The sequence below is a fragment of the Rhinoderma darwinii genome, chromosome 4 (assembly GCF_050947455.1).
Source record: "Rhinoderma darwinii isolate aRhiDar2 chromosome 4, aRhiDar2.hap1, whole genome shotgun sequence".
Taxonomy (NCBI): Eukaryota; Metazoa; Chordata; class Amphibia; order Anura; family Rhinodermatidae; genus Rhinoderma; species Rhinoderma darwinii.
In genome coordinates this window covers 55,092,955-55,153,902 of record NC_134690.1, presented here as the reverse complement: position 1 = coordinate 55,153,902, position 60,948 = coordinate 55,092,955, and the positions used below count along the sequence as shown (strand labels likewise).

General features: G+C 41.1%; 1 long non-coding RNA gene across 1 annotated transcript; it reads right to left on the bottom strand.

Moving 5' to 3' along the window:
- Positions 1–13,204: 13,204 nt before the first annotated feature.
- Positions 13,205–25,308, bottom strand: LOC142760703 (uncharacterized). The gene is made up of 3 exons (XR_012883367.1): positions 25,245–25,308; positions 25,070–25,130; positions 13,205–13,491 (listed from the first exon to the last, which is right to left on the bottom strand). It is a non-coding gene; the product is annotated as an uncharacterized LOC142760703 (long non-coding RNA).
- Between the last annotated feature and the right edge of the window lie 35,640 nt (positions 25,309–60,948).

Sequence of the window (60,948 nt, the reverse complement as noted above, 5' to 3'; positions counted from 1 at the left end):
AAAACATTGGGGACAGCTGACCTCCCGGTTCCCGATGCACACCTTGTCGCCGACAGTGTGCATCGGGAACGACACAGTGACTTCCTGTCACTCTGACAGGAAGCCTATCAGGACCAGCCGGGGTTTGGTCATCAATTTTAATAACCTCGTGTGATGGTGCATTATATGTAGTTTATTTTAAATCATGATTTATTGTTAGAATTTTGACATTAATTCATATTTCTACTGTTTGTGTAATAATAATAATAATAGTAATAATCTTTATTTATATAGCGCCAACATATTACGCAGCACTTTACAATTTAGAGGGAACATGAAACAAACAATATCAGACATTACATAGTGACAAAGTTAATTTACAATTCAAACCTGAGGAGTGAGGACCCTGCTCGCAAGGGCTTACAATCTATGAGGAAATAAGGGAGACACAAAGTGTAACAGTGTTTGTTCTGTACAATGTTCCAGCCATTTTTTATACACATGGGGTGGTAACATAAAGCTGCATGAGCCGCTCACCAGCCAGTATCGGTGTATGACGGACATGAAGAGAAGGAGTGTGAGGGAATCTTATTCTGATGACTAATCTAAAAGGAGGGCCATGGAAAGGAGTCAGATTAGGGAATGTTATAGGCCTGTCTAAATAGATGTGTTTTCAGGGCACATTTAAAACTGTGGATATTGGGAATTAATCGGATTGTCAGGGGTAGCGCATTCCAGAGGACGGGTGCAGCACGAGAAAAATCTTGGAGACGAGAGTGGGAGGTTCGGATTATGGAGGATGTTAATCTAAGGTCGTTGGCAGAACGTAGAGCTCGAGTAGGGTGGTAGACAGAGATGAGGGAGGAGATGTAAGGAGGTGCAGCACTGTGGAGAGCTTTGTGGGTGAGAGTAATAAGTTAGAATTTTATTCTGAAGGGGATGGGCAACCAGTGCAGTGACTGGCACAGATTAGAGGCGGTGTAGCGGTTGGTCATAAAGATGAGCCTGGCTGCTGCATTGAGGATAGATTGGAGAGGGGAGAGTTTAGTGAGGGGAAGACCGACTAGTAATGAGTTACAGTAGTCAAGACGAGAGTGAATCAGAGCAACAATGAGAGTTTTGGCTGTTTCCTCCGTAAGAAAAGGGCGGATTCTGGAGACGTTTTTGAGGTGAAAGTGACAGGAGCGTGAAAGTAATTGAATGTGAGGAGTAAAGGAAAGATCTGAGTCAAAAATAACCCCGAGACAGCGGGCGTGCTGCTTAGGAGTTATGATAGTGCCACACACAGAGAGGGAGACATCATGTTTACAGAGGTTAGTAGATGGTGGGAACACGAGGAGCTCCGTTTTCAGAAAGATTCAGTTTCAGATAGAGAGAGGACATGATGTTAGAGACAGCGGACAGACAATCACTGGTGTTTTGTATTAGGGCAGGGGTGATGTCATGGGAAGAGGTATATAGTTGGGTGTCATCAGCGTAGAGATGGTACTGGAAACCAAATCTGCTGATCGTTTGTCCAATAGGGGCTGTGTATGAGTTTTGTCCTTTTATACTATTATGTGTATTGTCTAACTATTGTCTGCCACAGCCAGGATGAGAACACAGTGGGGGAAGATAATTAGATCTACTTAGTTTGCTCGTCTACACACTAGCTGAGTGATGGTGGTCCCTCCTGATGACCCCCTGTTGAAACTGGACAATGAGGACACTTAATTCCTTATGGACTGCACCTCTGTGACTCATCTGTTTGTCTATATGCCCCAGACACTACCTGTGGTGCCTGATTAGGGAATGCAATCTTACCTGCTGATGGGTGACTAGAAACTGCCAAGCTATCCCCCCACTTAGGCCCCATTCACACGAGCGTGAATCACGTCCGTGTGCTGGGCGTTGAAACAACGTACAGCACACGGACCCATTGATTTCAATGGGGCCATTCACAGATGCGTGAAACTCACTGCATGTCCTATATTGGTGCGTTATCACGCACCTACGCGGCGATTAAAGTAAATGGGTGCGTGTGCGGTGCGTGATTTGCGCATCAATTCAGTTGAAAATAATTTTTAACCATCAATAGTCTTTATTGAAGAATTTTGTCAAGATAACAAACATAATACAATAACCACAGACACATGGTTGTACAAAAATGCAGTGTATCACATAATGAAAATAATTTTTTAAAAAATGATGTGCTTTGCGAGTGCATGAATAACGCATGCACCTCGCAAAGCACACTGATGCATAACGCAACACATGGACCCGATTCACACGAGTTTTTCACGATCGTGAACCGGATGTGCTCGTGTGAATTAGGCCTTAGGCTTCGTTAACATCTGCGCTACGGCTTCGTTCCGACATTCCGTCTGAGCTTTCCATCGGAACGAAGCCCTGACAGACACAAACGGAAACCAAAGGTTTCCGTTTCAATCACCATTGATTTCAATGGTGACGGATCCGGTGCCAATGGTTTCCGTTTGTCTCTGTTGTGCAAGGGTTCCATCGTTTTGACGGAATCAATGGCGTAGTCGACAACGCTATTGATTCTGTCAAAACGATGGAACCCTTGCACAACAGAGACAAACGGAAACCATTGGCATCGAATCCGTCACCATTGAAATCAATGGTGATGGAAACCTATCTACTACATAATGTGATCGGCGCTGTAATGTAGATTACAGCAGTGTTTTTTATTTAGAAAAACAATCAATTTTTACGGAGTTATGACCTATTTTAGATTCATGCTAATGACTTTCTTAAAGCCCAACTGGGCGTTTTTTTACTTTTTCACCAAGTGAGCATTGTGGAGAGAAGTGTATGACGCTGACCAATCAGTGACCAATCAGCGTCCTACACTTCTCTCCATTCATTTACTCAGCACATAGTTATCTTTCAAGATCATGATGTGCAGTCACATACTCAGATATTAATGTTACTGAAGTGTCTTGAGAGTTAATAGATATCACCTCCAGCCAGGACGCGATGTCTATTCACAATCCCGACACATCGGTAACGCTTGTGTGGGATTTACAGCACAGCAAGCGTAATCTCGCGAGATCACGCTGTAAACTGTCATTTACAGCGTGATCTCGCAAGATTACTCTTGCTGTGCTGTAAATTCCACACAAACGTCATTGAAGTGTCGGGATTGAGAATAGACATCGCGTCCTGGCTGGAAGCAATGTTTATTAACTCTCAAGACACTTCAGTAACATTAATGTCTGAGTATGTGACTGCACATCATGATCTAGAAAGATAACTATGTGCTGAGTAAATGAATGGAGAGAAGTGTACGACGCTGATTGGTCACCGATTGGTCAGCGTCATACACTTCTCTCCACAACGCTCACTTGGTCAAAAAGTAAAAAAACGCCCAGTTGGGCTTTAAGAAAGTCATTAGCATAAATCTAAAATAGGTCATAACTCCGTCAAAATTGATTGTTTTTCTAAATAAAAAACACTGCTGTAATCTACATTACAGCGCCGATCACATTATGTAGTAGATAGGGCACATATAATGTGGTGACAAAGCCTCTTTAAACAAAAATTCTTTCACCTACTTTTGATGAGAATCTGCATTATATTGTGTCTTATAATCAGACATTACAGAATGTAATCTAAAGTTTTCAACAATTAGTTCTTCTGACCTCAGCAATAAAACAGTTCAATAGACTGGGTGTCAGTGGTTGGATAACTTTATTTGATTCTTGTTTTGCTTGGAAACAATGACCATTCTTTGAAGGCTTGCATATAATAGCACCAAGTGAATGGCTATTTGAATGCATACAATGACAGATAGATATTTGGATGTTAATGGCTGTTTATAAAAAGTCCAACAGAGGTAAAGAAGAGTCATTATAAATTGTAATTGATTTTCTAGAAGCTTTGTCACAGTTGTGTTTGTGTTGAGATACAATGGCTTATGCAAAAAAGATCCTGTACGATGGCACGTGAAGTTTCTACAGGTTTATTTATTTATTTCAGTTGCTTATATAGTGCCAATGTACTATGCAGCGCTGTACAGAAGTCCTCTTTTACTGTCCCCATTTGGGCACACAATCTAAATTCCCTATTGGTATGTTTTTGGGGTGTGGGCGGAAACCAGAGTACCCAGAGGAAACCCACGCAAACACAGGGAGAACATAAAAACTCCATGCAGATTTGTCCCTTAGATGGATTTGAACCCAGCACCCCAGTGCTGCAAGGCAACAGTGCTAACCACTGAGCCACCGTGCTGCCATAGGGCTGTGGCCGCCATATGGTGCCTATATTAGGTAATGTATTTTTCTCATAACATGGCATGCAACATTTTTTTTACACGGAGACAGCTTTTTTTTCTATCAGACTCTCACGGAATCCATGAACGAGAAATCTCAATGTGCCTTCGTGTAAAATAGGAGGCATGTGAAAGCACAGTATGGGCCTATAGAAGTCATGGTTCTTAGTAAAGATCTCTCCTACAATACGGTTGTGTGCAAGGGGCTTTATTGTTAATTTTAGCAGTTGCAATTGTAATATGATATTAGACACAAATGCGCAACTACCAAAGGCACAACTATCACATTTTTTTGGGTTCATTTGTAGTGCATGTTTTAGTGGCTGCATAAAAATATGGTCCTGGCTTTGAGATGATTGTGCAGGCTATGAGCAGTCATTGATGCCATGGAGAGGGGAACCCAGCTTAGTTAATCCACCTTCCCATTGAGTGATATGACCCTGCATAGGATTTACACCTTTCCACAGGCCCTACAGAGTTAGCAGAACCATTCAGAGCATCACACTAGGCTTTTCTGTTTTAAAATCTGTTGCTTTTGACAGGCATTAAGTCCTTCTATCTTGGTATAACGGATGTGGTTGCACTATGAAGGGGGCACTATTTTGATTTGGTTTACCTCTCCTCTATTCATTCAAGTGCTGTCTTTTAACGCAATGATTAACATTAATTGTTTCAGGAGATTCAGTACAAAACATCATCTGCAAGGCCTTACAGGAATTTTAGAAAATTTGTACAAAATTTTGTATGATGTCACCCAAAAGACAGGACAAACAGGCTGCGAAAAGAGGAAAATGACCTGCCTGTCGTTGCATATTCTTTATCTTCCTGCTTTATTGTTAGGCCTTATTTACACGAGCGTGTGCGTTTTCCGCACGCAAAACATGCGGCGTATTGCGTGCGCAAAAGGCACTTAACAGCTCCGTGTGTCATCAGTGTATGATGCGCGGCTGCGTCATTATGACACTCCGTTTGGATGTTTGTAAACACGTGGTGCTTTTCTGTTTACATTCAGAGTTTGACAGCTGTTGCGCGAATCACGCAGTTCGCACGGAAGTGCTTCCGTGCGGCATGCGTGGTTTTCACGCACCCATTGACTTTAATGGGTGCGTGATGCGCGAACAGCACACAAAGATAGGACATGTCGTGAGTTTTTTTAAACGCAGTCACTCTGAGCAAAACTCACAGACTGTCTGCACTGCCCCATAGACTAATATAGGTGCGTACGACACGCGTGAAAAGCACGCGCGTCGCACGCACGTATATTACGCTCATGTAAACTAGGCCTTAATGACAGGGCCTATTTGACCCCAGTATTGCCCTCTGACACATATAGACACACAAATAGACAGATACACAGATACCTTCAGCTGCTACAACGGATATGATTTTCAAAAATGGGGGAATTATATGTTTATATGAGTTCCTTCTACGAATAAAATACATCTCCGATTTGTCTTATCCCCGAAAACAGATAATGTAACATAATGTAATGTAGCCTTACAAAAAAATGGAGTCTTTACAGATTTTTCTTTCATTTTTTTTTTTCAACAACAAAAGATATTTGATCATTAACTGCAGTGAATTTAGGTCCTCCGAGCCATCTCCAAGCCTTATCCTCAGCAGCCAGAATCAATATCATGTACTTATGGGGCTTAACAAAGGCTGAAACAGCAATTTGCAATGTTCAGCTGGTCTTAAAGAAGTGTCAATGCTATTGTTACTGATATTTTACCTACCCATATTCATTTATAAATTATAACTCCACATATGTATTGTTAATGGCACATTTAGGGTATGTGCACACGTAAACTGCATTTACGTCTGAAATTACGGAGCTGTTTTCAGGAGAAAACAGCTCCGTCATTTCAGACGTAATTGCTCGTACTCGCATTATGCGAGGCTTCTTTGACGGCCATAATCTTGAGCTGTTCTTCATTCAATTCAATGAAAAACGGCTCAAATTACGTCCAAAGAAGTGTCCTGCACTTCTTTGACGAGGCAGTCATTTTACGCGTCGTCGTTTGACAGCTGTCAAACGACGACGCGTAAATGACAGGTCGTTAGCACAGTACGTTGGCAAACCCATTCAAATGAATGGGCAGATGTTTGCCGACGTATTGGAGACGTATTTTCAGGCTTAAATCGAGGCATAATACGCCTCGTTTACGCCTGAAAATAGGTCGTGTGAACCCAGCCTGATTCTTTAAGGTTGACAATGGTTTGATCTACATTTCAATACCTAAAATTAAAGGAACAGAGATTATAGGAGGAAAGTATTATACTTTATTATTGTACTGGAAGAACACAGAATATTCTTACGCCTATGATGTCCTAATTATCACATAAATGATAGATCATATCTAAATTTTCAATAAAATGTATGGATAACTGCTTTAAACAACCTTATACATATGTTTCATGAAGCCAATTGAGGCACATTCAGACGTGGCGGAATTGCTGTGGAATTCCGCTGCGGACAGTCCGCAGTGGAAATCCTTAGCAGACAGTTTGTCCATTGCTTTCCACACCTTTTTAGTTATCTTCGTGCAGACGTTGCGTAAAACTCCACTGCGGACCATAGGCTGCGGTGCAGAATTTTCAGTCTGCAGCATGCACTGTCTGTTGAGGAGAAGAAGCGAAATTTCACTGCGTATTTCAGCCTTTGCAATGCAAAACCTGAAATCTGTGGCAAGTCCGCTGTGTTTTCTGCAATGTCTGAATTACCTGTCAAATATGCAAATGTTGGTGCAGATTCGTTGCGTAATTGCCCCAAATCTGCACTAAAATTTGCCGCAGAAAAATTCCGCCACGTCTGAACGTGCCCTTAGAGTGGGCCCCCCTACCCAGGTCCCCCTCTATTAGCCAGAACAAAGAAGCAGATCTCCCTTTAGGGCAATGATCTCCAACCACCGGGCCATGAATCATTTGGTACTGGGTATCTGGTATCCACCCCGGTGGCCATAGGGAATTCAGGGCGAAAAACCGCACCAAACTGTGGTGCAGTTTTTCGCCTGAAATGTCCGCTGCGGGAAACTGCTGAGCATTTAGCCGCCGCCTACCAGGCCAGCCTCCTGGGATGACGTTTCATCTCAGGAGACCGCCTGTGATTGGCCTGCAGCGACGGTCACATGGGATGAAAGTTTTCTTTTTTTTTTCCTGAGTTGTGATTTATCCGCAATAAATGCAACAACCGCTATTTGTTGTGGGTTTTACCTCCCATTGAATTTAACCCCTTAATGACCGGGCCTGTTTGTACCTTAATGACCAAGCCAGATTTGTCAAATCTGGTATGTCTGACTTTATCAGAGAATAACTCTGTGAAAGTTTTGAATATCCAAGTAATTCTGACATTGTTTTTTCGTCACATGTTGTACTTTATTTTAGTGGTAAAAGTAGACTGATACAATTTGCTGAAATTAATAAAAAAATGGAAGAAATTTTGTAAAAATTACCATTTTTCCCTATTTTTAACTGCAATATGTCACATATAAACATACATACTGCACAATTTTTTTAATTAAATATATATTTCCATCTCTTTACTGTATTTTGGCAGCACTTTTGAAAAAATAAAATAAATTTTCAGCAATTTAGATGACTTACAAATTGAATAATAATTTTATAAATTTTGAAGTACATTTTGTTTTCCTGCACCAAGCCAGGTTTTCAGAGGCTCATAGGTCTCAGAGTGATGGAAACCCCCACAAATGACCCCATTTAGAAAACTAGACCCCTTAAGGTATTTATCTAGGGGTATAGTAAGTATTTTGACCCCACAGTTTTTTGCTAAATTTAATACATAGCAGGTGAAAAAAAAAATTATTTCACTTTTTTTCATAAAAGTATCAGTTTGAAGACCGATTTCTTTGTAAAGCGACCATTTGAAGAGGCTTTGAGCTGCCAGAACGATAGAAACTCCCCATAAACGACCCCATTTAGAAAACTAGACCCCATAAGGTATTTATTTAGGGGTATTCTAAGTATTTTGATCCCATAGTTTTTTGCTAAATTTAATGCATAACAGGTGAAAAAAAAAATGATTTAACTTTTTTCATAAAAGTATCAGTTTGAAGACCAATTTCTTTGTAAAGCGAACATCAGAATGAAGAAACACACCACAAAATCTATCACCCTGTTTCTCCTGTTTTCAAAAATACCCACATTGTGGCCCTAATGCGCTGCCTGGACACACGGCAGGGCCCAAAAGGAAGGAAGCACCCGGAGACTTTCAGGACTCATATTTTGATTGAAAATGTTTTAGGCCCCACTGTACATTTGAAGAGGCTTTGAGCTGCCAGAACGATAGAAACTCCCCATAAACGACCCCATTTAGAAAACTAGACCCCATAACGTAATTATTTAGGTGTATAGTAAGTATTTTGACCCCACTGTTTTTTGCTAAATTTAATGCATAACAGGTGAAAAAATAATAATTTAACTTTTTTCATAAAAGTATTAGTTTGAAGACCGATTTCTTTGTAAAGCGAACATGAAAATGAAGAAACACACCCCAAAATCTATCACCCTCTTTCTCCTGTTTTCAAAAATACCCACATTGTGGCCCTAATGCGTTGTTTGGACACACGGCAGAGCCCCAAAGGAAGGGAGCACCCGGAGGCTTTCACGACTCATATTTTGCTTGAAAATGTTTTAGGCCCCACTGTACATTTGGAGAGGCTTTGAGCTGCCAGGACGATAGAAACTCCCCATAAACTACCCCATTTCGAAAACTACACCCCTTAAGGTATTTATCTAGGGGTATAGTTAGCATTTTGACCACACAGGGTTTTCGCTAAATATATTGGAATTAGTCTGTAAAAATTAAAATGCGCTTTTTTTCTGAAACAACATAGAAATTTTTAATATTTACAAGGAATAACGAAGAAAATGCACCCCAACATTTGTAAAGCAATGTCTCCCGATTACGACAATACCCCATATGTGGTAATAAACTGCTGTTTGGACCCACAGCAGGGCTCAGAAGGGAAGAAGCGCCATTTGGATTTCTGACTTTGCTGGAATGGTTTTCGGTGCCATATCGCATTTGCAATGCACTGGAAGGACCAAAACAGTGGAAACCCCCCAAAAGTGACCCCATTTTGGAAAAACCTTCAAGGAATTTTTCTAGCGGTATAGTGAGCATTTAGATCCCACGGGTCTTTTGCAGAGTTTATTAGAATTAGGGCGCGAAAATGAATATCAACATTTTTTCCACTAAAATTTTGAATTTTCGCATTTTCACAAGAGATAAAGGAGGAAAAAAAAACAACCATTTTTTATAAAGCAATTTCTCCCGAGTACGGAAATACCCCACATGGGGTCATGTTTTTTCATTAGAAATAAATTAACCCTTTCAGGACTGATCCATTTTTTGCTTTCTTATTTTAGATTTTCACTCCCCGCTTTCCAAGAGCCATAACTTTTTTATTTTTCCATCAATAGAGTGGTGTGAGGGCTTATTTCTTGCGGGAGGAAATGCAGTTTTTATTGGTACAATTTTACAATTTTTAGAGCTAAGTTGACAAAGAAAAAAAAAACAGCGATTTTGGCGGTTTCAATTATTATTTTTTTTTAAGGTGTTCACTGTGCAAATTAAATAATGGTATATTGTAATAGTTCGGACTTTTACGGACGTAGCGATACCAATTTTGTTAATTTTTTTACATTACTTTAGAAGAAAAATGGGAAAAGGTGTTTTTTTTTTTAACTTTAAAAAAATAAAAATTCTCACTACTAATAACTATAATTCTTCTACACATTTTATTAATCCCCTTAGGGGACTTGTACCAGCGATCATTGGATCTCTGGTACAATACACTGCACTAATGTATTACAGTATATTGTTATTCTTACAGGCTTCTGTAACAGAGCGATCGATGTTCCTGTCCGTTAGTCCCGAGTGTCAGCTGTAATACACAGCCGACACCCGCAGTGTATGGAGCGGCCTCCGCACGTGAGACGGCTCCATACATCAACCTCCGCACCATGACGGGCAATTAAGTCATAGTGCGCAAAGGGGTTAGTGCACAGCGGATGGTTCAAAGTGAAAATTGCAATTTTCCACCGATATGCCATTTTAGTGCATAATATGTTGCGCCCAGTTTGTGCCACAGAAGACAAATACCTCATAAAACGTTAAGCGGGCTCTCTCGGGTATGGCGATGCCATATATGTTGGCGCAAACTGCTGCTTGGGCACGCTGCAGGGCTCAGAATGGAGGGACGCCATTTGGCTTTTGGAGCGCGGATTTTGCTTTGTAGTTGTTCTGCTTGGGGTTTTACTGGTGTTTCAGTTTATAATGTGGGGGGCATATGTAATCTGTGCGGGGTACATCAGGGCATAATAAGAGGGTATAATAATGCGGTAAATAAATAATATTTCATAGATGTGTGGCCGGTGTCACACTGATAAATGGCGCCCGATCTTATCAGCTTTTGGAACACTGCACATTTTGCATCGCCATAATCTGAGAGCCAGAACTTTTTTTATTTTTTCACCACCGGAGCCGTGTGAGGGCTTATTTGTTGCGGGACAATCTGTAGTTTTCATTGGTACCATTTTGGGGTACATGTGATTTTTTTTTGATTACTTTTTATTCAATTTTTTTGCAATCCTAACCAAAAAACAGGAATTCTGCCACTGTTTTTTAGGTTTTCTTTTTGCGGCGTTCACCGTACGCTATAAATGACATTTTTACTTTATTCTGCGGGTCGGTACGATTACGGCGATACCAAATGTATATAGGTTTGGTCCTTTTTTTTAGCGTTTGCACAATAAAATCACTTATTTATAAAAAAAATAATTTTCTGTGTCACCATATTCTGAGAGCCATAATTTGTTTATTTTTTAGTCAAAAAAGCTGTGTAAGGGCTTGTTGCTTGCGGGACGGATTGAAGTTTTTATTGGTACTATTTTTGGTCACTTTTTATTCTTTATTTAGGGAGCGGTGGTGACCAAAAAAATTGTGATTCTGTCGTCGTTTTTTATTGATTTTTTTTGGGGTGTTCATCGTGCGGGAAAAATAACATTACAGTTTTATAGTTGGGGTCGTTACGAACGCGATGATACCAAATATGTGTAATTTTTTAACGTGTTCATTTTTTTTCTATAATAAAAGTCTTATTATAGGAAAAAAAAGCATTTTGTGTTTATAGAACTTATAAACTCATTTTTACACTTTTTTTAAAAAACCTTTATTACTTATTTTTACTTTTTTTACTTGTCCCACTAGGGGACATTTAGACTTGCAGCTGCTAGAGTACATTACACTACACACGTAGTGTAATGTACTCTAACTGTCATTGTGACGTGATAGTCACACTGACAGGAAGCATCGGAGGACCGGCAGGAGGCTGTTCCTCCGAGGCTTCCGTACATGGCAACCCGGAGGTCATTATCTGACCTCCGATTGCCGTGACAAGCATCGGTAGCCCCCACGATCACTTCGTGGGGGCTGCCGATGTGCTTCAAACCACTTAAATGCGGCGACGGCAATCCGTCGCCGCACTTAAGGGGTTAACTGCCGAAAGCAGCGGCGATGGTCCGCTGTCCGGCGAGACTGATGTCTCAGCTGTCTAGGACAGCTGTCAGCGCGCGTCTGTCACTCTGTGTTTACACAGAGTGACAGTCTGAAATACTGACGAAAATGAACGTCATGGTGCGGGAACTAGCAGCCGACCATGACGTTCATTTTCGTCATTGGTCGTGAAAGGGTTAATGGGGAAAACCTGCAACAAATAAGCAGCATTTACAAAAATGCAATTGAGATGCTGCCAAATAAAACTCTGCACCGCAGGTCAATTTCTGAGCGCTTCTTCCGCTCACTATTTACGCAACGTGTGGATGAGATTTGTTTTATCTCAGCCACTTTGCTGCTACAGTATTATGCTGCGGATTTTCCGCAACTAATTCCATTGTGGAAAATATGCGCTATTTACGCAATGTGTGAACTAAACCCCCAACCGTAACCCAACATGAGGGGTGGCAGAAGGAATGGAAAGTACAATGTGAGCTAGCAGGCTTGTAGAAACAGTGACTGTGACTGGGCTGCAACGCCACTGTATCTGTAATATGGCAGACAATGATAACGTCCTATTAGTGAATTAGGAAGAAGGAGAGATCTGCATCACACACGGCTGAACTTTGAAGCGAAAGGCTCCACAAAGAGATTGTACATGAGGATCTAAGAGCACTGTGAAGTTTTCATTTTTCATTGGAGGTAGATTTTTTGAAGGCAGCGAAGACCAATATCCTTTCCCTTTACTATCGTAATTGCAGCAGTGCAGGAAGCTGAGATCTGGGATGTTGTTGTTTGCACGCTATAGAGTTGATTTACCTCAAAACTGACATGGAGGGAATAATGTTGTCTTCTGTAGCTTTAAATTGAAGTTGGCCTGGTGATCAGCTGATTGCTGCGGGTCAGGCTTCTGAAACCTCCTGCGATCACCTATTATGATTGAGGGAAGCTAAAGCTGGCCATGTATTTCCCCTGCAGCGGTCGAACCCCCACCAATCAATGTTTGGCCGTCAATGCTTTAGTCCCAGAAAACCCCTTTTAGGCCCCATGCACACGACCGTAAAATCGCCCGTAATTACGGACCCATTCATTTCTATGGCCGACAGACATCTTCCCATATATTTACGGGAAAGTGTGCATGCCATTGAAACTTTTCGTAAAAAATAGGACATGTCCTATTTTTTATTTTACGGACCGTGCTTACATACTTTATAATGCGAGCACAGCCCGTAAATGCGGACGGCTGTCTGCGGTCGGCCATGCTGATAATTACGGGCACGATCGTGTGTATGGGGCCTAACCATAGGCTACTTCTCTGACTACTTCAATGACAAAATGATACTAGCTTTGCAGCTACTGATATTCACCCCTTTAGGCATCCATAACAAACAATAGTTTGTTGTCTCCAGCAGTTTTATGTTTTGCATGTTACCAAGCAGGAAACCTATTTTATGAGCAACAATTGCACATGACGCACAAGTAATAACACTCAGAGATGAAACATCAGAGATGACAGGAATCCCCTGAGCATCTGCCTCCTCTGCAAAGTTCCATTTAGAGTACAGCAGCGGAGTCCCTCCAGACTATACACAGCACTGACATGTCACTTTTCAGAGCACATTCTGAAAAAAGTTGGTCCTGTAACCCCTGAAAGTCCTGGCTTGTACAGTATGTCAGACGCATTATCCATGGCAACTCTGACCTTCCAGTTGTTTCCTGGCTCCTAAAGTAAAAAACAAAACATCAGAGTCACCCTCTTTAGTTTGTTAAAATCCTACTCAGCCATTTCTTAGATATATCTGTTTCTGGGAAAGCTGGGTAACAACTAACACGGGCGCTATTAGGGTATGTTTACACAGCGTTTATTGACAAGCAGAAAAAATCTGCCTCAAAATTCAATGCAGATTTGCGTATGGCAGATTTACATATCCAAGCGCTTTTTGACGGTTTTTTTTTTACACTTTATTTTAGGCATTTTTTAGGCCTTTTTTACGTGTTATTCTTACTGTTTGTTTTTTTTTTGGGGGGGGGGGGGGGTTTCTAACGCCCACTGATTTCAATGGAGGTTTAGAGGCAGAACCTGCTCCAAGATAGGGCATGACGCTTTTATTTCATTTTGTGCAAAGGTAAAAAATTGCCCGGCTCAAAATTAGCGCCAAAAAAACGCAGTGAACTGGAGCTTAAGGCTTTCTCAGACTTCCAAATGACAATTCTGCCTAGGGCATCATGGCAGACGGAGTCCCCACAACATTATACTATGTAGCCATAGGTCCATTGTATGGCGCCTCTGTATGGCACCGTATTATGGAGCTATTCTCTAGAAGCAAAGGCTGATTGCATCGGGGTATCACCAACGCGATGTTCAAGTTTGGTAACTTCTTGACAAATTAACCTATTAACCAGAAAATGTCACTGTGATAAATGCCAAGTGGTATGTGTATTCAAGTTAACATACAATAAGTAGGTTAGCAAGAAGCAGTGGACAGATGAAAATGAGTATGACTGCAGGATCAGACTACACAGGATTTGTTTGTGGTCTGTAACCATGGAGACATCGGACTTCATTGGCGCTGTAGACACAATAGGGTAGGATAATTTTAGTCAACATTATTAGGAAAAGTTGTTTCAAATTTGTTTCATATTTAATTTCAGATGCATTGGAGTAATAAAAAAAATGCAAAGATATACTGTACATACCCTTTAAGGCTATCACATATTAGTTGTAACAGTTCCATTCAGACCTCTTCTCTCATTCTAAACATTCTCAGCAACATTACTAGTTATCAGCACTTTGTCGATATACTTCATTAGCTCTAATGACTCTATTTTTGTGTACATCCACATCTTAGTCAATAAAAGCTTGGAACGCTGCCTTTCCTACGAGGTACCATGTGTATACACTTGAAAATGGCTCTTATTCAAGTGTCGGAATTTGGGTCAAGACCACCCTTTCCAGATGCCCTGTAGGAGCATATGGACATCATAGTGAGGGGTACGTGCTTTGCACCCAATCTATTAGCCAGAGCTGAGAGTCGCTACTCTGGAGTACTCCATGTGGCCATGTATTACATGGTCCCACATAAATTTGAATGGGCGCCATCTAATACTTTGTAATACTAATATAATTAGTATATAACATAATGTTTTACATAATACTACATTTGTGTCATTGCCCGCATACTTCTGCTTTATTGAGAAAGGTTAACATTTGCAGCTACGCTTTAAAACTCTCCATGACCCTGTTCATTGTTTTAGACAGGCTGCTAAATATTTAATAAGAACTTTTTACATAATTAACTTGAAAAATTTCCCTAAGGTTCATTACGAATTTTCCAGTGGTGATTAAAGGGGTATTCCCAAGTTTAACATTTATCACTTATCCACAGTGTACAATGTGTGCAGCTGCACAAAGACCCTAAAATCAAGAGGGGCACCATATTCCAAACCAGTACTTCCTACTTTTTAGTGTAATGCATGTAAGGTACTGCACTAATTATTCGTATAGCCTAAAGCTTTTTTCAGATGAACGTATAAATTGGCTGTGTGATGGACGTTTTTTCAACGGGCGCCACACGGCGGCATGTAATTCTATGGGGCTATTCACACTGCCGTTGTTTTAACGGACCGTGAAGAAATAGGGCATTTCCTATTTTTGTCAGTTTTCACAGATCCTATAATACACTCAAATCTATGAGTGATCCGTGAAAACAAGTCCCGCACGGGTGCAAATCGGCCGTGAAAAACTGCTGTTTTTCACGGCCGATTTGACACACGCTCGTTTGAATAAAGCTTAATGATTATTTGATGTCCAGAACGGTGAAGGTTTTACTACGAGGATAGTGATCATATAGCTTATGGAGAACAAGAGGCCTACATACTGTATTTGCACAGAGACTCTCTGCAGTCTTTGTTAACCTATGAGGAAAGTATATACATTTTATTTATTATTGAGCTGAATATTATTCATGAAGTAATTGGTATGGTTTCACACATCAAGTGTATATTTGCATTCATGGAGATGTAGAGGGGTCCATATTGACTACTAATAACAACCCAATGTCTTTACTACAATGATTCAGACTGCTCGATTGAGTGTGGGTGATATCACCAGGACAATGTACCTCAAACCAGACTCTGTAAAGCATTCACTTCAGGTGCTGCTGCCGTTCAGAATGCAGGAGAAGAAACGATGGGGAGCAGAATGGAAGACCTAGCCCGCACAACCCACTCATAGGAGCAGCAACAGCATTGCCAGCCTTAGGTAAATCTCGTGAGATGAGCCCCACTCTAATTGGACAGCGTCACATCGATTCAGAAGACAACAGCTACTGAGGAGAAATGAGGTCTCCTCCTCTCTGTACCTTTACCCACAATTAGCATATTTGATACTAAAACAGAGCTGAAGCTGTAGCGGGACAATGGAGGGGCAAAAAAAATAAAATTGACAGTGCTGGAATCGGGATGTTGCCGGGAATAAGGGTTTAAAAAACAAACAAACCCATGGCAGCTCCTCTTTAAGCACATTCTAGGTACCTACTAAAGGAGGAGAATTGGAAGAGAAGTAAGAGAAGCAGGTGCCACACCTGATTCATCTAACCATTGAGCCCATAATGCTTCTGTCGTGTATTCCTCTTAATTTGACCTGCCTTTTCCAACCCAATTTTCCCAATTAACTTTATTAATAAATTGTTGTACTACAGGAGGGTCAGTCGCAATCCAACATTGAGCTATTACCTTTCATGCAATATAAAAGTTTGAGAGCATCATTGACACGAAGAGTGCGGTATGGAAAGGCCATATACTGAACTAGCAGTTAGTTGAACACGTCTCTCTAATACATTCTTAATCAAGACAATTCCAGATCATGTGGATTAGATCTGCCTGTTCATTTCGACACCTAGGACAAGGAGAATCCCCATTGAGACCAATACGATATAAAAATAGAGGAGTGCGATAAACTTGGTGTAATACAGAAAAGTGGGACAACCTATATGCCGCATGACAAGACTGATTCGAAACCGTCTGCAGAATTTTAGCCCAAATCCCATCACTAATGGCACCTCAAGCTCTATCCCATTTTTCTTCAACAGTACAAGAAATGCATTCAGAATCCATGATAGTAAATGTTTATATAACATGGATAAAAGATTCGAAGACATGGTCATTGCTTTCTCAATCATAACCAGTGGCGGATTAAGTAGATCATAGGCCCAGGGCTGTTACCCAAACTTGGGCCCTCCCTTCTCCACCGCTGCACTGACACACCGTAACTATTGTTAACACTACCTTTTTGTGCAAGCATTAGCAAATGGTTGTTATTTGCTTCTCTCTATCTCTACCCTGTTCTCACACAGGTCATTATGCATGGCTGCTGGTTCAGGATGCATAAAAGGTCTTCTTCATCAATATCGATTTCAGCTGTATGTTGTTGTTTTTGTGTTTCTTTGCACTCATTGTAATTACATATACTGGCCTGTGGGCCGATGTCAGTGCTGCATATGTCTGCACCATTATATTTGTGTTTTGGAAAACGGAAAAATAAAAGAATTTGAACAAAAAACAAATGGTTGTTATGAATCCCCTTGTCAAAGGTCTGTGTCCCTACATACTGACAGTCTCCAACCATCGCTGACAGTATCACACTGTGCAGGGACACATCCTCCTGACAAGGGGAATGGTAACATGCATTTGTTTATCAGTCCTGGACTGCACAAAGACTTTTGTGAAATACAAGGTTTTCCTATAATAAACATGTCTGGGGAAGTGACAGATTCTCTATAAACCTAGTGACTCACAGGTGACGACTTCTCAGATTCTAGTAGTTTTTTCCCTCTTTTCTTCTCCATCCGGTCCAGACTTCATGACAACTTCTCCCGGCCATGACCCATTTCTGCAGAATTTGCCACTCAGATGTCTTCGGCTCCTCACTTTTCCAACATTTGCACACCTATAAACGAAGATAACATTTTCATGGTACCACACACTGTGCCCCTAAATACAATTGCACCATACACTGCACCCCTGAATAAAATAGTACCAAACACTGTGCCCCTGAATATAATTGTGTGAAACACTGTAAAGTAAAGCACCACACAGACAATGACCCCTGGCATCACCCCCCCTAGAGATAGCGCCACACAGCCCCCTGTTAGATAGTGCCACACACACCCCCTTGTAGATAGCACCAACCCCCTTGTAGAAAGCGCCAAACAGCCCCCCCTGTAGATAGCACCAATCCCCTTGCAGAAAGCGTCACACAGACCCCCTGTAGAAATCGCCTCACAGCCCCCATGTAGATGCGCCACCCCCTGTAGTTAGTGCGACACTTATCTGTCCCTGTTCCAGCGCCGTCCTCTTCTCCGATGATGCAGGCCTGGTCTCTTCTGACCAGGCCGCATCCAGCGGTACGACGGAAGCGGCGCATTGATGTAATCGCGCTAACGTCATCCCGCCGCATGCATAAAAAAAAGCACTGAATGCCGGGCAAGGAAACGGACAAATCCCTTGCCTTGCCAGTGATGTCAATTGTATCTGCGTCCTTTGGACGCGGATATAATTAATTCCAGGGGCCTTCCGTTTTGTCATGGTTTTTGCAGTGATTCGCAAAGATGTGACAAAACTAAGAAGTGGTATTTGGGCGGCCATGGGCCCCCGGGAGCCTCGGGCTCTGCACGTCCGCCCATAACAGATCTTTGGGGTTCCGCCACTGATCATAACAACCGCAGTGTTCTGGTAGTGGATTTCACCTTTAGTACGTTATTTTAAAAGACTATTCATTTACCAAACCAAAGACTCAGATGTAGTTTTAGGAACAGAGAGACCTGGTGGGTAACAGTGATTGTATTTACAGACTAGCAAAACAAACATGGTCTGGAAGATTAGATGCATTTGTTGTAATCCCTGTAAGAACCCTTTAGTTTTATGTCATAGGTATGTGTGAAATCTCAACTTTCCAGAAGAGCTGTTTATCGAGAAATGCCTGTGACATATTTGTAGTCCATGTAATAGGTCATTTTGTGAGTTCATGGCAAGTTTAAGCTAAGTCCCATTTCTTGCTAAAGCTATTTATATCAATAGTGGCAGTGCCAAGACAGATAGCACACGTATATTCCCAGAGTATAAGTAACTTTCTTGGCTTTCAGCGTCAAAAATCTGTTTCAGCCATCTGTCAGATTTTTTCTTATCTTTAAAACGATAAGCTTTAAAGAGGTGTGTTTGTGTGTATGTATATATATAATTTTTTTTCTAAAGTTGGTATCTTAGAAGAGGAATCCTTTTTTGTATTACAGAGTAATTGGCCACATAGAGTTCAATATTACATCTCAATCGGTCACTTATAGCCAGGTATGAAGCATGTGAATAGTTATATTGACATCGTAAAAATAAATGTAAAAAGATTCTGGAAAATATCCTTGCTATTTGGCAGTACTTTGCTTTCTGAATGATGTAAAGCTGAACACAGTGAAGGTTTATAAACTAGGATGGGATTCTGTGGTAGGGGTTTTGCGGACTGATTCTTGGTAATGGGGGGCAGTTTGCACTTTCCTTGCACTGTGCATTCACCAGCGCCATTCAGTGGCATGCGCAGTGCAAACAGGGCTGCAGTATCATTAGAGAGTAGCTGGACAGAGAATTCTGTTTTCTCCCTGGCTGAGTTGAGTTTACTGTTTCATTGGTCTCAAAAAATCTTCAATACCTTTCCAAATACTTTATCTCGGCCAGAAGGATAATAATTACTTAACTTAACAATGAATGTTATTCTTAATAAAAAAAATTCCACTATAAGGCCATGTTCACACGTGGTGGATACATTGTGTAAAAGTACACAGCGTATCTATCGCAGGGAATTCCGGCCGAAAAAATGCACCAAATTGTGGTTGAAAAAAACTCCCTAATACTTACCCCGTTCTCCATTGTCATAATGATGCCCGTTTATCGGTTGATTGTATAATTTATGCAGAAAATATTATCGTTGTCGGCAGCACATCTCCTTGTGTAAACAGGGAGATGTGATTCCGACATGATAGAAATGTATGGGGACGAGCATTCGTAGTAAACATTGCTCATCCGCATACATAGCTCCTTGTGAAAGGAGTAAACAAGCGCCGATCAACGAGCTGTCTCATTGATCGGTTATCGTTTACATGGTCCACGTCGGGCTGTATAATAGGACCCTTATACTGAAATCTAAGCACGGATTGTGATCACCTTGCGATCACGTGGGCTGATGCAAATAATTGTACAGTAAGTGCAGAAAATAATACAAAAGAGGCAAAGCTATTCAGATACATGTGGACAGGGTTTATTATAATATAGAGTCATTTTTCTTGCCAGACTTTTACTTTACTAACTCATATGATATGATATCTGCCATTGTGATTACATTTTTGGCTTCTGAAAATTTATATTGGTGCCATTTCTCCCAATAATTGCTCAATAATAGTTCTAGCTCCATCTTCTATTGAAAAGAGCAAAATGTTTATTTCTAATGTATGTTAAATAATTTATGCAAAATTACTCTATTAAGATAGATATCAACTGGTCTTATTCTAGGTTTTATTTTTAGCTGCTATTGTAAATGAAATAACAGCAAACATTAAAAAAAAACACATAAAGTCACAGGCAGGACAATTCATCCATTGATTCTACTTCTCTTAACCCCTTCCCGCACCTTGGCGTAACTGTACATCCAGGTGAGCAGTAACTTCGCGCACCTGGGCGTACAGTTACGCCCGCGCTTTAACAGTTAACCGCCGCGCGGCGCTACACCGCAGCGGCGGTTAACTGTGCAGGGTGTCAGCCCTGCTCTCCCTGTTGCCGATCAGCGGCCTGTCGCCGCTGAAATCGCCAATTAACCCCTTCGATGCGGTGGTCGATTGCGATCACCACATCGAAGAGGTTTACAGCTGATCGGCAGCCCCCCACATGTATTTGCGGGGGCTGTCGATCCTTATCATGGCAACCAGAGGCCAGACAATGACCTCCGGGTTGCCATGTACGGAAGCCTCGGAGGATCAGCCTCCAGCCGGTCCTCCGATGCTTCCTGTCAGTGTGACTGTCACGTCACAATGACAGTTGGAATGCATTACACTACGTGTGTAGTGTAATGTATTCCAGCAGCGATCAGAGCTGCAAGTCTAAGTGTCCCCTAGTGGGACAAGTGAAAAAAGTAAAAAAAAGATAATAAAAATGTTTTTAAAAAGTGTAAAAATAAAAGTTATAAGTGACATAAACAAAGAATGCTTTTTTTCCTATAATAAGTCTTTTATTATAGGAAAAAAATTAACATGTTAAAAAAAGTACACATATTTGGTATCGCCGCGTTCGTAACGACCCCAACTATAAAACTGTAATATTATTTTTCCCGCACGGTGAACAACGAAAAACAGTGCCCGAATCACAATTTTTTGGTTACCACCCCTCCCAAAATATACAATAAAAAGTGATCAAAAAGTCGCATGTACGCCAAAATGGTACCAATACAAACTACATCCCGTCCCGCAAAAAACAAGCCCTTACACCGCTTTTTTGACTGAAAAATAAAAACGTTATGGCTCTCAGAATATGGTGACACAAAAAATAATTTATTTTATAAATAAGTGATTTTATTGCACAAACGCTGCAAAACATAACAAAATTATATACATCTTGTATCGCTGTAATCGTATCGACCCGCAGAATAAAGTATAATGGTAATTTATAGCCCAGGGTGAAGGCCATAAAAAAACGAATAAAAAACATTGTCAGAATTGATGGTTTTTGGTCACCTGGCTTGCCAAAAAATGGAATAAAACGTGATCAAAAAAATTTCTGGTACCTAAAATGGTACCAATGAAAACGACAGATTGTCCCGCAACGAATAAACCCTCACACAGCTCCGGTGGAGAAAAAATAAAAAAATTCTGGCTCCCAGAATGTGCAGTGTCCAAAAGCGGATAAGATCGGGCGCCATTTATCAGTGCGACACCGGCCACATATCTGCGGATTATTATTTATTTACTGCATTATTATACCCTCTTATTATGCCCTTATGTACCCCGCACAGATAACAAGTACCCTGATGTACCCCGCACAGATAACATGTACCCTGATGTACCCCGCACAGATAACATATGCCCCCACATTATAAACTGAGACACCAGTAAAACCCCAAACAGAACAACTACCAAGCTACATCTGCGCCCCAAAAGCCAAATGACGCTCCCTCCCTTCTGAGCCCTGCAGCGTGCCCAAACACCAGTTTACGTCCACAGATATGGCATCGCCATACCCGGGAGAACCCGGTTAATATTTTATGAGGTATTTGTCTTCAGTGGCACAAACTGGGCATAACATATAGTGCACTAAAATGGCATATGAGTGGAAAATTGTAATTTTCACTCCGCACCATGCGCTGCGCATTAACCCCTTTGCGCACTACAACATAGCATGTCTTAGTGTGGGGGGTGATGTATGGAGCGTCTCACGTGAAAAATAAAGAATTTAAAACGGCAAAATCGCTGTTTTTTTGGTCACCTTCGCTCTACCTAAAAATGTAATAAAAAGTGCTCAAAAAGTTGTATGTACCAAAAAATGGTACCAATAAAAACGACCACTCGTCCCTCAATAAATAAGCCCTCATACCGCTCTATTGACTGAAAAATAAAAAAGTTGTGGCTCTTGGAACGCGGGGAGGAAAAAACTAAAAAGGAAAAGAAAAAAAATGGATCAGTCCAGAAAGGGTTAATTACTTTCCAATGAAAAACCATTTATGACCACACTTGGGGTATTGCCGTACTCGGGAGAAATTGCTTAACAAATGTTGGGCAGCTTTTACCCCCTTTATCCTTTGTGAAATTGAAAAAAATGCAACATTTTAGTGGAAGAAATGTTGATATTCATTTTCATGGCCTAATTCTAATAAATCCTGCAATAGACTTGTGGGGTCTAAATGCCCACTATATCCCTAGATAGATTCTTTAAGTGGTGTAATTTCCACTTTTGGGGGGTTTCCACTGTTTTGGCCTCTCAGGGGCTTTGCAAATGCGACATGGCACCCAGAAACCATTTCAGCAAAATTTGAGCTCCAAAAGCCAAATAGCGCTCCTTCCCTTCTAAGCCTTGCTGTGGGTCCAAACAGCAGTTTATTACCACATATGGCATATTTCCGTAATCGGGAGAAATTGTTTTACAAATGTTGGGGTGCTTTTTATCCTTTATTCCTTGTAAAAATTAAAAATGGCTACCTTTTTTCAGAAAAAAAGTTGATTTTTACCTTTACAGAATAATTCCAATGAATTCAGCAAAACAACCGTGGTGTCAAAATGCTAACTTTACCCCTAGAAAAATTCCTTTATGAGTGTAGTTTCCAAAATGGGGTCACTTTCCATGGGTTTCCACTATTTTGTTCCCTCCAGGGCAATTCAAATGCGGTACTGAAAACTGTTCCAGCAAAATCAGAATTTCAAAATCCAAATGGTGCTCCTTCCCTTCTGAGTCTTGCTGTGGGTCCAAACAGCAGTTTATTACCACATATGGGGTATTGCTATAATCAGGAGAAATTGCTTTACATATGTTGGGGTGTTTTTTCTCTTTTATTCCTTGAAAAAATTAAAAATGTCTACGTTTTTTCAGAAAAAAAGTAGATTTTCATCTTCACAAACTAATTCAAATAAATTTAGCAAAAAAACTGTGGGTTCAAAATGCTAATTATACCCCTAGATAAATTCCCTGAGGGGTGTAGTTTCCAAAATGAGGTCACTTTTGGGCGTCTTTATTGTTTTGGCCCCACAAGACCTCTTCAAACCTGACATGGTACCTAAAATATATGCTAAAAAAAGGAGGCCCCAAAATCCACTAGGTGCTCCTTTGCTTCTGAGGCCGGTGTTTCAGTCCATGACCGCACTAGGGCCACATGTGGGGTATTTCTAAAAACTGCAGAATCTGGGCAATAAATAATAAGTTACATTTCTCGGGTAAAACCTTCTGTGGTATAGAAAAAAATGTATTACAAATGAATTTTGTAAAAAAAAAATGAAATTTGTAACTTTCACCTCTACTTTGCTTTAATTCCTGTGAAACGCCTAAAGGGTTAATACACTTTCTGAATGCTGTTTTGAATACTTTGAGGGGTGCAGTTTTCAAAATGGGGTGACTTTTTGGGGGTTTCTAATATATAAGGCCCTCAAAGCCACTTCAGAACTGAATTGGTCCTTGTAAAAATCGCCTTTTGAAATTTTCTTGAAAATATGAGAAATCGCTGCTAAAGTTCTAAGCCTTGTAACTTCCTAGAAAAATAAAAGAATGTTCAAAAAATGATGCCAACATAAAGTAGACATATGGGAGATGTTAACTAGTAGCTATTTTGTGTGGTATTACTATCTGTTTTACAAGCAGATACATTTAAATTGAGAAAAATGCTAATTTTTGCAAATTTTCTCCAAATCTTGGTGTTTTTCACAAATAAATATTGAATTTATCAACCAAATTTTTTCGCTAACATAAAGTACAATATGTCACGAGAAAACAATCTCAGAATCGCTTGGATAGGTAAAAGCATTCCGGAGTTATTACCACATAAAGTGACACATGTCAGATTTGAAAAATCGGCTTCGTCCTGAAGGCCAAAACAGGCTCAGTCCTGAAGGGGTTAAGGTGGTATTACAAATCCCGACGTGGGCCGTGTAAACGAGTGACGATCAACGAGATCGGCACTCGTTTGCTCCTTTCACAGGGAGGTATGTATGGGGATGAGCGCTCGTTACCCCTATTGCTCGTCCCCATATTTCTATCATGTCGGCAACAACACGTCTCCCTGGCAACACAGGGAGATGTGCTGCCGACAACGCTAATAGCTTCGTCATTTAAAACTATACAATCAGCCAATGAACGAGCGTTTGCACATTCATCGGCTGGTCGTTGCCCTGTTTTCACAGGGCAATGATCGGTAACGATAATTGGCCCGTGTAAAAGGGCCCTTACTTGCAAAAGGGCTACAATAGACTACAATGGGCACTGCAGCTGATCTGAAGTCACTCATCGAAGGTTTGCCCTAATGGACAGAAGGGCCTCTAAACTCTTTTCATGACCCTTGGGCCAATTTCCTATCCCCTCTGGAGGACTCCTGCACACATTCTTTCCACCCAGTAATAAATGGTATAGGAGCTACCAGAACAGGGCCCCTCTCTCCAAGGGCCCCAAGCAGTAGCATGGTCTGACTGTATAGTAGGTACGCAACTGGGAGCAATAATTGGAGCAACTAACGTAATATAATATAATTATAATATAATTCGTTGAGATCATTAAAAATCTATCAGACCTACCTTATTCACTAGCTGTTCTGGTTAACAATGTAGTATTTAAACGCCATGTAATTAAATGAATCTAAAATGTAAAAAAAATAATCAACTTTACAAATACTTTTGATTAAAAATATCCTATTGTTTTGCGTCTACAGCTTCAATGCAGAATTATGGGTCTCCATAGTTACAGACTTACAGGCTACACTGTTTAATCTGCATTCATGTGTAACAGGGAAGGGGTAGTAGAGTATGATATGACTATACACACAGGGTTTATTTGTAGACTGTAGCCATGGCGACACATAGGTCTGCATAGGAACTGTAAACAAAACAATAGGAGATTTTTAATTAAAACCATTTGCCAAGTTGCATATTTTTTTTATTTTAGATGCATAGGAGCAATAATGAAAAAAAAAATAATAATTATTAATAACATTTATAGCAATGCTATACAATTATGCTATGCTATTGGAATTATTTTTACTACGATTATAACAATTTTGACATGTGAATTATCTTTACATTTATGTGGATTAAAAATAAACATTTTGCCATTGGTACGTTTGTCTCATCAGGTCTATGCTATGGGCAATACGAGAAGCTGAGAACAGACATGATATCAGATTTTCCCTTGATTCCTGTGACACCCATGGCCGTGGACCGTCAGGATTACTCACCGTAGTAACGATCGGTCGTCCGTATGCATTGCTCCTTGTGAAAGAAGCAAACGAGCGTCGAGCAACGAGCTGTCTCGTTGATTGGTGCTCGTTGACACGGGCCACGTTGGAGGACCCTTGAGGCCCTTTTACACTGGCTAATTATCGGGCAAGCGAGCATTCACAGAACGCTCGTTCCTGATAATTGCCCTGTCTAACAAGGGCAACGATCAGCCGTTCATCAGCTGATCGTATAGTTTTAAATACTGAAAATATTATTTTTGGTGGCAGCCTATCTTCCTGTGTAAACAGGAAGACGCGCTGTCGACACAATGACTGTGTGCATACCACTGCTATACAAATTTTGGCTAGGGTGGATTACCATATCATTATTTTCATTTTTTTCTTGTTTTTCAATAATAAACAATTGCAAGATATAAACCCTATATGCACATAACGATTTTGTTACCCGAATGCCAGCCCGCCTATGGATGGGCATGTAGTTCAGACCTTTCTCTAAACACTGCCTACTTTGACATAGATATTGCAATACCGAAAAATGTAAAACAGACGAGAAACAGTAAATAAATAGACCAATTCCTCCAAAGAGGATGTACTGATATACCATTTGTCCATATATTATATTTCAGATCTTTTTTTTTTTTTTTTTCTGGTATTACGTACATATATATTGCTTTCTTAATGTTTCTTATAAATATTTTTATTTTTTAAAAATAAAACATAGAGATAAACAGTCAATAGGGAGGGAGGTTGGGACAAGGGATGGCCAAAAGAGGGAGAAGTCTTCCCGCCCTTGCCTTATAAACCAAGGCAGGGAGGAGGGGTAAACCCGCCCATGCCCCCCTAAGAATGCCCTGTAGTTAAGAACCTATGGTCCTATAGGCTACCCCGCTAAAGGGAAAAAGAGGGGGGGGGGGCAAATAAGCCATGCCCTAGCCCTACTGGAGCTAGATTAACCCCTTCATGCCCCACAGTCATAGGCCCAGCGGCTAATAAGCCTGAGGGCCTGAAAAGAAAATTATTGGGACAAGAGATCGTAGTAACGAGCGTTCGTCCCCATACTAGCACCTTGTGAAAAGAGCAAACGAGTGCCGATCAACGAGCTGTCTCATTCATCGGTGCTCCTCTACATGGCCTACGTTGGGCCGTGTAAGAGGACCTTTATGTCTTACATTGGCATCTTGTCAGTGTTGAGGGGTTAAGAAGATAACTTTTATTTCAATGTTTACTAATGATTGCAAGTAACACCTGGTTTTCTTCCTTTGTTTAATCATAAATAATTGACTAATGTACATGAGTCATCCCGTAATCCTGCCTGGCTTCAGATATGTGTCAGTTTTTGTGGTGCCAGCTGGATTCAGGTTGGCGGGTTTCTCTCTAAAAATCGAATTTCTTTTGTAAATGGTTGTTATGTTGAGCAGTATTTTAGTTGTAGGTATATTTACACGATGTGGTCAAATCACAGTTTATTGCTGCAATTACCATACTTCAAAATTGAAGCAAAAGTATGCGTTTTTCACTGTAATCGATGCAATAAACCATGTGAATAGACCCATAAAAAGGGCCTGTCAGCTGTTTTGACATGTCTGTCTGTTTCAGTAAATAATTACATTCCCCAAAAACAGGCTTATAAAATAGGCCTGGAGGAACTTAAAGAGAAGAACCAGTCAAAATGATCTGATATGTCAGAGATACATGCGAGAAGATCAAATCAGTCTGTGATTTTAGACCACCGCTGATTTCCAGAACAAAATCTCTATATTTATTTCCTGTTGCTTATAAAGCGCAGGGCTGTATAGACATCACTAACGTCAGTCCCTGCTCACAATGGGGCTCACAATCTAATTTCCATAACTTATATATTTATACACACACATGTGCACGCTGTGGCCTATTTCATAGGAAGGCAATCAACTTATCAGTAAACTTTTGGAGAGTGGGAGGAAACCCACACAAATATGGGGAGAACATACAAACTATATGCAGATGTTGTCCTTACGGAAAAGCTACGGAATTCTGTGTGGACATTCCACAGCATTTACAGTAGCAGCAAAGTGGATGAGATTTTGAAAATCTCATGCCCACGCTGCAAAAAAAAAAACTGCAGCGAACACACTAAAAAATTGACTTGCAGTGCATATCAATTTATGCTGCGTTTTCTTTGCTTTTCTGTTGCGGGTTTTCCCCATTGAATTCAATGGGGATGCAAAACCTGCAACAGAAAACCAAGTGTTACGACTTTTGCGGCGGATTCGCAGCTAATACAAGTATTTGTATTGAGGAGTTATGAGGAGCATTATACTGTATGGGGCGTAGTAATAGCAGGGAAAAAGGGATGTGAGGAAACCTCCAGCTCACCAGCTTCACACTCCTGTGTTCGATATCGCCCGGATCAACCGCGACGGCTCACGGCAAGGAGCAGTAGCAAGAAAGAGAAAGATCCAGCGATGTGTGGTATAAGTGGGGGAAACTCCGTTTCCACTTTATTGAAAAAAATTTTTTATCGACATACAAATGATCCAACGAAGTGACGGAAAACACCAGGAGGATAACAAGGTGGTTAGAAATGGCAAGAAATGGAGCCTACGCGTTTCCCACGTGTAGGCTCCATTTCTTGCCATTTCTAACCACCTTGTTATCCTCCTGGTGTTTTCCGTCACTTCGTTGGATCATTTGTATGTCGATAAAATTTTTTTTTCAATAAAGTGGAAACGGAGTTTCCCCCACTTATACCACACATCGCTGGATCTTTCTCTTTCTTGCTACTGTATGGGGCAGCTATGGGTGGCAATATACTGTGGGGGTAGCTATGAAGGGCATTATACTGCGCAATTACAAGAGCTGCAGGTCCAAGGGGGGAGGCACTGCGTAGCACTATATCCAAAGGGGGAGGCGCTGTGTAACACTATATACAAGGGGGAGGCACAGTGTGGCACTATATACAAGGGGGGATTGCTGAATAGCACTATATAGAAGGGGAGAGCGCTGTGTATCACTATATCTAAGAGGGGATTGCTGTGTAGCACTATATAGAAGGGGGATTGCTGAGTGGCACTATATACAAGGGGGGCTGTGTGGCAATATTTACAAGAGGGGGAGGGCTGTGTGGCACTATCTACAGGGTCTGTGTTTGGCGCTATCTACAGGGGTCTGTTTGTGGCGGAATCTACAGTGGTCTGTGTGTGGCGCTATCTACAGGGGCTGTGTGTGGCGCTATCTACAGGGGCTGTGTGTGTGTGGCGCTATCTACAGGGATTGTGTACGGCACTATCTACAAGAGGGGGTCTGTTGGCACTATCTACTAGAGGGGGTCTGTGTGGCGCTAACCTACAGGGGGTCTGTGTGGCGCAAACTACATGTAGCTGTGTGATGCTATGTTCAAGGGGTTGTGTGATGCTATCTACAAGGGGTTGTGTGATGCTATCTACAGGGAGCTGAATTACTGAAGGAATTTTGAGGCAGATTTTTTTTGCCTTACAAAAAACGCTGTGTGAACATACCCTAAGAGTGTAGACCTTGTTTTTAGCCATTTTCTGTCGTTCTCAAAACAATTTTTGGTAGGGGTGCCCTGAGGAAATTTTATTTTCCAGTGCTGCCTTGAGTCCTGGAAAACTCTGTACTAGGCTACAGGATCACGCCGGCCTATTCAAGGATCCCGTCGTGGAGCAGCTCAGTTCGTCGTGGGAATGGAGCTTATGTGAGTACAATTTTTTTGTTTGGGGGCACTGTCTACAAGGGAGAGGTGGGGGGATGTATGGCACTTTCTACAGGGAGGCTGTATGGTACAATCTACAAGGGGGGCTGTGTGTGGCAGCCAGGGGACGGGGCATTATAGTGTGTGAGGGCCACTAAGCGGTCATTATACTGTGTAGGGGTACTACAGGGGGCAATATACTGTGTGGCACTTAGGGGGCATAATACTGTGTGGGCACAATTAGGTGACAAAATACTGTGTTCTTGAAGGGGGTATATTATATTATTAAATATTATTATTATACTGTATGGGGGCACTAAAGGGGCATTATACTGTGTGGGGCACTATATAGGACATTATACTGTGGGGGACATTATATTTTTTTTATGGAGCATTTTTTTATGATGGGGTGGGGCGCCGAAAGATAATTTCGCAGAGGGCGCCATCTATTCTAAGGCTGGCCCTGGTCACGGGTATTCGTTGATTGTATACATCAGGAAGCTCCTCACATCACTGTCCATATATGGACAGTGATGTCAGGAGCTTCCCCAGGTTCGAAGTCCCTGGCCACACTGCTTTCAATGCTCTGCCCAGACACTCCGGCATTGGGAAGCTCCTGACATCACTGTCACGTTTTAGACCCGAGTGCTATTGACACTCTGGCCGGGGACTCCGTCATTGTAAAGCTCTGGACATCACTGTCCTTATATAAACAGTGACATCAAGGGCTTCCCCAGGACCGAAGTCCTTGGCCAGAGCACTTATGATGTTCCGGCTGAGAACTCTGACATTGCTCCTGACATCACTTTCCTGGGGATAGCACTTAATTTAGCACTCTGTCCAGGGGGTTCGGGCGACGTATCCCACTGTATGCCTAAACAGTGGGATACGTTGCAGGCTTCCATTCGGAGGTATATGTAGGGAGTTCCCCCAACGTATACCTCCGGTGGAAGGAAAAAAACACGTTGGGAACTAGGCCTTAGATAGCTGTTGCCATTGTTCATGTGATTTTTATCACCCCATAGACATTCCCGTTGTTGTGTGCATGTTACTTCAATATAGGATGGAGATAAGTGGCTGTCAAATGCACCTGGCATCGCTTATCAATAATTGAACCATGGTTTGACAGTTGACATTGGGGAATATTTAGACCTTTGATTATCAGCGATATCTGCTGACAAATATGTAATGTGTATGAGCAGCTTTATTCCTTGGGCTCTGTAGCTCAGACAGACAGAAAGTGACACGAATGTAACACTGGATTATCCTCCATAAAAAAAAAGATCAAATACCTGATGACTCATAACTAGTTCTTGACATTACAAAGTTCAGTAACAACTCCTTCTCCAGACATACTAGGTCTACTACATGCTACACATAATCTGATACAGTATCTCGAGTTGTAACGAAACTTTCACCTGGAGTCACTAGTATCTACCAATATTTTTATGGCAACCTTACAGATTTTACATTGTTAACACGTTACTTTTTGTACATTGGGAAGAGTCAAGACAATTTTCTGCATGAAAAAACATATTCATTAAAATTCCTATAATCCACCATTCCAACAGTCTGGGAAAAGTTACAGATTGGTCCTGCCAGGTGTTTCTGCCCCTGTCACATAAGAAGTTACATATTAGTGGCTGCGGATGGGGAAATATGGGACTGCAGCATTGGGGGGAAAAAAGCAAGTATTTATTGCCACTGGAGAGGGCTATGGGTGGCATTATGGCTGACACTGTGGGCATAGTGGCAGGCTATAGTAGAATATTGTGGGTGGCAATAGTAGGATATTGTGGCTGGCTATGGGGGGGGGGGGATATTGTGGCTGTTAATGGGGGCTTTGAGGCTAACATCAGAGAGCATTGTGGTTGACACTGAGAGGCAGGCTAACACTAGGGGGCATTGTGTCTGACACTGGGGAGCAGTGTAGCTGGCATGTGATTGATATTGGGGGCATTTAGCTTTGGGAGCACACTGTTGCTGCCACTTTATGAGGAACACATTATAGCTGGTTCTATATGAGGGCACACCGTGGCCGGCAATGTATGAGGGACTTACACTATATTAAGGACACATCCTGAGCAGCAGTGATACTGCTGCAGACCCTTTATGAGAAGATGAAGTCATGTTATTTATTCAATGATTTATATGAAGCTCTCATTCCTTTTCAAAAAGAGGTTCTGCAGCAGCTGAGCTGTCTATAAGGTCTAAAAGGAATTATGTACTGCCTACTAAAAAATATTACAATATTAGGCCTCATACACATGGCCATATGGGTTTTTACTATCCACAAATATGGATCCGATGGCTACGGATACGCATCCATAGCTGTCCGCAATTGCGGAAAGCACCCACAGACTTCTATAGGCGAGTCCCGTGCCGCAATTGACATGTTCTATATTTTGCAGATCATTTCTATGACACGGACACACATCCGTAAATATACGAAAAGGTGTCTGTGGCCAATAGAGATCAATGGGTCTGCAATTTCATTCGTAATTAACTGATCCGTAATTACGGATGAAAACTACGGTCGTGTTCATGGGGCCTTAGAGATAACCTCAGTTCTGCGACTATAAAAGCCATAAGCCTGCGACTTTTATATGGTGAGTGAACTCTTAGTTAATATTATTTACAGTAGACTCTACATCATTATGCCATACATTGAACTCAATGGTTTTATGTTGTTATCTAGGCAACATTTTTATGACAATAATGTTGCATTTAATTCAGCCAATTCTTTGAAAACCTAAAATGAAGCAGCGCTTACTAACAGTGACTTCATATGGAGTGTCTGTGACAGCATGAGTCACCACATGGAGAATGGGACCAAGCTGAGCCGATGTTCATATCACAGGGCGTTCCTTGGGAATGAGGGAGACATTTCCCAGCCATACCCAGAGAAAGTTTTGCAGGCCGCTACAGATCCAGACACAGCTGTTGACATAGGTGTGTTATGGCACGCCCCATTTTTTACATTCTTCCTGGCTTTGTATCACTCTGTAGGGCTGAAAATCATTCCTAGCTTTCATGCCTGAAGGCATTGGGGGAATCTGAGAGTCCCCACCCTGCTGATGTGTCAGATTACTGGATCCAGGTAGTCAGGACCATTTTCACGTCAGCAGAAGTTTCCCGGAATACACAGAATTTTGACTACAGTAAAGTACTACCCAAATCCTTGCACATATTCCATAGGTCTAAATCTGTATTTTTAATGGGATTTTCTACAGTTCAGTAGTTTTATTATTTTCAAAATAGACAAGAACAAGTTTAGAAACAGCGTAAACAAGAAAACAGGAATGGGTCCATCAGAGGGGTCCTATGAGGAGTCCATTAGTCCAGAAGGGGTGGTGCCGTATTGGGCTCTGGATATGTGTAATATAGGCAGAACACAGGCCAATGCAGAGGAGACTCAGTGCACAAAGTAACATGAGTGCAACCTTTCACTTGAGACACTATGTCCACTCTGCTGGCTGACCCATTTTGGATGGCATTACTATGTACTGTGGGATTTCAGTAAAGAGACAGATAAACCAAGAAGTAATAAGGCTTTCAGACAGCTATCTGAGTCACTTAAAGGATGTGAGATGTCAGATTTTTTCGCTGCAAGTCATTTCTAGAAACTTCAAAAAATGAGGACCATATAGTTTTATTAGATATATGTGTCTGGCATGCACTGTCTTCACTCTTCGCTCTAGATCCTAGTACAAAGCAGATGCGACTCAAACATTTAGGACCGTGGAACGTTCGTTCTAGAAAGAAATACAAAGCTGCTGTCAGCATCCATACTGAATCCAATAAATTTAGTGAAGGGCATTTCCTAGAATCAGGTACAGAAGCCCCTAGCCATGATATCAGGGATGAAACAAGGGGCTATGTTGCTCAAAGCAGATATGCCTCCTCTGTAAATGATAGAGAAGGGTTTCTGAACTTCGGGCCTCAAACACCCCCAACGGGTCATATATTGAGAATTTCTTCAAGATTGTACAGGTGATTCCATCATTGGCAGTGTATCAGTCATTAGCATTGATATTTTCTTTATGATAAATCCTGACAACTTGACTTGTTGGATGGACTTAAGAGTTAAGAAACACGGCTATAGAGCACTGTTATGACTGTCTATGGTTTGAACTATATTTGAGGAGCTGCAAGGAACTCAATATTCCTGTGATTACCCTGCTCTATGTTCAGCTTATCCTCGTTTACAGTAGGATTGGTTGTACTATGGACTGGCAGATTAATTCGACCAACAGCTGTTCCTAATGATCCCCCCATACACATGTGTACTGAATGGGGAGCAGGGGGGAATCCGCTGCCAGACACATCTGACGACGGCTTACCTCCACTAAGTACAAAAGGATCAGGCAAGTTGATATTCAACTGCACGAATTTTCTCTTCCCTGACATCTGCCGTAGACGGAAAGTTTTGAGGCCGCCATAAACATTAGATGGTCAGCTGATCCCGCTGAAACAGGCAGGTACAGCTGACATTAATCTAATGTTTATGGCCACCATTATATCACCTCCTCCAGTTGGGGATTAAGAACGTCATTAGCATAAAACTAAAATAGGTCCTAATCGTCACTGGTACCTCAGGGGCTTCTGCATACATGACTTAGCACCAGAAAAGCTCCAGTAGGCCAAATGGTGGTCCTTTCCTTCTGAGCCCTCCCATGGGCCCAAACAGCAGTTTATCACCACAAATGGGGTATTGCCGCACTCAGGACAAATTGGGCACCAAAATGGGGTATTTTGTTCTCTGTGAAAATAAGAAATTTTGATCAAAAATTACATCTTATTGGAAAAAATTACATTTTTTTAATTTCACAGACCAATTCAAATACGTGCTGTAAAAAAAGTGTGTGGTCAAAATGGTCACAACAACCATAAATCAACTTATTGAGGGGTGTAGTTTCCAAAATGGGGTCACTTTTGGGGGATTCCTACTGTTTTGGCACCTCAACACCTCTTCAAACCTGGCATGCTGCCTAAAATATATTCTAAGAAAAAAGAGGCCCCAAAGTGCACTAGGTGCTTCTTTGCTTCTGGGGCTTGTGTTTTAGTCGACGAGCACACTAAAGCCACATGTAGGACATTTCCAAAAACTGCAGAATCTGGACAATACATATTTAGTAGTGTTTCTCTGGTAAAACCTTCTGTGTTACAGAACAAATTTGGAATAAAATTGAAATTCAGCAAGAAAAATGAAATTTGCAAATTTCACCTCCACTTTGCTTTAATTCCTGTGAAATTCCTAAAGGGTTAAAAAACGTTCTAAATGCTGTTTTGAATACTTTGAGGGGTCTAGTTTTTAAAATGGGGTGTTTTATGGGGGTTTCTAATACACAGGCCCCTCAAATCCACTTCAGAACTGAACAGATACATTATAAAAAAGGCTTTTGAAATTTTCTTAAAAATATGAGAAATTGCTGGTTATGTTCTAAGTCTTGTAACGTCCAAGACAAATAAAAAAATGTTCAAAAAACGATGCCAATCTCAAGTAGACATATGGGAAATGTGAACTAGTAACTATTTTGGGGGGCATAACCATCTGTTTTACAAGCAGATGCATTCAAATTCAGAAAAATTCGATTTTTTTCAAAAAATGTTGCAATTTTTCACAAATATACACTGAATATATCGAACAAATTTTACAACTAACATAAAGCCCAATGTGTCACGAGAAAACTATTTCAGAATCGCTTGGATAGGTTTAAGCATTCCGAAGTTATTACCACATAAAGTGAAATATGTCAGATTTTAAAAAATGGGCTCTGAGCCTTAAGGCCAAAACAAGGCTGCGTCCTTAAGGGGTTAAAGGAATTTTCCCATAATCATTATTTATCACCTATCCACATGATCGGTGGGGGTCCCAGTGGTCAGACCCCCACTGATCATGAGAACGGGCTTACCTTGCCATTCCTGGGAGCCCCATAGGAATGGAGCGGTAATGCATATGCTCGAGCACCGCTCCATTCATTTCTATTGGGTTGTTGAGCGCTATCTTCGGCAGACCCATAAAAATGAATGTAGCGGTCGCCAAGCATGCGCACTACTGCTCTATTCCGATGGGGCTCCAAGGAACGGCAAGGTAAGCCCATTCTCGTGATCGGAGCGGGTCCCAGCGGTTGGACCCCCACCGATCAGATAATTATCATTTATCCTGTGGATAGGTGATAAATAATGATTATGGAAAAACCTGAGACGTGTGCACCTCCCAGTTACATGATGTTATGATTTTGAGTATATGTCATCTATACTTTGCCTGTTTATTTTCTGTTCATCTAGGAACTTTCTGAATCAGTTTTCTGTGTTAATGACCTTTACACTGTTTTGTACTACTGTGAATAACAGCAACTGGTGGGTGCACCTGTTTCTCAATATTTACCCAGGTTTATTATGAGATAACTTACTTCATACAATGGTTTACTAGAGATAAACTAACAAGCTTCTTACGCTGTGTTTACATCACCGTTCATTTCCGTTGGGGAGTTCCGTCTGAGGTTTCCGGCGGGCTAACCCCTCAGCAGAAAACAAACGGAAACCTCAGCTTCTGTTTCCCTCACCATTGAACTCAATGGTGACGGAAACATAGCTAATGGTTTCCATCTGTCACCGTTGTGACAGGGTTCTGTTGTTTTCCGGAATCAATAGCCCAGTCGACTGCGCTATTGATTGCGTCAAAATAACGGAAACCTTGCATAACAGCAACAAACGCAAACCATCAGCAAAGTTTCCGTCACCATTGAAATGAATGGTGATGCAAATGGAAGATAAGGTTTCCATTTGCCTTTCCGTTGAGGAGTTCCCCCAATAGAAAGCTCCTCCAACAGAACTCCTCAACGGAAAACAACGCTGATGTGAATCCAGCATTAGCGAAAAATGTACCAATTCAGGCAGGTCCAGCAAGACAATCTATTGATTCTGTCAGTTTCCATAAGTGTCGGTCTCTTGTACAAACACATATAAATGATAAAGGGACATACTGTAAATCTGTCAGGGTTAAAAGGAAGTATGGTGAGATCCTGGCCATGACTTCTTAGGCCCTTTTCACACAGAGTTTTTTGCAGGCAAATTTTGACCTGACTGCACCCCCTTTACCGTGTTTTTTTGCAGCGTTTTTTGGCCGCGGCCATTGAGTGCCGCAGGCAAAAATGCTGCAAAAATCGCTTTCTCCGCCTCCCATTGATGCCAATGGGAGGTCAAAGACGGAAACGACCTGAAGAAAGAACTTGACTCTTCTTTTTCCCGCAAACATTTTTTTCGGCTCGCAGGAAAAAATAAATCGCCTCTGCCACCCATTGAAAACAATGGGAGGCGATTTCGGCAGTTTTTTGGCGCGGTTTCTGACGCGGTTGCCAAAAACACTTGCCAAAAATCCCTGTGTGAACTAGGCCTTAACCCCTTAAGGATACGGCCAAATTTGACCTTGAGGACAGAACAACTTTTTTTATATTTCCCTCTTTGCATCCTGCCGCTCACAACTTTATTTTTTGTACGACGTAGTTGCATGAGACTTTGTTTTTCGCGGGACGAGTTGTGTTTTATGTAGGTACCATTTTTTGGTACAAATACATTATCGTTTAATTTATAGAAATTTTTATTTTGGCGAAAATGCAGATAAAAACCAGTTTAGCTTCAGTTTTAATATATATATATATTTTTTACACCATACACCGCTCATCATAAATAATGCTATACATTTGTTGTAAAGGTTGTTACTACGGTCGCGGCGATACTAAATATGTCTATATTATTTCACGTTTTGGGACTTATATTTTAAAAAGTTTATTTATTGTAAAAAAAATTGTATTTCGGTGTTTTTTGTATTTTTATTTAACATTCATTTTTTTTACATTAATTTAACTTTTTTTTTTAATCCCATAAAGGGATTTTTCATTTTGATTTTGATTTTTTTAACTGTAATGTACTGGCATATATCTATATGCCAGAACATTAGCCTGTGTACTGATTGTAGACAGGCAGTTTTTAGGCCATACCTCAGTATGCCCTAACAACAGGAAATATGTTCAGACAGCCCTGGGGTCCTTCAATGGTCCCTGGGCTGTCTGGCCATACAAGTTATGAGCTTTGATCGCGTCACAGGGATTTTCTGTGACACGATCAAAGGGCAGTCCCCCCTCCTTGAACGCCGCGATCAGTGTTTATCGCGGCATGCAAGGGGTTAACGGCGGAGAGAAGTTTTGCTTCTCTCCGCCGTTAGAGAGAGACGGCTGTCACATAGGACAAGAATGCTCGCCCTAATGCGCGAAGTCCCCCCGCTCAGGACGAGCATTCTTGTCCTTTGTCGGCAACCAGTTAAGGTTTTGCTGGGGCAGATATTGCCTTTGTTTACCACCTTTAAAACAAGCGCTGATCGACAGTACAGCTTGTCGATCGGTGCTCGTTTCCTTCTTTCAAATGGAGGAATGATGGTTTAGTATCGGTATGAACGATCATTACTACAATTGTTCGTCCCCATGCATTTGCATCATGTCGACAGCAAATCTCCCTGTTTACATTGACTGCTGACTAGTGACTATTTTTTTGGCCCCATAAAAGGGGTCATATGATAAACGATTGTTTGTTTACACAGGGCAATGATCGGGAACGAGGATTTGTATGGACCCTGGTTTGCCTGATCATTGCCCCACGTAAAAGGGCCTTTAGCTGTCTGATCAAACTATCTGCACAGTCTCTGAAACCACATCAGACACTGAAGTCTACCGTTCTAGAAAGGGCAATTTCCACACCATAAACACCTGAAGATTAGAAACTTCTCCCTTCATTTCCATATTTTCTGTCTGCTGACTGGAATTTATGGGACAAAAGTGTCAGTAGTCAGCGATTGTGTAGTAATCCTTTGAAGCTAACATGCACGATATGGACAAAAGTATTGGGACATTTACACATTACACCTACAGAAGCTTTTATGACATCCTATTCTAAATCCATAGGCATTAATATGGAGTTATTCCCCCTTTTTGCAGCTAAATCAACTTTCACTCTTCTGGGAAGTATTTGTACAAGATTTTGGAGGGTGTCTGTGGGAATTTTTGTCCATTCATCCAGAAGAGCATTTGTGAGGTCAGACACTGATGTTAAACGAAAAGCCCTGGCTCCCAATCTCCGTTCTAGTTCATCCCATAGGTGTTCACAGCATGTTACCTATTTGAAACCCCCTTGTGATGTCACCACAGCCTACCTCACATTGACTACAATGCATTCGGAAAATCCTCAGACCCTTTCACTTTTTTCACATTTTGTTATGTTGAGGTTTTGTGCTAAAATAAAAAAAATTCTAGTTTTTCCCCATCATTCTGCACTTAGTTTAGTACCCCATAATGACAAAGTGAATACACAATGTTAGTAAACTATGCTAATTTATTGAAAAGGAGAAACTAAAATATTGCATTAACATAAGTGTTCAGACTATTTACTCAGTACTTAGTTGAAGCACCTTTGGCAGCGATAACAGTCTCCAGTGTTCTTGGGTATGATGCCACAAGGTTTGCACACCTGGATTTGGGGATTTTCTGCAATTTTTCTCTGCAGATCCTCTCAAGCTTCGTCGGTTTGGATGAGGACCGTCAGTGGACGGCCATTTTCAGGTCTCTCCAGAGATGTTTGATTGGGTATAAGTCAGGGCTATGGCTGGGCCACTCAAAGACATTCGCAGAGTTGTCCCTAAGCCACTCCTGTGTTGTCTTGGCTGTTGCTTAGGGTCATTGTCTTGTTGGAAGGTAAATCTTCAGCTCAGTCTGAGGTCCAGAGCACTCTGGATCAAGTTTTCATTAAGAATATCTCTGTACATTGCTCCATTCATCTTTCCCTTAACCCTGACCAGTCTCCCTGTCCCAGCCGCTGAAAAACACCCCCACAGAATGATGCTGCCACCACCATGCTTCACTGTAGGGATGATATTGGGCAGGTGATGAGCAGTGTCTGGTTTCCTCTAGATATGATGCTTAGAATTGAGGCCAAAAGTTCAATCTTGTCTTTATGAGACCACAGAATCTTGTTTCTTACAGTCTGAGAGTCCTTTAGGTGCAAACGCCAGACAGTCTTGCATGTGTCTTTTACTAAGGAGAGGCTTATTTTTGGCCACTCTGACATACAGACAGATTGGTAGAGTGCTGCAGTGATGGTTGACCTTCTGGAAGTTTCTCCCATCTGCACACAGGATCTTAGGAGCTCAACCAGAGCGACCATTGTGTTCTTGGTCACCTCTCTTACCTTCTCCCCCGATTACTTAGTTTGGTTGGGTGGCCAGCTCTAGGAAGACAAAAAATGGACAAGGAGGCAGCACTTCCAAAAATATAACAGCCTTTAATCACCCATGCAATGTTTCAGTCCACCAGGACCTTTCTCAAGCATAGTGAACACATCAAAATCCAAGTATTTAAGGACTCACAGAGTCAATTAACAATAAAGCAGTGATCAAGTAAAAAACATTAAATACTTGTATAAAATATTACAAATAGTTCAATCTCAAGTTACAGACATAAATGAGGGTGAGGACTGTGTGTATACATACAATTTAATCAGGGACTGGTACAGACAATAAGCAGTCCAAATGTAAACAGTGGATTAATTGTTGATAAATCACCCAGGTGTATATATTAACAAGAATTACGTACTGTCATCTGTAGAAAGCGGAAGGACGTACTCCTTGTGTGTTTTCGGCGTCCCTGTATCTAAACTGCGTATGTCCGACATGTGAGTGGGAGGCATGTCTAATCAGTCAGTGTATGCCGAAATCCCGCAAGATTACGCTATGTAATTCTCGCACATGCGCGGTCAGTCACTGACTCTCGCTAGCTATCTTGGAAGATGGCAAGAGGATAATCAAAGTGTTGGCCAACTCATTATACCTGATTGGCTATAAAGCCGCACCAAGGAAAGACACACTGAAGGGTCAATTTCACACTATGAAATAAAAGAGGAGGGGGATACAGGGAAGGAAAGAACAATGGGAACATAAATAAGTCCCACCACTACACTACATGACTATAAGTCAAGAGATGCTGCATATAAGCTGATGTGTAAACATCCAGATAGATGCACCAATTAATGTGGAAGTTTAATCATATCCTTATGTATAAAAAAAATTGTCCCCAAACACTTTTTTATAACAATAGAATGGTGTAAATACACATGTATCCAAAATACTGTCACACTTCCAAGAGGAAAAACACACGAGTTATGAACCAAGCAGTGAATATACTCTATACTTTTTTTTAGCTCTAGGAAGAGTCCTGGCTGTTCCAAACTTCTTCCATTTAAGAATTATGGAGGCCACTCTGCTCTTGGGAACTTTCAGTGCAGTAGAATTTTTTTAGTACTCTTCTTAAGATCTGTGCCTCCACACAATCCTGTCTCTGAGCTCTACAGGCAGTTCTTTCCTCCTCATGGCTTGGTTTTTTCTCTGATATGCATTGTCAGTTGTGAGACCTTATATAGACAGGAGTGTGTCTTTCCAAACCATGTCCAATCAAATTAATTTACCACAGGTGGACTCCAATCAAGGTGTAGAAACATTTCAAAGATGATCTAGAGAAATGGGAGGACCCCGGAGCTAAATTACAAGTGTCATAGCAAAGGGTATAAATACTTATGCTAAATTTAAGTTTTTCATTTTTAAAAGTTTTGCAAACATGTATAAAATTCTGTATTTACTTTGTCATTATGGAGTATTGACTGCAGAATGATGAGGAAAAACCTGAATTTTTTTATGTTAGCACAAGGCCTAAACATAACAAAATGTGAAAAAAGTGAAAGGGTCTGAAGTCTTTCCGAATGCATTGTAAATTCCACTTGTGATATCCCAATAGCTTACCTGACTGAAACAGTTGTGACATCACAGCAGCTTACTTGACTGAAGCCGACCTATAATATCACAGTAGTTTACCTGACTGGAACAAAGTTGTGATGTCACAGCAGTACTCTGTGCGGAAGCACAGTTGTCATGTCACAGCATCTTACTGGACTAAAACCCACAAGTGCTACCCAAGTAGCATACCTGACGATAACTGACGTGCGATGTCACAGCAAATCGATCACCTGACTGAAACCCGCTTGTGGTGTCACAGCAGCTTACCTGATTTAAGGCCCTTTTACACTGGCCAATTATCAGGAAAATTATCGTTCATAGAACGCTCGTTGACGATAACTGCCCTATGTAAACAGGTCAGCGATCAGCAGATGAACGAGCAAACACCCCATCATCTGCTGGTCGTATAGTTTTAAAAAAGTAAAATATCGTTGTCTGCAGCACATCTCCCTGTGTAAACAGAGAGACGTGCTGCAGACATGATAATAATGTATGGGGACGAGCGATCGAAGTAACAAGCACTCGTCCTCATACATAGCTCCTTGAGAAAGGAGCAAACAAGCGCTGATCAACGAGCTGTCTTGTTGATCGGCGCATGTTTACATGGCCAAGGATGGGCCGTGTAAGAGGACCTTTACATACTCTTGTGACATCACAGTACTTTTACCAGGAGCAGACACCAACAACAGAGGCTCCTGTAAAAGAACTGTATATGGGTTCATTGATTATTTGATGACAGTGGGGTGCTAGCCATAAATCACCTCATCATGCCTCTCCGGAAAATCTTTTACTGCTGCACCAATCCATTAGTAAATGTAGGACAAGGTTAGGAAGGTGATATAATGTGATCTAATAAACAGCAGAAAACACAATTTTCTTAAAGTAGCAGTGGTACCCCTTGACTGCAGGGCCCCTGTGTAGCTGTAACAGGTTACTACCGCACACTTTGGAATTACAGTTATCATTTAAACAACTTCTACAACTACCGAGATGTCTTTCGTGGGGTCTAGCCTTTGAGAACCTTGTAGGCTAGAACAAAAGAATGTTTGTTCTGCTTTGTGCTAGCACTCAATGGGGGTCTCAGTAAATAAACCCCAACAATCACATGAATCCGACATGTTTCTATGGTATGTCATAAGTGGTACGAAGTGAGAGCTTTAAGTGTACAGGAAGTTGCTCTGCGTTGCGCGGTTCCTCTATTATTTCTTGTGGAAATTTAAGAATAAATTGACAACTGGGTGTCACTATTCTCTTGTTCTATGGGGCATATCACTATTGACAAGCAAAATGGTAACAACCAGTTGTAAATGTATTCATACATATCCAGGAGGAATAACCTCGAAATGCAGACATTTAATAACAACGCTCCAGAATGGTTATTATAGAGGAATGCCCGTATTTACTAAAACAGACATGTCAGGAGAGCTGACAGGTCCTCCTAAAAACTCCTCAGGGAGCGAGCTAAATATTGTATCTTATTGTTTGCTCAATTCAGCCCAAGTCATTGCCACAGGAAAATGAGTGTAAAAGCAGAATCAATGACATGGAGCCAGGCTGGCTGGTATAATACATTTCCAAATGGCAAAAACAACGGTCAGAAAACCCAGCACTACGGAGTTGAAATAATAGGCCTGCTCTCTCTGTATTTATCTATTTTATGTAATAAAGAGGAAGTGGCACCATGCTACTGATTCCAAAGTTATTCATTTACTATATGAACATTTGTGCAATAACAAATAGTGTGTGTAAAAAAGTTTTATATTGTTCTATGCCTATTCCTGACCCCGCTGGTATACCTGCTATAGAGGCAGGCCATGCCACAGCTACGGGACCCTGGAGTTAAAGGCTATGTACACCTTTAAAAGTTTTTAGTTTTTTTTTATATATAATAGTCTATCAGTGTGTTTGGTGCAACTTTATAATTTGTTTTTATTAACAGCAGGAGCTGAGCCAGCGTCATCAGTGGTAGATGTCAGCTGTATGTTACAGCTGACACCCTTCTGTAACGACAGGAAACGGAGCTAGCTCCGACTTCTGCCATTAACCACTTAAATGCAGTGATCAAAAACGATCGCTGCGTCTTAGTGATTTGTAGCAAATCGGCAGCCCTGCAATACGGTCGCAGGGCTGCCGACTGCTACTATGGCAACAAGAGGCCTAACAATGGCCTCCTGCTTTTCCGATTACGTAAGACAATTAGGCCCCGCTTGGAGGTGGAGCCTAATTGGCTTGCTGTCAGTGAATGACTAACAGTTCTAAGACATTGCACTACATAGGTAGTGCAATGTCTTAGAACAGCAATCAAACAGTTGGACCTTCAAGTCCCCTTAAGTGTAAAAAAAAATGTGAAAAAATTAAAAAAATAAAATAAAAGCTTCAAGTAATAAAAAAAACACAATAGCCCTTTTTCACTTATCAAGTCCTTTATTATTGAAAAAAATAAATAAACCATACATAATTGGTATCGCCGCGTCTGTAATGGCCCGAACTATAAAAATATTATGTTATTTATCCCGTTTTGTGAACACCGTAAAAAAAAAAAACCTTTAAAACAATGCCAGAATTACTGTTTTTTGGTCACTTTGGCTTCCAAAAATTTGAATAAAAAGTGATCAAAAGCCTGCATGTATCCAAAATGATACCTATAAAAACTATAGCTCATCTCGCAAAGAACAAGCCCTCATACAGCGCCGTCGATGAAAAAATTAAAAAGTTATGGCTCTCAGAACTTGGCGACAGAAAAAATACATTCTTTATACAAAAGTAATTTTATTGTGAAAAAAGTTGTAAAACATAAAAAAGTGCTATAAGTTAGGTATCGCCGGAATGGTACTGACCCGCAGAGTAAAGTTAACATGTAATTTATAACGCATGGTGAAAGGCGGAAAAAATAAAAAAATAAAAACTATGCCAGAATTGCTGTTTTTTGGTCATCTGGCCTCACAAAAAAAAGGATAAAAAGGGATCAAAAAGCTGCATGAACCCCAAAATGGTACCAATAATAACTACAGCTCGTCCCGCAAAAAAACAGCTCTCATACCACTATGTCTATGAAAAAATAAAATAAGTTAAGGCTCCAATCAGGAAAGAAAAATAAATTCAGTTGTGCAGGCCCAAGGGGAACATTTCTTCTATTTCCAGTGGTGAAAATTAGGGAACCAGTATACCAGTATACCAGTACAACACTTTCCTAGCAAAATTCCCCAAACTGCAAAGGTGCGGAGTGTGGACCTAAAGGGGGATAAGAAAGGACACCATTTTTCAGTGCGAGACCGGCCTGTGCATAAAGTATTGCTTCACAGCGTATTTTATTGTTGTTTTTTTTACGCCATTATTATACCACCTGACTATGCCCCTGATATACTCTGCACAGCTTACATATGCCTCCACATTATAAACTGAAATACCAGTAAATCTCTAAACAAAACTACTATCAAGCAAAATCCACGCTTCAAAATCCAAATGGTGCTCTCTCCCTTCTGAGCCCTACAGCGTGGCCAAACACCATTTTAACAATTTATGGGGGGTGTCTCCAGTGGCACAAGCTGGGCACGACATATTTTCCACTGAAATGGCACATCTAGGAAAAAAATTGCAATTTGTACTTTGCACCATCCGCAGCGCAATCATTTATGGAAAAGAACTGTGGGGTAAAAATGCTCACTACACCCCTTAATAAATGCCTTGAAGGGTATAGTTTCCAAAATGGGTTCACTTCTCACATCAGAGCCCTGCAATTGTGAACCAATACTTTGTAAGTCGCCAAATTAAGCCTCAATTTTACATGGTACTCTTTCACTCCTGAGCCTGGTCGAATGTCCAGGCAAAAGATTAGTGCCCGATGTAGGGTGATTCTAAAACCGGGAAATACAGCATAATAATTAGAGAGCTGTCTTTTCATGGTGGCGCAAGCTGGGCACCACATATTGGCATATCTATAGAAAAATTGCCGTTTTCACTCTGCAACATCGAGTGTACACTCATTTCTGGAAAACACATGTGGGGTTAACATGCTCACTACACCCCTAGGTGAATACCTTGAGGGGTGTAGTTTCCAAAATGGGGTCACTTCTGTGGGTTTCCACTGTTTTGGTCCCACAGGGGCTTTGCAAATGCGAAATAGCGTCCAGAAACCAATCCAGCAAAATCTGCACTCCAAAAGCCAAATGGCGCTCCTTCCCTTCCGAGCCCTACCGTGTGCCCAAATAGCAGGGCTTTTTCTTCTTTATTCCTTGTTGAATGTTTTATTTTTTTTATTTTCACTGCCCAATTCTAATAAAAACTATGAAACACCTGTGGGATCAAAATGCTCACTACAGCCCCACATGAATTCCTCAAGGGGTGTAGTTTCCCGAATGGAGTCACTTTTATGGAGGTTCCACTGTACTGGTACCTTAGGGGCTTTGAAAATGTGACATGGTGCAGAGAAACCAATCCAACAAAATCTGCACTCTAAAAGCCAAATGGCACGCCTTCCCTTCTAAGCCTTGCCATGTGCCCAAACAGCAGTTTATGACCACATATGGAGTATTTCCGCACTCTGGAGAAGTTGCTTTACAAATGTTGGGGTGCTTTTTCTTCATTATTCCTTGTGGCAATAGATTTTTGTTAGCTAAAACTACGTCTTATTGGAAAAAAAATATTTTACGTTTAACCCGTTAAATGCCGCTGTCAATAGCGACCGCGGCATTTAACTTTGTTTACAAAGGGAGTGAGCTCCCTCTGTCACCCATCGGCGGCCCGCGATGCAATCGCGGGTCTCCGATGGGGTGTCATGGCAGCCGGGGGCTTGATAAAAGCCTCCAGGTCTGCCCTGGACATATGCCTGTTAGGACGCGCCGGAGGCACGTCCTAACAGATTGCCTGTCAGATTTACACTGACAGGCAATAATGCTCTGGTATACGAAGTATACCAAAGCATTATAGCAGCGATCGGAATATCGCACAGTAAAGTCCCCTAGTGGGACTAATAAAATAAGTCATCAAAGTGAAATAAAGATTATTAATAAAAAGTACAGTAAAAAAATAAATAAAACCATTTTTTTCCATAAAAAGTGGTTTTATTTAGTAAAAGTGTAAAAAAAAAAAAAAAAGTACACATATGTGGTATGGCCGCGACCGTAATGACTCCATTAATAAAGTTAATATGTAATTTAAACCGCAAAGTGAACACCGTAAAAAAAAAACGCAAAAAACCATGGCGAAATTGCAATTTTTTTCCATTGCCCCCCAAAAAAGTCATAATAAAAATGAATCAATAAGTCCCATGCACCCCAAAACAGTACCATTCAAAACTACGTCTTGTCCCGCAGAAAACAAGCCCAAAAAATCACTACATTGATGGAAAAATAAAAAAATTACAGCTCTTGGAAAGCGACGATGCAAAAGCAAATAATTTTAGTTCAAAAGTGTTTTTATTGAGCAAAAGTCGTAAAACATAAAAAAACCTCTACATATGTGGTATCGCCGTAATCGTACCGACCCATAGAATAAAGGTAACATGTTATTTACGTCGCACAGTGAACGGCGTCAATTTAAAAACGCATAGAACAATGGCGGAATTTCAGTTTTTTTTATAATCCCCCCAAAAAGGTTAATAAAAGTTAATATAAAAATTATATGTACCCAAAAATGGTGCTATTAAAAAGCACAACTAATCCCGCAAAAAACAAGTCCTCATACAGCTATGTAGACGAAAAAATAAAAAGGTTATAGCTCTTTGAATGCGACTATAGAAAAACGAATAAAATAGCTTGGTCATTAGGGCCTAAAATGAGCTGGTCACTAAGGGGTTAAGAGTTCAGCCTCCTCCAGACCAGTTACACGCTCCAAATCAACTTGGTGCCTGCATTAAATACAGCTGTCTTAAATGGTCACCTGTATAAAAGACTCCTGTCCACAGACTCAATTAATCAGTCTGACTCTAACCTCTACAACATGGGCAAGACCAAAGAGCTTTCTAAGGATGCCAGGGACAAGATCATAGACCTGCACAAGGCTGGAATGGGCTACAAAACCATAAGTAAGACGCTGGGTGAGAAGGAGACAACTGTTGGTGCAATAGTAAGAAAATGGAAGACATACAAAATGACTGTCAATCGACATCGATCTGGGGCTCCATTCAAAATCTCACCTCGTGGGGTATCCTTGATCCTGAGGAAGGTGAGAGCTCAGCCGAAAACTACACGGGGGGAACTTGTTAATGATCTCAAGGCAGCTGGGACCACAGTCACCAAGAAAACCATTGGTAACACATTACGCCGTAATGGATTAAAATCCTGCAGTGCCCGCAATGTCCCCCTGCTCAAGAAGGCACATGTACAGGCCCGTCTGAAGTTTGCAAATGAACATCTGGATGATTCTGAGAGTGATTGGGAGAAGGTGCTGTGGTCAGATGAGACTAAAATTGAGCTCTTTGGCATTAACTCAACTCGCAGTGTTTGGAGGAAGAGAAATGCTGCCTATGACCAAAAGAACACCGTCCCCACTGTCAAGCATTGGAGGTGGAAACATTATGTTTTGGGGGTGTTTCTCTGCTAAAGGCACAGGACTACTTCACCGCATCAATGGGAGAATGGATGGAGCCATGTACCGTCAAATCCTGAGTGACAACCTCCTTCCCTCCACCAGGACATTAAAAATGGCTCGTGTCTGGGTCTTCCAGCACGACAATGACCCGAAACATACAGCCAAGGCAACAAAGGAGTGGCTCAAAAAGAAGCACATTAAGGTCATGGAGTGGCCTAGCCAGTCTCCAGACCTTAATCCCATCGAAAACTAATGGAGGGAGCTGAAGATCCGAGTTGACAAGCGACAGCCTCGAAATCTTAATGATTTACAGATGATCTGCAAAGAGGAGTGGGCCAAAATTCCATCTAACATGTGTGCAAACCTCATCATCAACTACAAAAAACATCTGACTGCTGTGCTTGCCAACAAGGGTTTTGCCACCAAGTATTAAGTCTTGTTTGCCAAAGGGATCAAATACTTATTTTTCTGTGCACAATGCAAATAAATATATAACTTTGACAATGTGATTTTCCGTTTTTTTTTAAATATAATCTATCTCTCACTGGTAAAATTAACCTAGCCTAAAAATTCTAGACTGTTCATGTCTTTGACAGTGGGCAAACTTACAATATCAGCAAGGGATCAAATACTTATTTCCTTCACTGTATGTTAAAGATTTTTTTTTATTAAAAATAAATTTCTGTAAAAAAAATGAAATTTGTCAATTTCACATCTACTTTGATTTTATTCTTGTGAAACGCCTAAAGGCTGTGTTCACACGACCATGTTACGTCCGTAATATACGGAACGTATTTCGGCCGGAAGACCCTGACCGAACACACTGCAGGGGGCCGGGCTCCTAGCATCATAGTTATGTACGACGCTAGGAGTCCCTGCCTCTGCGTGGAACTACTGTCCCGTACTGTAATCATGATTACAGTACGGGACAGTTGTCCTGCAGCGAGGCAGGGACTCCTAGCATCGTACATCACTATGATGCTAGGAGCCCGGCCCCCTGCAGTGTGTTCGGTCCAGGTCTTCCGGCCGAAATACGTTCCGTATATTACGGACGTAACATGGTCGTGTGAACCCAGCCAAAGGGTTAAAAAAAAACTCTAAATGCTGTGTTGAATAATTTGAGGGGTGCAGTTTTAAAATGGGGTGACTTATGGGGGGTTTCTATTGTATGGGCCTCTCAAAGCCATTTCGCAACTGAACTGGTCCCTGAAAAAATAGCCTTTTGAAATTTTCTTGAAAATGTGAGAAATTGCTGCTAAAGTTCTAAGCCATGTTACGTCCTAGAAAAATAAAAGGATGTTCAAAAACGATGCCAATCTAAAGTAGACATATGGGAAATGTGAAATAGTAACTATTTTGTGTGGTATAGCTATTTGTATTACAAGCAGATACATTTAAATTGATAAAAATGCAGATTTTTGCAATTTTCTGCTAAATTTTGGTGTTTTTTACAATTAAATACTGAATGTATCGACCAAATTTTACCAGTAACATAAAGTCCAATGTGTCACGAGAAAACATTCTCAGAATCGCTTGGATGGGTAAAAGCATTCCGAAGTTATTACCACATAAAGTGAGATATGTCAGATTTGAAAAATAAGGCCCTTTCAGGAAGGTCAAAAGTAGCCACAGTGGGAAGGGGTTAAGGGGTCTGGCAGAAAACCTTGCCTACCCTAGATCCAAAAATCGTCACATGAGGGAAAGCATATTAAGACGGAGTCCCCTTCCGGCTTCTGTTCAGAAATCTGCATTGTTACAGTGTCATGCAGGATGCAGAGTTGCAGATTTCAAAGGGAGCAAAATAAGCAGTTGGCTGAGGGCATAAGAGAGAAGGGGGATCCTTTACTGATTTTGCTATGGGACCCTTACCTCCATAGTCTAAGTCACTTTGGGTCAACAATTCTTCAAGCCGCACGACAATACGCCATCATGAGTGCCATGAAAGTGGGAGCCCCAGTGTCTAACCCCAATGCTTCTAACCCCAAACCATAATGAGAACTTGTGTGTATCCAGTAAATACTTAATCCTTTGATTGATGCAATTCACTGTTGTCTAAATCGGTATATTAATCCCTTTCCTCCCTTTAAATATTATGTGCAAGGAATGTGAACAGAATAGGGAGTCACCAGGGATAATGGCGAACGGATTACAAAGTCTGGGACTAATTGATTTTCTATAGCTTGAGTATTTTCACCGCAATCTATGTTTCCATGGCCTTTATTGGCTTTTAATGTCCTCATTACATTGATTCAGCACAACACTTTTACTGTACAATGACTTATTCCTAATAATACAGATCTGGTCGCCTTTATGACAATATTAAAAGGCAGATGGTGCCACCGAATTCATTAAAATTACACCGTGAAGCTGATAAAGGCTCTATGGAAGAGCTGAAATATTGGATTTATGGATAAATAAAGTAGCACATTTTTTTTCACCCATATTTTTGGAGTACGTATGTGGGTGCCGACCTGCCCAGGTCAGGGCTAACAGACCTGCCGCAGTAGAATCCAAAAATCAGGCAGCACTCCAAGGTATAAGCAAAATAGAAAAAGGTGCTTTATTGGTCCATACAATCTGAGCTGAAACGTCGTGTTTGTATGGACCAATAAAGCAAAGGTGTAGCTAGGTTCTCCTGCACCTGGGGCAAAGATTCAGTTTGTCACCCATCCCCCAACTTCTATCCTGACACTATAGTTATCAAAGGTAGTTAACATAACAAAAAATTCTAAGAAAATCAATTAAAGAGCCTGACTAAAACAGATTGTATAACTGAGGCTAATGACTATATAGTGACACAATGAACAGCCTCCTCTTGTAGATGTTGCCACACAACCCCCTGTAGATAATGTCACATACTCTATTATAGATGGTGCCACACAGCCCCCCTGTAGATATTGCCAAACTCCCCTCCTAGTAGATAATGCTACACCACCCCCTTGTAGATAATGCCAAACACACCCCCTTGTATATAGTGCCACTCTCCCCCTTGTAGGTACTGCCACATGCCCCCCTAGAAGATAGTGCCACACTCCTCTTGTAAAAGCCACACAGCCCCCTTGTAGATAGTGCCACACACCCCTGTAGAAAGTGCCACATGCCCCCGTAGATAAAGCCACACAGCCCCCTTGTAGATAAAGCCACATAGCCCCATGTAGATAAAGCCACACAGACCCCTCTTGTAGATAAAGCCACACATCCCCCTCTTTATAGATAGTGCCAAACAGCCCCCCTTGTAGATCGTGTCACAAAGCCGAACCTGTAGATAGCACTACAACCCCCCTATAGATTGCGCCATTGGGGCTCCCTCCAGGAGTGGAATCCCCAGCCAGAGCATTGCTGACACTCTGGCCGGTGATTCTGCTACTGGAGGAGCACCTGACGTCGCTATCCATATATGGATAGTGACGTCAGGAGCTTCTCCAGGAGCAGAAGCCACGGCAAGAATGTCGCCAACGCTCTGGCCAGGGATTACGCTCTGGCCAGGGATTACGCTCCATGAGCAGCACCTGACGTCACTGTCCATATATGGACAGGGATGTCAGAAGCGCCCTCTAAGAGCGGAATAACCGGCCAGAGCATCGGCGACACTCTGGCCAAGGATTCTGCTCCGGGAGAAGCCCCTGACATCACTGTCCATATTTGGACAGGGACACCAGGGGCCCCCTCTAGGAGCGGAATACCCAGCCAAAGTGTCGGCAATACTCTGGTCAGGGATTCTGCTCCAGTAGGAGTGAATGGCAGAGCTGGGAGATAGTTTCCTGCTCTGCCATCATATTCAGTTGTATCTGTGTCCTGAAGACACAGATACAATTGAATATGGCAGTTTCTGGATATGTCCGGGACAGTAATTTGTCGGGACTGTCTCTGTAAACTTGTGACAGTCCCGGTAAATTCGGGACTGCTGGCAACTATGCCTGTGCTGCATGGCTTGGTGCCACCTTTCCTTCCCTCCTAGTTCTGCCTGCGCCTGCCCCCCTAGCTACGTCCCTATATATATATATATATATATATATATATATATATATATACAGTACTGTGCAAACATTTTAGACAGTTTTGGAAAAATGCTGCAAAGTAAGAATGCTTTCAAAAAGAGAAGTGTTAATAGTTTTTTTTTTATCAATCAACAAAATACATCACTTCCATGGCTTCTTGTTCTTCTTTGCACTGAAGATAGTTCTTAACGACATTGGCTGTATTTTTGGTGCCGTTGTCCTTCTGCAGAATAAATTTGGAGCCAATCACACACCTCCCTGATGGTATTGCATGATGGATGAGTATCTGCCTGTATTTCTCAGCATTGAGGACACCATTAATTCTGACCAAATCCCCAACTCCATTTGCTGAAATGCAGCCTCCAACTTGCAAAGAACCTCCATTATGTATCACTGTTGCCTGCAGACACTACTGTTGTACCGCTCATCAGCCCCTTGGCGAACAAACTGCCTTCTGTAACAGCCAATTATTTCACATTTTGACTCATCAGTCCAGAGCACCTGCTGCCATTTTTATGCACCCCAGTTCCTATGTTTTTGTGCATAGTTGAGCCGCTTGGTCTTGAGTCCATGTGGAAGGTATGGTTTCTGGCCGCAATTCTTCCATAAAGACCACTTCTGGCCGCCAAACTTCTCAGAAGAGTAGATGGGTGTACCTGGGTCCCATTGGTTTCTGCCTGTTCTGATCTGATGGCACTGCTAGACATCTTCCGTTTTTGAGGGAAAGTAAGCATGATGTGTCTTTGATCTGCTGCACTAAATTTCCTTGGCCGACCACTGCGTCTATGGTCCTCAAAGCTGCCCGTTTCTTTGTGCTTCTTTAAAAGTGCTTGACCAGCACATATTGAAACCCCAGTCTGCTTTGAAATCTTTGCCTGGGAGAGACATTGCTGAAGTATAACTATCTTGAGTCTTGTTTCTGTGCTCAGTCTTGCCATGGTGGACCTGTGACATGAAACTGTCTTCCACAACCTCACCTTTGTAGCAGAGTTTGGCTGTTCATCACGCAGTTTTAAGCCTCCTACACAGATGTTTCTGTTACAGTTAATGACTGTGTTTCAACCTACATATGAAAATGATGATTATTATCACCTGTTTGGTATAATTGGTTAATCATACACCTGACTATAGTCCTACAAAATCCATGACTTTGTGCAAGTGTTACCTAGAAGAATTGATGCTGTTTTAATGGCTAAGTGTGATCACACCAAATATTGATTTGATTTAGATTTCTCTAGTGTTCATTCACTTTGTATTTTGTATACTTCTATTTTTAAAAGCATTTTTACTTTGCAGCATTTTTGCACAGCTGCCTAAAACTTTTGCACAGTACTGTAAATATATATACTGTTAAAAAGCTATGTTGTGTCTCTCTTTAACCTTGCTCATTGGCTTTCACATATAATACATATTTAATGCAGCACAGAATATTACATGGAATGAAGGATATAGTAGAAAAAGGGAGGAAACCTCCAGCTCACAGGTTTTAAAAAGGAAATGGCATACCCACTTTTATTTTAGAAATTCCTACAATCTTATATAAACTTGCATGACCCATATACATCCATGGAAACTGACATTTATCGGAATTTCAAGGTTTTTTTAGTACATTTTTCAACTTATAAAAGTTATATCAAGTCTGCAAAAAGAGGTCAATTAACACATAATTTTAATGAAAATTTACAAAAGTTTATTTATTACATAAATTACAAACAGATAAAAGGCAAATCATACAATGCATTAAAGAGGCGTCTGACAGTGCAACGAGCACATATTCACAAAAAGGTTAGGCAATGGTGGAAAATGACAACAATATAGATGATGATGTGTCAAAGTGCATATATATATACACTACCGTTCAAAAGTTTGTGGTCACCCAGACAATTTTGTGTTTTCCATGAAAACTCACACTTATGTTTATCAAATAAGTTGCAAAATGACTAGAAAATATAGTCAAGACATTGACAAGGTTAGAAATAATGATTTTTATTTGAAATAATAATTTTCTCCTTCAAACTTTGCTTTCGTCAAAGAATGCTCCATTTGCAGCAATTACAGCATTGCAGACCTTTGGCATTCTAGCTGTTAATTTGCAGAGGTAATCGGAAGAAATTTCACCCCATGCTTCCAGAAGTCCCTCCCACAAGTTGGATTGGCTTGATGGGCACTTTTTGCGTACCATACGGTCAAGCTGCTCCCACAACAGCTCTATGGGGTTGAGATCTGGTGAATGTGTTGGCCACTCCATTACAGATAGAATACCAGCTGCCTGCTTCTTCCCTAAATAGTTCCTGCATAATTTGGAGGTGTGCTTTGGGTCATTGTCCTGTTGTAGGATGAAATTGGCTCCAATCAAGCGCTGTCCATAGGGTATGGCATGGCGTTGCAAAATGGAGTGATAGCCTTCCTTATTCAAAATCCCTTTTACCTTGTACAAATCTCCCACTTTACCAGCACCAAAGCAACCCCAGACAATCACATTACCTCCACCATGCTTGATAGATGGCGTCAGGCACTCTTCCAGCATCTTTTCAGTTGTTCTGCGTCTCACAAATGTTCTTCTGTGTGATCCAAACACCTCAAACTTCGATTCGTCTGTCCATAACACTTTTTTCCAATCTTCCTCTGTCCAATGTCTGTGTGCTTTTGCCCATATTAATCTTTTCCTTTTATTAGCCAGTCTCAGATATGGCTTTTTCTTTGCCACTCTGCCCTGAAGGCCAGCATCCCGGAGTCACCTCTTCATTGTAGACGTTGACACTGGCGTTTTGCGGGTACTATTTAATGAAGCTGCCAGTTGAGGACCTGTGAGGCGTCTATTTCTCAAACTAGAGACTCTAATGTACTTGTCTTGTTGCTCAGTTGTGCAGCGGGGCCTCCCACTTCTCTTTCTACTCTGGTTAGAGCATGTTTGTGCTGTCCTCTGAAGGGAGTAGTACACACCGTTGTAGGAAATCTTCAGTTTCTTGGAAATTTCTCGCATGGAATAGCCTTCATCTCTAAGAACAAGAATAGACTGTTGAGTTTCACATGAAAGCTCTCCTTTTCTAGCCATTTTGAGAGTTTAATCGAACCCACAAATGTAATGCTCAAGATTCTCAACTAGCTCAAAGGAAGGTCAGTTTTATAGCTCCTCTAAACAGCAAAACTGTTTACAGCAGTGCTAACATAATTGCACAAGGGTTTTCAAGTGTTTTCTAATCATCCATTAGCCTTCTAACACAGTTAGCAAACACAATGTACCATTAGAACACTGGAGTGATGGTTGCTGGAAATGGGTCTCTATACACCTATGTAGATATTGCATTAAAAACCAGACGTTTGCAGCTAGAATAGTCATTTAGCACATTAACAATGTATAGAGTGTATTTCTGATTAATTTAATGTTATCTTCATTGAAAAAAACAGTGCTTTTCTTGCAAAAATAAGGAAATTTCTAAGTGACCCTAAACTTTTGAACGGTAGTGTATGTATATGTATATATATCAAAAGGGCAACTGCCCATACATATACAAAAAGTTTGGCACTGATGGAAAAGCCATCAATCGGACGAAGGCATTGTCTCTCTAGTGCAGGAGCTGCAACATGAGTAGGTCTGGACCTATATTATTATTATTGATGTGTCAGGCATTTTATGCTTTTCAGTGTGTCTTACAATTTCCTAGGGATTTATACTTTCTAAGACTTGTTTTCTACTTTGTATATATATTTAATATTTGTTTATTGCATTTTTTTGAAGGCAGAATGAACAGAAAACAACAATTCTGGCATTGTTTTCGATTTGATTTTTTACGACATTCCCTATGCAGGTTGAATAACATAACAGTTTTATATTTCGGGTCATTATGGATGCGGCAATACCAATTATGTGTGCTTTTTTATATATTTTTCCATATTTCATAAAAAAAATTTGTATGGGGAAAAATGTTTTTTTAGTTGTTTTTTTTTACTTGAGATTTTTCATTTATGTATTATTAACTTTATTAATGTGTTTTTTACTTTTTTTTAATTCCCACTAAGGTACTTCACTATGATGGACTTTGATTGCTTTTATAATACACTGCAATACTTCTGTATTGCAGTCTATTATGCCTGTCAGTTTAAAACAGGTATTCCGGTGTCGGGCACTTTACACAGCCTGACACCCGCTCCAGTAGGCACGGGACACAAGCGCCAGGCTTATTACACAGTGCCGTGAAAAGGCAGCGCTGTGGTATAAGTACGCCTAATGACCATTGTGAAAAGGTGTTTAAGGGGTTAAAGTTATCTATGCTTTATTGCAAAATATCTTTATGGATCTCAAAGCAGAGATAGGGAAAAAAAATTATAATTTTGCTTAAACCTTGTTCACATAAGCATGGTATATTGCTTTGCTCATAAATATTTATTTGTAAGTGCCCTCTACAACATGCCAGACCCTTACAGATATACTGGACCTGCAGTATACACCGAGGCTGCCTATGTAATCATTGAATACAAATTGTACACAGAAATTGTATCTGAAACCCTACCTGAAAACCTCATTTGTTGTATGGTTTGCACAGATGGATACACGAGGAGACACTGGATAACCCTTCTCAGTACACTGAGGAAACATAACCAGAGGTCATAGTCTATACGAAAAGGTACCCTCCTGAACAGACAGGGAGAGAAAGTCAATGTGACTCTTTACAAAGTGCAAGTGTATTTTTTAGGGGTTGCCTGAGGCCAGAGCTTCATGGACTCTAAACATACAGATGTGTCCAACCTAACCTTAGTTGAATTTGGTAAGGACACCAATTTTCCTGAAACAAATTAGATACAATATCGCGACATGATAGCAAAACCCTTGACAGGCTACAATTCACATCACAACCACTGTGTGGTCACACATAGACACATATAGCCTAGACATATTGTGACAGAGTATCGCAAAATCATGTTTTTTTTTTTCAATCTGGTAATCTCGCAACACACATCTCAGGATTTGTTGAGATCTAAAGGAAAGGTAGGAAATGACACATTTGTAATCATTGCTACAGTATTCTTCTTCTTCTGTGACTATGTACCATTCATTAAAGATGACATGTCACTAGGTCATCACAATTTTTTTTAAATTTAAAATTTAAAATAAAAAGCTTTTTCCCAAAATAATATTAATAACAAAGATGCACTTAATTTACATAACATACCTTTGTATAACTATACAGTGCAATTTATGAAGAAGAGATTTATTTATTTTTTTATTACTTTTCAGCAACAAATCTCTGCCATGTATAGAGATGCTAAACTTTATACACAAGGTAATATAGTTGTGACAGGAAAAATTAGGACAACCTAATTTCTACTTGTTTTCAAGTTCTTTGAATACAGCTAGGAATATAAACAATGTAGGTTTTTATTTCTGTGTCTATGGCAACGACCAAGGACATGCATATACAGTATGAATGAATTTAACTATAATGTTTCTTCTAATCTACACCGGATACTAATATATAAAACTAAACTTCACACAACTAATATAGTACTTTAAGAACACTTTTTGTTTTTACAATTAAACCAAAATGGCAAAGTCAAAACAATGGAAGTCCAGCTTCCTGGATGTAATCATGGCAAAAAAAAGGTAAAGAGAGCCTTTCACCTCCCCACACATGCGCAGCATGCAATGGGCAGGGCTGCACAAACCCCAGGGCACTCCACATATCCCTCCCATCCTCCTCCGTTATCCATACATCGGTGCCGCCATACCTGGCGCCCAATATCCAAACAACCCCCCTGTACGGTCAACAGGGCGCGCAACCGGCATGGGGGCGTGCAACATCGCCGTGACACCGTCCAACCAGCCACGGACTGCGCCACAGCAAAAGCCGGAGAGAGGAGAGTTTGCGCACGCGCAGCTCACTCACTCTCCAGCTCCCGGCAGAGAAGAATGACAAGACTGCGATCCCTCACGAGAGATCACAGTCTTGTCGTCCCTCTCCGCTGAGAGCCGAAGAGCCAGAGTGTGCGTGCACAGCTCTGAGCCGCACCCTTCCCCCGGCTGTGACACCGTCCGCAGCCGACCGGACAGCGACACAGCGATGCCACATGCCCCCATGCCAACCACACGCCCCACCGACCGCCCACGGGGCCATCCAAATATCGGCCACCAAATACAATGGTACCGACATCCAGGCAACGGGGGAGGATAGGGAAAAAAAATGCAAAGTGCCCCAGGGTCTGTGCAGCCCCACCCATCACACGCTGCACATGAATGGGCAGGCAAAAGTCTCTCCTTAAAAATATCCAATGTTTTGCTGACTGCATGCAATGAATGGGAAAACAGAGCAAAAAAAGAAATAAGAGATTTATATTAAAGAGCAACTTTAGTTTTTTTCTCGTGTTTTTTTGTTTTCTCTTAACCCCTTAAGGACACCGCCTATTTTGGCCTTAAAGAGGCTCTGTCACCAGATTTTGCAGCCCCTATCTGCTATTGCAGCAGATCGGCGCTGCAATGTAGATTACAGTAACGTTTTTATTTTTAAAAAACGAGCATTTTTGGCCAAGATATGACCATTTTCGTATTTATGCAAATGAGGCTTGCAAAAGTACAACTGGGCGTGTTGAAAATAAAAGTACAACTGGGCGTGTATTATGTGCGTACATCGGGGCGTTTTTACTACTTTTACTAGCTGGGCGTTCTGATGAGAAGTATCATCCACTTCTCTTCAGAACGCCCAGCTTCTGGCAGTGCAGATCTGTGACGTCACTCACAGGTCCTGCATCGTGTCGGCACCAGAGGCTACAGTTGATTCTGCAGCAGCATCAGAGTTTGCAGGTAAGTAGCTACATCGACTTACCTGCAAACGCCGATGCTGCTGCAGAATCATCTGTAGCCTCTGGTGCCGATGTGTCCCCGCTCGTCTGACACGATGCAGGACCTGTGAGTGACGACACAGCGTGATCTCTGGAGAACACGACTGTGTCTGCACTGCCAGAAGCTGGGGCGTTCTGAAGAGAAGTGGATGATACTTCTATACACAACGCCCAGCTAGTAAAAGTAGTAAACACGCCCCGATGTACGCACATAATACACGCCCAGTTGTACTTTTCAACACGCCCAGTTGTACTTTTGCAAGCCTCATTTGCATAAATACGAAAATGGTCATAACTTGGCCAAAAATGCTCGTTTTAAAAATAAAAACGTTACTGTAATCTACATTGCAGCGCCTATCTGCTGCAATAGCAGATAGGGGTTGCAAAATCTGGTGACAGAGCCTCTTTAAGGACACAGCCAATTTTTTCAAATCTGACATGTGTCAATTTATGTGGTAATAACTCTGGAATGCTTTTATGTATCCAAGCAATTCTGATATTATTTTCTCGTGACACAATGTACTTTATGTTAGTGGTCAAATTTGGTCGATACATTCAGTATTTAATTGTAAAAAACACAAAATTCAGAGAAAATGTACAAAAATTAGCATTTTTCTCAATTTAAATGTATTTGCTTGGAAGACAGATAGCAATACCACACAAAATTGTTACTGGTTAACATTTCCCATATGTTTACTTTATGTTTGCATCATTTTTTAAAAGTATTTTTATTTTTCTAGGACGTTACAAGGCTTAGAACTTCAGCAGCAATTTCTCACATTTTCAAGAAAATTTCAAAAGGCCATTTTTTCAGAGACCAGTTCAGTTCTGATGTGTCTTTGAGGGCCTTATATATTAGAAAGTCCCCATAAACCACCCTTTTTTAAAAACTAGACCCCTCAAAGCATTCAAATCAGCATTCAGAAAGATTTTTTTAAACTCTTTAGGCGTTTTACAGGAATTAAAGCAAAGTAGGGGGGAAATGTACAATTGTAATTTTTTTTGCCAAAATTCATTGGTAATAAAAAAAAATCTTTAAGACAGAAGGTTTTACCAGAGAAACGCAACTCAATATTTATTGCCCAGATTCTGCAGTTTTTAGAAATATCCAACATGTGGCCCTAGCGTGCTAATGGACAGAAATACAGGCCTCTGTCACATTTGCAGAGCTCCCTCATGTACCAGAGTAGAGTGGTAAACCCTGAGAAGTGACCCCATTTTGTAAACTACACCCCTCAAGGCATTTATCATTTGCCTGGACATATGACGGGGCTTAGGAGTGAAAGGCGCATGTAAGGCCTATTTTGGTGATTTTCGCAGCATTAGCCCACAATGGCAGGGCTCTGGGGTCAAATAGTAAAACAAACCCCCAAGTAGTGACCCCCATTTTGTAAACTGCACCCCTGAAGGCATTTTATAAAGGGCTGTAGTGAGCATTTTGACCACACAGGTTTTTTTTTTATTACAAATGAATGCTCAGTGGATGGTGCAAAGTGAAAATTGCAAATTTCCACAGGTATATGCCATTTTAGTGCACAATATGTTGTGCCCAGTTCGTGCCACTGAAGACAAATACCTCAAACTGTTAAGCGTGTTCTCCCGGTAATGGCGATGCCATATATGTGGATGTAAACTGCTGTTTGGGCTCGCTGCAGGGCTCAGAAGGGAGGGAGCGCCATTTGGCTTTTGGAGCGCAGATTTTGCTTGGTAGTAGTTCTGTTTGGGGTTTTGCTGGTATTCCAGTTTATAATGTGGGGGCATATGTAATCTGTGCGGGGTACATCAGGGCATAATAAGAGGGTACAATAATGGGGTAAATAAATAATATTTAATAGATATGTGGCTGGTGTCGCACTGATAAATGCTGCCCAATCTTATCCACTTTTGGAACACTCTGCACATTTTGAATCGCTTTATTCTGAGAGCCAGAACTTTGTTATTTTTTCTCCACCGGAGCTGTGTGAGAGCTTATTTGTTGCAGGACAATCTGTAGATTTCATTGGTACCATTTTGGGGGACATGCGATTTTTTAATCACTTTTTATTTCATTTTTTGGCAAGCCATGTGACCAAAAACCAGCAATTCTGATGTTTTTTATTCTTTTTTTTTACGGCCTTCGCCATGCGCTATGAATAACAATTTTACTTTATTCTTCGAGTCGGTACGATTACGGCAATACCAGATGTATATTGTTTTTCTTATGTTTTGCAGCGTCTGCACAATAAAATCACTTTTGTTTCAAATTATTTATTTTTTGTGTCGCCATATTCTGAGAGCCATAACTTTTTTAATTTCCGTCAAAAAAGCTGTGGGAGGGCTTGTTTTTTGCGGGA